This window comes from Panthera leo, chromosome B1, assembly GCF_018350215.1.
Source record: "Panthera leo isolate Ple1 chromosome B1, P.leo_Ple1_pat1.1, whole genome shotgun sequence".
NCBI classification, from domain to species: Eukaryota; Metazoa; Chordata; class Mammalia; order Carnivora; family Felidae; genus Panthera; species Panthera leo.
In genome coordinates this window covers 58,668,599-58,740,687 of record NC_056682.1, presented here as the reverse complement: position 1 = coordinate 58,740,687, position 72,089 = coordinate 58,668,599, and the positions used below count along the sequence as shown (strand labels likewise).

Genomic DNA, 72,089 nt, shown 5'->3' with positions numbered 1-72,089 from the left:
TTCATAGAGTTTACAGTTTTGAATGAGAAATATAGACCTGTCCGTGAGGCTTTGTATATATGTATAATACATAAGATAGGGGGTGCCTGGGTGGCTCAGTCAGTTGAGTGTCCAACTTTGGCTCAGGTCATGATCTCACAGTTCATGAGTTCAGGCTCCACATCGGGCTCTATGCTGATAGCTCAGAGCCTGGAGCCTGCTTCAGATTCTGTGTCTCCCAATCTCTCTGCCCCTGCTACGCTCATGCTGTCTCTCTCAAATAAATAAACATAAAAAAACTAAAAAATTATACTATACTATACTATACTATACTATACTATACTATAACATAATGTGGAGGCTTGGTTAAGTTTCTGACTCTTGATTTCAGATCAGGTCATGATCTCACTGTTCGTGGGATCAAGCCCCGCATTAGGCTCTGCGCTGACAGCACAGAGCCTGCCTTGGGATTCTCTCTGCCTCTCCCTGTCTCTCTCTCCCTGTCTCTCTCTCTCTCAAAATAAATGAACATTTAAATATATACATATATTAAATTTAATTAATCAAATATATATAAATTAAATATATATAATATGTAATTTATATGTATTTATATGACACACTTTATGTGTCTTTATATGAAAGACAAAAAAAGAATGCTTGAGTAAGTGTTAAGCTATATACTATATCCAGGATTGGGAAAGACCAAGGTTTTTTTTTTTATGTTTATTTATTTTTGAGAGAGAGGGCAAGTGGGGGAAGGGTGACAGAAGGGGACAGAGAGCCTGAAGCAGGCTCAGCCCAATGTGGAGCTTGGAACTCATGAACCGTGAGATCATGACCTGAGCCAAAGTTGAACAGTTAACCAGTTGAGCCACCCAGCACCCCAGGAAAACTCAAGTTTTTGAAAGAACAATTATCCCATAATTTATTTATAAACTATACTTTTGTGTCATTTCATCATTTTAAAATGTTTATAGGTAGTATATTCACATAGTTCAAATTCAAGAAGATTAAAAAGTATACAGTGAAAAATCTCACTCACCCTTGACCTCATAGTTATCCATTTAACTCTCTGTAGGCAGCCATCTCTTTGGTTTCTTATGTACTCTGTAGATATTATTCTATACTTATATATATATCTTTTTAAACGAACTGTGTCATGCTATCCAATACATGTGTACTTTGTTTTTTTGTTTTTTGTTTTCACTAAGCAATGTTTTCTTAGACATCTACCCAAATGAGTATGTAAAGTTTCTTCATTCTATTCTTTTAAGCTACATAGTATTTCTTGAAGTAGATGTACCATGGGATACATCATGATTTCTAAAATCAGTTCCTCATTGATGGACATTTAAGACGTTTACAATTTTCTGCTATGATAGAAATTGCTCCCTCATATATTTGATAATCTCCTATTTTTGACTCTGTGCCTATGTGCAAATGGACAAAAATTACTAGAAGTAGAAAGTTGGATCAGAGAGTTAGGTGCATTTGTAATGTCGTAAGATATTTTCCTATTGCACCAAGTAGTGATTATGCCATGTACTCCCACCAGCAGTGAATGACAGTTTGCTGTGTTAAAGTTTAGTTCAAATGGAGAGATTTCTTCCTGCATTTTTGTGTCAAGATTAAGTGAGGCTGGATGTTTTATAGATTTGTTTAAAATGAAGCATATTTAACATTTATGGTGTGAATAGTCTTTCCTATTTTCCAACTTCAGTCATAAAAATACACTTTTTCATTTCTATTTATGTAATAGGAGCTGTAAGTTTTACAGGGAGATTCTCAGTGTATGAAAGCCTAAATATCATTGACATCTTGAACACAGTAGTATGGTACGTGACACAGTGACAGACTCTTCCCTTAATTATACTCTCCTGTCCCCTCAAGATTTTTTCTGCGGAATAAAGCTTTGGCTTGCATACCTAGGAGAACTAATTCATTAAAGGTTTCCCCTTCCATAGCAATATTATCAACCTTAGAAACCTTAAAATACAGTTTACTCAACAATGTGCATTGCAAGCAAGCTTTTTGTTTATCTCTTTATAGTAGTTAAAATAAACTTTATACCTGCTTGGTTAGTTGAAATACCATTTTGTGGATTTAGAGACCTTTTTGCTTTCTACAGTCAATACAAGTGATGTAAGAATTCTAGATCCCTGGGGAGTGTTTTTGGACTCTATCACTACCAGGTTTCACATTGTCAAAAATGAAGGGGACAGCTCATGTACCTTTCTTTTTTGAGAAGTTTTGAGAAGTCAAGCCCTTGAGAGTATATTAACATGAATGGGAAAAATAAGACATAAAATTTGTGGGGAAAAAGGTGATTACTTACATTTGGACATTTTGTTAGAAAAGAACCATTTCCATTCTCCTGGAAGTGTAACTCTTTCCTGCATGCACACTTTAAGAAACTGTCTGAATCATATCAGAAAATGAAAACTATGATGATATTTTCTGCTTCAAAAGCCTTTGGATGGCATTCAAAAAATTGTTTTTTTCAAACAAAGGAAAACAAACCTAGCAGATGTCCTGACACTTTGTAAGTATTCAGTAAATGATGCTTGTTAAAATAGTTACTGTATTCACTTAAATGACAAATTTAAGTCAGGCTGAATGTTCACTAGCCTGTGCCTTGTTATTTCAAAGGAACATTCCAATAAATTAAAAAATAAATTAGGTTAATGACTTTTTCTAAAAATTTCTGAAACTTTTGTCATTAAATGATTTATTTAAACAGTCTATAGCATATTTTCATGCTATATTCATGATAGAATATTTGTTATTTTAAGGTATTTAAGTTTGATGAGTGGGCTTGGTTTTAACTCAGAATATCTGTCATATATGATAATAGTATTTATACTCCACCATTCACAGGTCATTAGTCAGAGGCTTCTATGGGTTAAGAGCAACCTAAAGAGCATTTTTCAAAAATCATTTACATCATTTGCAAATGGGATTTCTTCTTTTCCATGCCTTTATCATGTTTTTAAGGTGGGTTAGTAAGTATTAGCCATTAGAACTTCAGTTAGCGCCTTCCTACCTGAATGTGTCACAACACAGTTAAATAAGGCTTTAGAGGTCAGAAGGAGTAAAAAGAATTGTAGTATTTGTTTATGAATTCTGTATCTGCTTCTTAACTTGGGACTGATGCTTCTTATTTTGGCTTAAGTATTTTTGTAGCAAAATTCATGTTCAAAATATGTTTAGTATAGCAAATAGCATATTTGTGAACGTTTTGAATACATACTAACTCCAAATAGAAACATAAAGCTCTTTATTTTTGTATTCTCTCCATTTCATGAGTTTCCTTTTTCCTCCTGTGATCTCTGTTGTGCAGTTTTCTGTATCTTTACCCCTTCTTGTCTGGCACTTTCAAAAGTAGGAGTGGAAGTGGCAGCAAACAGAAGCACTTGAAGCAGAGCCACACTAGAGAGAGAAATGAGCAGAGCCCTTATAAATAAAACCAAAAAAAAAAAAAAAAATAAGTGCGTCCATTATGTGCATAATTGTAGTTTAAACCCACCTATTGATGTTCATACTCACCCAGAAAATGAAACTTTAACATTAGAAAAGAGAAAGAACTAGCTGATTCACAGAGGTTGGAGTATATGCAACATAGTCAGAATTAAGAGTGAAACTCACGTTAGCCCCACTTCTGCAGGATGAGTGACATTTTAACACAGGCAGGTGTTAATTTGATAATGGCTTCCTTTTTTTTTCCTTTTTTTTTTTATATATATGAAATTTATTGTCAAATTGGTTTCCATACAATACCCAGTGCTTGATGATGGCTTCCTATGATAAACTATGCTCTCATAATTTGTGCAGGTTTTAAAAACCATATTTCAAACATGCTTCCTTGTCCCCCAAAGTTAGAAAACGGCTTCAGCCCCAGTGAAGAAAATTGATGTACTAAAAATATTTTATTTACATGAAGATGATTTGTTATTGGTGTATTCTAATTCTGTCAAATATAAGAAATTACTAAATCAGTTTTCAGCTGATTCCTTTCTTGGGGTAGAAGATAGGAAAAAATGAAGGGACCAAAAGTCATGGGATACATTTATTTATTCTTTAAAGTCTCCCAGAAAGATTACCCCTAAACAAATTAAGTTTTGGTCTTCTCTATCTCTTTTCAGAAAGTGCTAGAAAAAAACAAGAAGGCATTGTGGGCAGTTCTCGTGTGTGTTTTGCGCAGCACACCCCATCTCTTCCGGCAGAAAGTCCTCGGCCATTGAAGCTTCGGAGCATTCTTGACATGAGCCCTTTCACAGTGACAGATCACACCCCAATGGAGATAGTGGTGGATATTTTCCGAAAGCTGGGTCTGAGGCAATGCCTTGTAACTCACAATGGGTAAGTTTGGTGAAAGAAGTCAGTTCGCTTACTGGAATTTATGATACTGTTTAGTGGAATTCAAATTCAGTTATTAGGAAGGACTGTAAGTCAGCTTCCGAGTGGGAAGGTCTATTTTTTTAGTGTGGTTATTATAAGTACAGGATCAGTATTGATCAAATTGACACTTACCAAGAATAAAAACATTGTCAACTGCCAGATCTTTGCCAAAACATAAAGTAGTATTTGTCAGGAACACTTCAGAGTTGGCAAAGAGGTTCTGAAACACCTCCAACATGCACACTGAGCTTAGAGTATTTCCTCTATTAGAGGAGGAGTGGACCTAACCTGTACGGAGTAGAGAAAAACCTGTTTTCTTTTTGTAAGTATTTCATTTTTTAATATAACTTTCTAGTTCAATAGAAACTTTCTAGATATTTTGCTGCTCGCTATTTTAGCCATTATTTTACTTATCATATAATGAGGGAAATGATATATAATAAATTTGTAAATTAGCTTAAATCCTCCTTTGGCAAATATTTGTTTCCTCTTCTCTACCTTTTCCGTCAAGAAATCTTTTATATAAACTGCTAATGACAAACACTCATGTATTTAAAATGTGTAAGTTGATTAATTTATTTGTCCTTTCCACATGAACTACCAGTGTTTCTCCAGGGTAGGATATTGACAAGTTTTGCTTGGCAGATATCAAAGGGACACAGTGGGGATGGTATCTTCGGGCTGCTCAGCGGACGCACTCCTGCTTCACCGCCTCTGCTCCCCTCTCCCCCTGCACCTGGGGTCTCTTTCCCCGCCTGCTCCCTCTCTCTAGTCCCCTTTGCTTCCATCACATTACTGTTCCTAGTTGAAATACTTAAGAACGTTGTTTTATCTGAAGGCTGATAACGGGAAGGCTAGAAGTGAGAAACAAAGGTACTCTTGATTATGCATAAGCCTGCACAGCCTGAAACTGGTTGAAATAGTAAACACTTTAGAGAATCACAGCAGGTTTTTTTAAAAAGAAAAATGGTTTGTACAAAATATGTGAGTGGCAAAACACATGACCCCTTTCTAAAGAAAGGAGGAAAAAAGAAAAAAAGGGAAGGAAATTTGTGTATCGAGCACCTTCTTTGTGTTTCTCATTTAACTTTGTATATCTCTGCAAAGTGGGCGGCAGCCTCCCTGACTTACAGTGTAGTCACTGAAGCTCAGAGGTTTCATAATATGCCCAGTCATGTGGGTGGTAAGTCATGGTTCAGGGAATCGAGTATCTTTCCAATTTTAGAACCCGATCTCTTGCTGCTGCTTTTACACTGTTAATGACCAGTAGAGTGTATCTTCTTTCTTTGTGATTTCTTAAACTACTACAATTTTCTTGAACAATACGTTAGGCCATACTAGGTTAGGAATAGAAATATAAAGGTAGAGAATTAGATCCAAGTTCAGTGTTTTCACTATGCTAACCAATTAAAATCACTCTAAATAGTGGCTCAGTTGGCTAAGCATTTGACTCTTGATTTCAGCTCCGGTCACGATCTCACAGCTGTGAGATTGAGCCCCACATTGGGCTCTGCGCTGGGTGTGGCGCCTGCTTGGGATTCTCTCTCTCCTTCTCCCTCTGCCTCTTCCCTGCTTGTGCTCTCTCTCTCCCTCCCTCAAAAAAATCAAATCAAATCAAATCAAATCACTCTAAATAGTGTGAAATAAATTATATTGAAGGTACAAAACTCTTGATTAAAGGCAGGAAGTTTCAAATTATTAAATATCACAGATACTGATTGGAGAAGAGATATATGATAACTTTTAATGTTTAATAAAAAAATAATAGTACCAGGGCACCTGGGTGGCTCAGTCGGTTGGCTGTCCGACTTCGGCTCAGGTCATGATCTCACAGTTTGTGAGTTCGAGCCCCGCATCGGGCTCTGTGCTAACAGCTCAGAGCCTGGAGCCTGCTTTGAATTCTGTGTCTCATTCTCTCTCTGCCCCTACCCCACTTGTGCTGTCTCTCTGTGTCTCTCAAAAATAAATACAAAAATATAAAATAATAATAATAATAGTAGTACCAAACTTCATTGTTTAAAAACTTAATAAATACATGTTAAATGGGGTAGCTGTTTATGAATTTGTACTGCTTTGGGGACCCTTTTAATTATAAATGGCTCAGTTAGAAACTAAGCTGAGTTGTTACAATTTTTACTTGCTTCCAGTTATTCTCTTTGCCTGGCATGGTGTGTCCTTTTATGTGCTAACACATATAAATGTCATTCTCTAGTCATGATTACCTGTGATCACCAAGCTGGATGGGTCAGTTACCATATTTCACTTTGCTGCTTAATTTCCAGATTTTTGGCAGCACAAATATTACAAAGGAAAATACTTACAGTGTAAAACTTAAAAAATAATGGGGTTGGGGGAGGACAGCTAATTAAAATCTTACCTGATATTGCCTGTTTATAAGAAAGCTTTGGTGAGGGAGTAGCTTTTTCTAAAAGAATATGTTTAATTGCCTTGATTATAATTCCTTATTTCTGTACTTCAAGGAAAATAAGTCGATATATAGAGAGAGAAAGAAAGAGATCATTAGGAGTGGTAGCTCTTGGGTCTTTATTTTCTTTGCAATATGTAAGGAAGGTAGAGCATTTTACTCTCACTTGAAGTTAAATGATTTAAACCTAGAAAAGAAACCATACCTTCTGTATTTTAGTGGATAGTGTGAAGATCCGGATAACTGTCCGCATCTTATAGTTCATATTGGGTCCACAGAGGTAGAAAGTAACTGTTTGGGGAAAGAGGTGCAACAAGTCCAGACTCGTAGATGCAAGTAGAAAATGAGAATAGAGAGATGATGAGGGGGAAGTGTGTCTGTGAATTTTAAAGATGTCAGTTACATATTTCCCGTATTTTATATTTTAATTAGCAGAATTTCTCAAAATCTTTTTAGTGTTGGTGGAACTAGCAGGATGTTAAATAAACATTGCTTAGAAAGAGTTTTGTGACCATATAGGTTTGGAAGTTACTGGATTAAATACAGTTGAGGTTTCTTTATTGTGGAATACCTCAAAACTTATAATGTTGATATTATTTGAATCTCAGGGATAATAGGAAATATAGTTTTCCAAACTTGTTTGAACATGCAGTTTTTTTTTGTTTTGTTTTGTTTTGTTTTCTTTTTTAATGGAGGAAAGAGGGCCAAACTCCTTGGACTGGTGCTTTTTGGAACATATTTTGGGAAAATGTTGGGTCATGCTCTGTTATACTTATGTCATTGCTTATTAGCCCCACAGGGAAATAGCAAATTATGTAAGTTATATTTTGCATTGAGTTTCTTTATACTTCCGGAAATTAATAAAGTAGCAGTGAACCTGGCCTTATTCTCAAATCACTCTTCTTCATTGGAAAGGAAATACACGTTTGTCCTCCTTTTTTAGGGCCGTTACTTTGTAATATAGAGGTTACTTTGTAAATCTCTAAATTTGCCATTTGGTCCTTCATAAATTTGTAACTTTCCTCATTTTGTATCTTGTGATTTGGTGGAGCTTACTAATATACTAACTGAAATTAATCACTGTATATAATTGGATAGAAAAGAATGAGTAAGAATTAAACTGAAACTATTTAATTGTCAACTATTTATTTCCTGACTCCAGCTATAAATTAAAATGAATTGATGTGTTTTTTTGTTTTTTATTTTCCCTCACACACTTAGAGAAGAACATCTATTGAGTGATTAAGTGCTTCTTTTATGTATCCATTTTTTATTTCATGAGTGCATTTTCTAAGCCTTTTTGGAGGGAGAATTTGTTCCCATGCTCGGAGAACTTTGCAATTTATCTTTGTTCTTAAGTCAGTACATTATTTTAAATAATGAGAAAGCATTAGCAGAAACTCTATTTCTGCCTTTCCCAATCTCTGCTCTTCCTGCTTACCCACCCCCACACCCAGGCATCATCTTTAATAACTGTTTCATAACTGACACATCTCTAGTCCCAGACTACTTTGACTAAGCGAAATACCCTGGTGACATTCTTGAAGAAGTCAGAATGTTCAAGGGCAGTTGAATAGTAAAGTTGACTTAACTAGATCCTCAGGGAAATGTCTAGTTACCCTGAAGGGCATTCTGGATGATGGGCTTCCAGAATTTCATGACTAAAGCTTTCTAAGGTTTTTGACATTCATTATCTATGTTGCCATTTATTGTAGTAGAATTCATTGGCTTCCACTCTAAAACCAGTAACCAGGATTTTGTTCTAATAAATTGAATTATTTACAAGTATCCTTGTGAGAATTTATGTCCATCATTTTGCTTGTAGGTTAACTGAGAAATAATCATTTAGAAAATGAAGTGCATAATGTAAAAGTCATCTTGACCCCTAATCATAAACACATCTTACTAGTTTATTTTAGGAAGTGGCTTTCAGCAGGTCCTGAAAATTGTTTTTTTTTTAATATTGGTTGGCATTTTTTAAGTGCACAATGCCATCAATTTTAATATGAAATAATAGTAAGATCCAAGCGATTTCTTAGTTCTTCATAGACAATTAAGGCTAAGCCTCTACCTTTTCACTGCTGAGGTAGATCCAAATCATAGCTGCCGCATTGTTAACTTTTTAGCAATTAGAAAAATACTTTCCTCTAAAGAAGGAACACTGAAAATGAAACTAAATTTTAGAGGTTTATAGCTGTGTATTATTACTGTTTCTTTTTTGCTTTTCTTTATAGTCGTCTTCATTGTGAACTTTTATAGGGTTGCTTTTTAATTTAAAAAGGAAAACAACCCACCAATATTTAAAAATAGTATCATGTCTCTTATGAAAGTCAGAATTTGTGCAAATGGGACCTGGGATTTCAATCATTTTTGTTTTTATTTTTCTAAAGTTCATTAAAAGCATTCTTATGGTTCATGTTTTTATTTTTTCTCTCATTCTTTATCATTATGATTGGAACCTTTTTTACTTTGATTTCTCACAGTTATTAGCATAACATGATCTGTTTCAGGATTGTCTTGGGGATCATCACAAAGAAGAACATACTAGAGCATCTCGAGCAACTAAAGCAGCACGTCGAACCCTTGGTGATTAGATATATCAGATCTCCTCATTAGATACCTTAGAAGTCAGGAAGCATGAAACTTGTGAACTGTTCAGTTCTCTCTTTCCCAGATACCTGCTGAACTAAAAAAATCCTACATGCTGCCAGTTAACATTTCTATCTCGTAAACTATGTCTGTAAGATAAATTTAGATATTTGTAAAATTCCATTCACAGGAAGTAAGCAAAAGTTACCATCTCTCATCAAAATCATTGGTTGCAATTTAAGAACTGTAAACAGTTTGGTAGTTAAATGAGTAAATGTCATTGGACATTCTTAAACACAAGTCTGTCTACCTTAGTGGATACACCGGTCTCAGAAGATGCCTGACTGGTTAAAAATGTCTGCCCCACCAAACCCACCGAACCCTTTTTCTTTTTTTATGTTTCCTAATCTTGTGGTAGTCTTGTGGTAAATCTAAGCTCGTAAATGATTGTTAATGGAGCTTAGCAATGTTACAATTGCTGAATGTTAAACAGATTTTTTTTATGGGCACACTAACTAGAGTGTAATGTTGTATATATTTGTGATCTTGGCATTAATTCTTCTTCTGCTACACCTTGCATACCCTCACAATCAAGAATGTGTGTCCTGCCATTTCATTAGTAACCTGTACCTAGTTTATGTGTGTGCCCCTTTTGTATGATGTTTCCAGAATGCTGTGAGCAGCTCTTGGGGTCAAATGCATTTGTTTTAACCGGGTTTATGTCCTAGTGGTTTCATGACTAAAGATAAAGTTTGAATTATCTTAATCATATAACCTAAAAAATCGTCTGGCTTTAGCTATTAATGCCTGAAATTATTTTGCCCTGCAATTGTCATACCTATATAAAACCTGTCCCAGTTTGCTTAAGTACACAACTGATTATGTATTCCTGTTGTATGCTAATATTTCACAAGTGTTTCATGCATCCTTTTTTAAAAAACTACTAACCAGAATAATAAATAGCTACTCATTCATTCTGCTTTCTGCTTCACCTATAATAATCTTTTAGGACTGCTTCTTGATTTTTCACCTATCTTTTAATGTGAGCATTAACAACCAAGACTTTCATAAAAGCACTGTATCTTAACTTTTTGGCCAAAATCAAAAGAGGAAAACATTGACGTGTGTACTAGAAACTTGGGTTGTCTTATAGATTTATTCTTGGGGCTCTGAAGTTTGGGATTAGAGTTCTTTGTTGACCATTTTATATGCATTTTATCTCAATTGTATGTGCTTTCATGAAGATTCTGCATACAACTGGGCAATCTTTACATTATTTTTTAAAGTTGATTAAGTTTGGTTTAAAACCGTGGAATATTGAGATTTGGTCATCAGACATTTTACTGCTTTCTTGATGTCATGGGAATTAATTTTCCTTCTCAAATGGGATCAGTGTCATCTCTTATTTTATACGTCCTCCCATTTTTTTGTTACTTTTTTGTTGGCATACATTAATCAGAATACCTCTACTTCAGTGAGGCAAGCAGTCCTCAGAGTCTCAGTGGAAAGGACATTGTCTTATTAGTGACCATAATACTTTTATATCAAAGGATGGTTGCTGGCTAATTTAATTATCTTTACCAGTAAAACACTTCCTGAAAATTCAAAATCACGATGCTTGCTTTGCTCTGTTCCTGTCAACAAAAAGTGTTAGCTATAGATTTAGCTCTTCTTTTCTTTTCCCTTTTATTTAAATAGCACTCTTCTGCTTATTCCTTTCAGGCGCCTCCTTGGCATTATAACAAAAAAAGATATCCTCCGTCATATGGCCCAGACGGCAAACCAAGACCCCGCTTCAATAATGTTCAACTGAATTCTATAGATGAGGAGAGAGAGGAAACAGAAGAGGAAGTTCATTTGTTGAATAGCACAACTCTTTAACCTGAAGGAGTCGTCTACTTTTTTTTCCTCCTTTAAAAAAAAAAAAAAAAAAAGGAAAATGTAAAACCCAGGCTTTTGCAACATGGTTTGCAAATAATGCTGGTGGCATGGAGGAGTTGTTTGGGGAGGGAAAGGAGAGAGAGAAGGAGACGAGTGAGGTATTTCCCCATCTAACCAAGAGCAGCAAATCATCTCCTGTGGTTCTGCACTGGATGCATTCAGCTGAGGACGTGCCGTGATAGTGCAGGCTTGAGCCTCAACGGAGAGGACGCCGCAGTCCTGGAGCACCTGGCCGGTTACTCCAACATTTTGCAAAGACGCATTATCAGTCCCTATTCTGGAGGGATTATTTGAATTGAGCCATCTATAAGACTGCAGGGTCTTGCCCTTTTGTATCAAAACTGTTCTGTTTAATTCATGACTTATATAGTTAAGCATTATCTTTCTACATTCCAGAAGAGCTTTTATTTCTCTCTCTGTCTCTCTCTCTCTCCCTCTCTCTTTCTCTCTTGAGCTGCAACAAAACCTCTTTAAATTGGTGTACCCTTTTGAAACAGTCCTTTCTCATATTGAGATGTACTGTGATTTTACTGAAGTTTCATCGCAAGAAGGGAGTGTTTCTTGTGCCATTAACCATGTAGTGTGTACCATCGCTGAATGCTTGGAGCTGTCTCATGTACCACAACAAAGGCTAATCAAACAGGTAAAATCTCGAATGAAGTGTGAACAAAAGCTCTCAGCTTGTGTGCATTGTGGTTCAGAATCAACAACAATGAAACTTGACTTGTTAAGGATAAACAGTTTTCTTTTTGTTTTTTTTCCTGCTCAGACTTTATGGATAATGTGACCTGGTCTTATGCAAATTTTCTATTCTAAAACTACTATAATATACAAGTACTGTTCAGCATAAAGAAACAAAATGCTGCTGCTTTGACAGTAAAGAGAAGGAAGTATTCTGTTTAGCTGTATCTGGAATTAATTGCATGTTTAAACACTGGAATTTTTTTTTTCTTGAAATTAGATCATTTTTCTTTCCTCAAGATATTTTATTGCTGACACTGAAGAAGAAATGTAATTCATAACTTGCACTAAATGTATATTTCTTTTCTTAAAAATTTACCATTCTTATTTATATTTTTATGGATTAAAATTTATAAAATACAGATCAGTTAATATCGCGCTTAAATAATTTTACCTTTTTAATGTGATTTTTATAGACTAATTCAGACTTACAAATATGGAGTTATGAACAAAGTTTACAATGGGAACAAGGGTTTAAAAAGAGGTTGTGGTTATTTGTCTATGATTCAATGTGTACATAAACCTTTTTCTGATCTTTCACTGCCATCCTCTGGATTATGTCTTCTGACCTGTATACATTTTGACTCATTAACTAGAAAGTTAAAATATGACAAATCACTTTGCAGATTAAAACCAAAAGTTAAATGGTATTAACCTTTTTTAAGAAAAAAAAATTGAAAACCACTGCAAAGGTAGCAGTTAAAATTTTAATATGAACATAACCTTTGAGTCTTTGGGTTTGTCACATCCATCAGTGAGTATTGTTTTGAATATCCACAGTGCAGAGTTTTGCAGGATGCGTTGAAAATGTCCTAGGGTGTGTCTAGGATTTTTGTTTTTGGAAATGTCTGTCTTGATCATGGTCTTAATTCACTATCAGCAAAGGAGGTTTACTTGTAGGACTGGCCTAAATATTCTGGGCTTACGCATTTTTGGTAGGAAATGAATTTTTGCAGACAGACATTTTCTGAAACATAACTGGCAATAAGCCGTTTTTACATTTTGGAAGTGATTCTTCACTTCCTAGTTCTTAAAAATAATGTATCTATAAGATCTTGAAGCTTTATTAGATCATGAAGCCATATTAGAATGACAGTTGAAAGTTGAGCAACATTTTAGGAATTTCATGGAATATTCTTAGTTTTGCTATCTGCCTAAAATCAGTATTTTGAATTTTAGTTTATTTCCTCCCTTTGGCAAACTTCAAGCTTTCTTAATGATCCCTTCATTTGGCCATCCAGAGTGAAATCTTTTCTAAACAATACTTCTGTGTATCTTACCCGTGTATCTTGTCCTAAGTGTATCTGCAGTGTGAACTCCTCAGCATTGGCTATTGAATAGGTTCTCTTGAGTTATAAGCCTTCAAAGGAGAAACTAGTTTCTTTGCAGATAGCTTCATAACATCAGACCTCACATGGATTTTATTTTCCATGAGTCCTTTTTGATTTCAGGTCCTTCTTTCATTGCCCATCCTGCTTCACAGACTGACATTTCAGGGTGGATATTCAAGGTGGATATTAATTTTCTTCTCGGTATATTTCTATCCCTTGATGTGTCTTACTGCTAAAATACAGGAAAAGTGTTATATCTTTAATGCATTCAGTGGTTTTCTTGGGTAATACTATCTATTCCACTTTTCTTTTTGATACGTTGAGGTGTGTCTGCTTTTCAACCAAATGATGAAATACTAGAGACCATGAAATATATGTGCCTGGCTAATTGGCAAATTAATTGACCAATATAATCAGTGGAGCGCCTTATTGGAGTACCCTTTTTCAGAAGGTATGATGAGAATGGGCAAGGGTGTCAGCATCTCTTATTAATAATTGTTTTCAGTTTTGGTTCATGAAGAATGCTTAGTTTGTTAATCTGTGATGTTGCCTAGAGCTGTATTTATCTGTTTTTATTTATACTAGTGTAGTAAAGCTGCATATCATTACAGTAAAAATGATTACTGTGATGAGTTAATCAGAAAAATCTATTAAAATCTATATGACAATGTGTGGTTTGGCCTTTAATTATATCTCTAACAGTCCTCGCACTTGACTGCTGCTCTATGCAGTGCAGGCCAATATGCCTGGGGCACGCAGCCTCCGAGGGGTGATAAATAAGATGTGTCTCTCAGGTTACAAAGCCACTTCTATACTTTGCAGGCAAGGAGCAACGAGAGAATAGATGTTGCCTTGAGTAACAGGATGTACATACTTCCAGCAATAGAATAGAGCCTCCGCTTGTCAGCGAGAAGTCACAGGTTTACCACAAGGTTTCACTTCAGTTTATTTTGAAAAAGAAAAATTATGCTGTTAGCATATAGATAAAACATGTAAATGATTTAAATGTTTTGAAAATATTACTCTGTAAATTTGCTAAGAGAACTGCCTGAAAGGAGGTGGTAACATTTGAATTCCTAAAAGATTTTAGTAGTCCAATATGAAACTCTTAGTAAAAAGTCAAACACTTGCTAAAAAGTCCAGGATAGATTTTTTTTATCATTCATTTTATTTGATCATTCGCTACTTTTTTTTTTAATGTTCATTTATTTTTGAGAGAGAGAGAATACGAGTTGGGGTGGGGGCAGAGAAAGAGGGAGACACGGAATCTGAAGCAGGCTCCAGGCTCTGAGCTGTCAGCACAGAGCGTGATGCAGAGCTCAAACTCAAGAGCCATGAGATCATGACCTGAGCCGAAATCAGACACTTAACCAACTGAGCCACACAGACACCCCCCTCCCCTGCCCACTGCTTTTTAAAAAAGTACTTACTGTATGATATATGCTGTGTTATCATTCATTGAAGCTTACATTCCATTAGGGGAAGAAACATATATGGTATGTCAGATGGTGATAAATATCACAAGTTAATTAGTTCAGCAATTTTTTTTTTTTTTTTTTTTTTTGGTGTGCCCCTCACCATTATAGGCATACATAAATCAGGCAAAAATTCCCATTCTAATGGAGAAAAGTAATGGGGAAGATGCTATTTTTATAGAGGGCCTCAGGGATAAGGTGACATTTGAGCAGAATCCTAAAGAAAGTGAGGGAATGATACAGTTATCTGTAAGAAAAATGTTCCAAAAAGAAGAAATAGTATATGCAAACATCCTGAGGTAGGGTATGCCTGACAGTTATAGGGAATACCAAGTAGGTCGCTGGCTGGAGTGGGGAGTGGGGTGGGAAATGAGGAAAGAGGTTGGGGGTGTAGGAATTTGACTTAATTATGAATAAAATGGTAAGTCAGCGAGGCAGAAAAGTGACATGATCTGACTTAACATGATCTCTGGCTGCTTGTTGGGGATAGACTATATTGGGTAGGGGTGGGAGCAGGAAGACCAATTAGAAGGCTCTCGGAATAATCAAGGTAAGATATAGAGGCTTGAACCTGACTGGAACTGGTGAAGGTCATTGAAGTGGCTGGTTTCTAGACATTTTGGAGGTGGGCTAGACAGGATTTGCTAATGGATTGAGTGTGGAGTGATACATGAGGAGTAAAGGGTGTCTCCAAGGCTTTTGGCCTGAGTAACTACAGAAGAATGACCACTGACTGAATTGGTAAGGACGTTAGGAAGAATAGATTTGAGGTTGTAAGGAATTTTGGTTTTAGACATGAAATTTTAAGTCTTTTCAACTTCCAAGTGGGGATGTCAAATAGGCAGTTGTATATATGAGATTCAAGTTCTGGAAGAAAGGTCCAGCCTGAGAGACCTAAGAAAGTGTGGGAGGTATCATCATCCTGAGTCAGGATGAAATCACATGGGATTAAGTGGCCAGGGAGGGACTGAGCATTGACGTACGTGTATATTTAGATTTGAGGACATGAGGGGCCAGCAAAAGAGGGAGCAGCCAATGAGGTAGGGTGAAGAGGGGTGCCTTTAAGAGAAAGGTATTCCCCTCAAGGCAAGTGAGTAATAGTTTCAAGGAGAATCAAGTTTTTGGTTGTTGCTGATCAGTGAAGTAAATGGGGACTGATAGTTGCCCAGTGTGGAGATAATGGACAACTTTTACCAAAGCAGGTTCAGTGAGATCAGGCAATAGTCTGATGGGAATGGGTTTAACAGAATTGAAAGCAATTGAAGGCAGCTTCTCCCAACTCTTCTGGAGTTTTTGAAAAACAGGATGTGTGATAGAGTTTTTAAGATGCAGGGTATTATGACTTGTGTTGTTTATGGGAATGTTTGGGAGGGAAAATTGATTAAGGAGAGGTCCTTGAGTAGGCAGGAGGGGATGGCATCTTGTGCACATAGTGGGGACATTGAGCACCATTCGTAGCAATGTGGAAAAGGCAGAGTATATCAGGTAGTTGGTAGTGTGTGAGATTTTGTGGAAGTTTGTTTTTTCTCAAGTAAACCGAGGGCTGGTAGGTGGTGTGTGTTTGAGAGAAGATGCAAAAGTAGGGGTATCAATGGGCAGCAGCATGACCAACTTGAGGTTAAAAGGAGGCCCATTATCATGGTTGTATTTTTTCCCCTAACCCCCGGATACTGAGCAGAAGTAGGAGTAGGCGGCTTTTTATCAAGCTTAAGTTCGGAACATAAGTACAACTAAAGAGAGAGGGGGCAGTGGAGTAGATGTGGGAGTATGATAATGGAGAGTGGAATATAAGGGCTGAGTGAAGAGGGAAGCCAGAATGTGAAGTGAACAGTGAAAAAGGCTGTTAGATCGGTGAATTGTTGTAGGTTGTGGTGGGGTTGGAAAATGGTTGGAGCTGGGGACTGGAGGAAGAGATGAAAAGATGGGTGCTGATGTCTTGGACAGTAGGATGCTTGAGGTTGATTATGGGGGGTTTGTTGGTGCTGACAAGGGCTAGGGTGTGACTTTAGAGTTGATGGCTAAAGTGGGGCACTGTCTAGATCAGGGGTCAGCAAATTTTCTTATGTGAAGTGCCAGATAGTAAATATTTTAGGCTCTGGGTCTTACAGTCTCTCTGCTGCAACCACTCTGCTATTGTAGGCCCACATAATATGCAAATGAGCGGGTGTGGCTGTTTCTCCATAAAATTTTATTTACAAAAATGGGCCAGATTTGGCCCTCAGCCCCAGTTTGTTGACCCCTGTTCTAGGTCACCGAATAAACTATGAGATTTAGGTTATCAGAAGGATCATCTGCATAGATACTGGGTATTTGTCATTGTGAGCACACAGTTTGTAGCACTACCTTGGATAAAGTTTTAGAGCTTTTATTGATTTCCTTGGGTGTATCTTTCTACATATATTTGAGAGGTCATCTAGAAGGTTATTAATAAGCTCCAGGAGCGAACTTAGCTAAATTTGAGTTGGATAGTGATTTTCTGTTAAATTCTTACTGGGTCAAGGGGCTTCATTCATGAGTAAAGGCACTTAGAATGTATGGGTTCTCAGAGAAAAGTAGGCAGCATTTAGAAGCTACCAGAGCTGTTGGATGGCCACATCCCAGGAGGATAAAAATATTTAGCAAACTAGGTCTCAGCGGACTGTGCTCCCGTGAGAGAAAAAGGTTCGGTATTGTATTGTAAGGAGCTTACTCTTCAATGAAAAATTGTTCAATAGTTGGAAGGTCAGTACCTCCTGAAATGTTTCCAGCCCTCTGATACAAGTTGGGAATTTGAGACTATAAATCCACAACTATAGTATCCAAATTATAACGGCCATATTCTTGGCATTGGTTTCCAATTCAATCTTGGCTGTTGCACCCAGCTTTCTGAAAATACACATTCATGTTAGGTCTGTGTAAGGAATGGATGAAAAGCTGATCTTTTTTTTGTCCCCCTTCATTCTAATTTGTTCCTTGATAAGAAATCCTGTTTGAATCTGTATTATTGATCACAAGAACACATATTTTTAAAAAGCTAAACTGTATGAAACTATAGGATCAAGAAATGGCAAAATTTAAGGAATCTAGTATTTCAAGCCAGGCAGATTGGTTTGATATAAGGTATTTGAATTTATTTGAATAATCAGTATTTAAAAGATTTAACTATTTTTAAATACTGTCCCCAATATTAAGTATCTTAGAAACTAAAGAAATCTGAAGGAAAAGCTCAAGAGCTTCTAAAATGTTCGATTAAGACCAAATGTAATTCGGTCACCTTTTCTAATCAAAGTATGTGTGAGCTAATGTAATCTTTTTAATATAAACCAGCTAACAGTTCAGATGGGTCCAGGACCTACAGATTCTTATGAAGCTGAAATGTGGCAGTTCTTTAAAACCTCTTGATACTTCCCCATCAGAACTATAAAAGTTCTGGTACAGTAATGTAAGGGAAGATAAAAAGATCTTTCCAGTTTGGCGAAGTAAGCTGTTACATAAAATGTCTCTAAGAAAGCATCTTAATAGCCTACAAAGGCAGCATGTGGGCCATGGGAAGAGCAGATACTAGGTATATAGGCTGTAGTAGAGATTTTTGACCGAAGACATTCTGTTGTCTGAGAATTCTTAAGGGCATCTCAAAGTAGTTTCCCAAGTCTTGCTAGTGTGATTTTTTATCTGGCATCCAGCAGTATGGAATAAGGTCGTTTTATTCAACAAATACATATATATTCAAAGGTTTGCGTTACTGAGGGAAATATATACTGATAAAATGTATGTTCTTAAAAAGCTTATAGCCTAAATGGGAAGATGAGACAAGCTACTCGTATTAAAAATCCTGGCTGAAAGTGTCTGCTTATAATTATCTCATGCTTCAGATGAAAAAGAGTTAAGGATCTCAAGTTATTTTAAGGAGGCAGCTGACAGAGTAAGTGAATTTGGAGACTGGCTGTTCAACAAAAGTTCTTTGGGTAAGTCAAGTCAATCTTCTGCAAAATGTGGGGGTTATTTGAGGACCTAAGGGCTTTCTTACCTTTAACTTCATAAGAAGGGGGAAAAGTTTATGCTCTTCAGCTCAATCCCCAGTTTGCTATTTTACATTTCATGGTTTGCTATTTTTAAGGTGAAGGACATTTTTTCAGGTTTAAAGAGGACGTGAATCTGATAAAACACAGTTGTATCCAGATTTGTACTAGAAATCCACTGACAGAATTTGTAGAAAACCTTAAAATCTAAATTAATGGTCTAGTGATTAGTATACTATACTGTATATCAATATTCTCTGCTATATTGATTAGTAAATACAGTGAGTCCAAGAACCGCTTTACAGAATATACCTAATAGGTACCCAGACTACATATGAATCACTTGGATGAATCACTGTTAAAATGCAGCTGTGGTACGTCTGGGGTCAGGTACCTTCCAAGTTTGCTTTTCCTGTGTCCTCCCCACCACCCCACCCTCCTTTTTTTTAAGAAAGAGGGAGGAAGGGAGGAAGACAGAATCTTAAGCAGTGCTGAGCCTGATGCACGGCTTGATCCCACAATCCTGGGATCATGACCTGAGCTGAAATCAAGAGTTGGATGCTCGACTGAGCCACCCAGGCACCCCCATAAATGCAGTACTTAAAGCTATGGCTATTAATTCTAGTCTGAGAAATAAATTTTTAGTGCCCACATGTTAAAGGCAGTAGACAGTGACTTCCTGTGACATGTCAGAGGACAACCTTGGTTGCCTTTCACATGTAATTAGGGCATCACCATTTAGATGACTGACCGTCTTACAGCACAAGAAAGAAACCAGCTAGAACTTTATACAAGTTTTTAGTAAATATTTCCATCAATTTATTTTCTGTATTCCTTAAAAACAAAAAATTCACAAGTTTAACACTTAGGCTTTAAAATATTGTACACCAAAAGAAAGCCAATTCTCATTCATGCTGCAAGTTGGTCTATGTTCTCTTTACTCCTGTTTGCCAGATGATCTTCAATAATTTCTGCAAAGAGATTCCTCTTCAACAGATTATATGCAAGAGGTAAAAGCTGGCCAGCAACTTTATGAAAATACTGAAAAACAAAAGAACATAACATTAAGCAAGAATATAGCAGATGCCCTACTGAGTAGCAAAACAAGCCCTGCAAAAGCTCGTTTAACAAAGCATACTCTCCCGTCGTTTTAGCTACTTTCTCAGTTGACTAGGAACAGTAAAATGACACAGGCACTTAGCATTCTGTCCAAGAGGCAGTCTTGTAGTTCTAAAAGACTGATGGCACATCTTGAAGACAGTTCAGAAGAAATCTAAAAATTGTAAGTTTCCTTATTCCCTTAGATAAACCTTAGATAAGGTTTATCATCCTTTTTACTTGCCCCAAACTATATGCTCAAATGCTTTTCCCTGCTGTAGTGTATCCTGACCAGTTAAGATTTTAAATCATTATTTTCCCTTAGTTGATACTATAAGAATAGGTATGCTGGATTTGAGTTTTCAAATCTCACTTATTCCCTCCCTTTTATCTTCAAATTCTCTCTCCTCCACACACCATGGAACCGTGCTCCACCCCTTAAGTCACTGCCTTAGGTTTATCAAGTGACTTGACTACTGCTATTACATATACACACACTTGAAGAGAAACTGGCACTGCTTTTGTTAAATTAACATTTAACACTTACTCTATGCTAAGTACTGTGCCAAACCTGTTCACATGTTCTTCAGTTCTCACAACCATTTTCAATTACAGTGATTCATGCTTGTTGGGAGGCCTGGCATTATTGTGATTGGCCAATGACTATGATTCTGGCTGTTAAACATTTTATTTTTACTAATAACCATATGTAAGGTAGGCAGAGAAATACAGTAATATGGTTTAGAGCAGAGTTCTCAAAATAGACTCCCTTGCCCAGTGGATCAGCTTAACCTGGTAACTGGTCAGAAGTCCAAATTAGAAGACTCACCCAATAACTCAATCAAAACTGGTGGGGGAGGAGGAGGGCAGTACACCCATCTGTGTTTGAACAGGCCCTCCAGGTGGCTGTGATATGTGAAGTTACAGAGCTGCTCGTTTAGTCTTGGTCTTTACAGCTGTCTACAGAACAGCTTGGTAGGTGACACGGCAGGTTAAATGAGGAAGGTCTGTGCATGTGTGCAGGCATTTTATAGCTAAGGGACACAGATACGACAGTGTTGGAAAAACTGCCCAGTCTTACACAGCTACTAGGTGGGGAAGATGTGATTTAAAACCAAAGTTTAGCCCCAGAAATAGGTTACAGCCTCTACACCTTTAGGCAGCTATGGCGAATAAACACTGTGTTAACTGTTAAGTAGGTTTTTCCTATTGAATAAGCAAAGTTCATGATTAAAAAAAAAAAAGCAAAAAACAAAAAACCCCTCCTGTTTTAAATAATTTCATTTAAAGCCTATTTTAAGACACAGTAGCCCCCCACCCTGCCCCCGTTATTCACAAGGGTTAGGTTTCAAGACCCCCAGTGGATGCCTAAAACTATAAACCCTATATATTCTATGTTTTTCCATAAATTAGGGATGGTAAGAGATTAACAAGAATAAAATAGCTTCTATTAGGATATATGGTTATAATTCTATATGAATCTGGTAACTTTCAAAATACTGTACTAGTCCTCCTTATGATGATGTGACATGATAAAATGCCAACATAAGATGAGGTGAGGTGAATGATGTAGGCATTGTGATGTGATATGTATCACCTATATAGTGATATAGTGTTAGGCTACTACTGCCCTTCTGATAATATCTCAGGAGGATCATCTGCTTCTGGTCCACAGTTGACTGTGGGTAACTGAAACTGCCAAAAGTGAAACCGGGGATAAGGCGGGGTGGGGGTTGGCGGGGGGGGGGGAACTACTGCAGTATCTATTCTTCATCTAGGAATTCAAGTGTAGCAACAAGTACCCCCCCACCATGACGGAAAAACAAACGGAGCCCCAGGAAAGATGTGTGTACATACCCACACACATACCCAACTAAAGGGCATATATAAGTAAATACATATATAAGCATCTAATAGGTAAATTCACTTAAATGTAAATCTGAAGGCAAATAATCTTGGTATCCACCTTTGGCAGAACACAAGATGAATTTGAAATAAATGTTTTCAGACATGTGCTTATCCCAAAGTTCATTCTGAAACATAAGCTGTATTTACATCCTACCCATGCTCATGCTTGAGTATGCCCGTATGTGGGGCAGGGTGGGGAAAGGAAGGAAGGTCTGGTGATGGTTGGGAGGTAGAGTTTTTACTCACGTGTGAGCCATAACAAAAGAGATCCATTCCCAGCTCAAGCCCCATCCCATAATCACATTCATCGTTAGCGAACTGCACAAAAGTCATCATCTCCTGAATGGGAGCAAAAGCTTTTAGTCTGTCCTCATCACTTGGTGCCTCAACAATTGTCTTGCAAATTTTCTTGAGGTTGGCTGTAAGAAACCAAGGATATAAAAAGATGATCACCCATCATCAAAGGTAAAAAGATATTAAGTTGGGTTTTTCCTGATCAGTTTTTGTACAACAGATACCACTTTGGGTGGCACTATAATTTAGAATGGCAATCTTATAATTTCTCTTAAGATAAAAATGGCCTAACGAAAAAGATTTTTAGCAAACAGACTATTTTACCGTGGATCTAGTTGTGACCATGATATATAAGCTTTCAAAGATTTTCAGTAGCTTAGTCCATGGATCAGCAAACTGGACAAACCTGACCCACCGTGTTTTAACTGACCTCACACGAAGAATCTTTTTCCATCTTAACTTGTTGGAAAAAACCAAAATATATGGCACAAACAGAGACCTTATGTAGCCCACCTCCAGGCTAGTTCATATTAGGAATTGGATTAAAACAACAAAAAATCAAAACAGACCATAAAGTTTACTCCTTTTTGCCCTGTCCTATGTATTCTACTAAAAAGATACATGCATAGAAAAAGACAACAATATAAGAAATCCTTGCCAAGGGGCACCTGGTTGGCTCGGTCTGTTAAGCATCTGACTCTTGATTTGGCTCAGGTCATGATCTCACGGTTCATGGGTTTAAGCCATATGCCAGGCTCAGCGCTGACAGTTCAGAGCCTTCTTGGGATTCTCTCTCTCTCCTCTCTGCCCCTCTCACAGAAGAGTGCACACACACTCACTCTCAAAATAAACTTAAAAAAAATCATTGCCGAATTAAACCTTTACCAAACTGTAATTTGATATAAGAACATAGATAAACATTAGAAATTTTCTCTAAAAAGTCAGTGGTTTAACATTTTTGGGAGAGCTTTCAACTTTTTTTTTTTTTTTTTTTTTACCACTTTCTGGATGCCAGTGTGCATCAGATCTCAGGATACATATGAGAATGAAGGTACTGAACAGTATCTAATTAACTTCCTTCTTGACAGACTATACCTTTTTGATAAACTACTTCCATGAGGATAATCCAATAATGAAAATAATGGATGTTACTTAAACCAACAAAGACACATTTCTAAACCAAGTGGCTCCTATATTGGGGGGAGAGGAAAATTCGTTAGAACATGAACAGTCACACCTAAGCATGGTACATGATTTTAAGTTATATGTATAAGGCACAATATTCTATTCATACTACCTATTATTAAGAGTGGTAAAGAAATACTAGGGTTTTTAACCTCTGAATATGAATATGTTTGACTCAGTTGCACCAACTGTACAGAACGTATGCTGTATGTGAGATCACAAAATGTACTTTTGTTCCTTTTCCCACATTTGGTAGATCCGTATCACACTGACCAAATTACACTCACCACCTATGTTCCCGGCTATAAATAGGTGACATATTTATTGGTTTGAAACTTTTAAAAAGATTTTATATAAACTTCATAAGCTTCCTTTTCTTGAGAAAAAAATCAGTGACAGTCATTTCCAGGAAACAGATTAGGTCTCCATCAAAAACCTTCTTAAGGATGGAAAACAAGGGGTTCCTTCCTGCACCCAGGGAAGATGTAGCTGAGACCTTAGAATCTCACCACAGTGCTCCAGGCAGCCACTACAACTCAATTAGAGTTGGCGTGGAAGCGAAGACCTTCATATTTAAAGTTTATCCCTTTTCTGATGTCTTCTACTTTCACTTCAGGCAAGTCATAAATGGACTACAAAAGAATAAGCAATTTATAACAATTACTGAGCTACTAAAATACTAAAGAACAGAGATGAAAATACTCAGCTCTCCACCAGTATGAAGAAAAATATGTTCTTCCACCAATAAAAACTTCCACAAAATTTCACTTAACAGAAGCCCAAACTTAATACCTAAATGAAGTCTTAAATTAACTACTCAAAAATGTCTTAAATGTTACTATTCAAAACAATGATTTAGGAGCTTCAATACTTATTTTATCCTTTTTAAAAAAATTTTTTTTTAATGTTTATTTTTGAGAGACAAGAGATCAAGTGCGAGCGGGGGAGGGACAGAAAGAGAGGGAGGCACAGAATCCCAAGCAGGCTCCAGGCTCCGAGCTGTCAGCACAGAGCCGGATGCGGGGCTTGAACCCACAAACCGTGAGATCATGCCCTGAGCTGAAGTCAGATGTTTATCCGACTGAGCCACCCAGGCGCCCCTTATTTTACCCTTCTATTACCACCAACTGGAATACCACCACTTGAGCCAAGCCACAGTGGCTGTGCCAAAGTAAAAGACAACTAGCTAAGCAGTTATTCTTTAATAATTTTTAAAATAAAAATTTTTGAGAGGGAGAGAGCACATGTGTGTGAGCAGGGGAAGAGCAGAGAGAGAGAGAGAGAGGGAGAGAGGGAGAGAGGGAGAGATTGAGAAAGAGATATTGAGAGAGAGCGAATCGTAAGCAGGCTGCACCCCAGTGCAGAGCCCAATGCAGGACTAGATCCTACCACTATGAGATCAGGACCTGAGCGGAAACCAAGAGTTGGACGCTAAACTGGCTGAGCCACCCAGGTGCCCCTAGCTAAGTAATTATTCTTTAGTTAGCAGCAAGCACTTTACAGTCAGCAAGACCCAAGTCTGAAATCCAGTTTCCACGTGAAAATGGAAATAAGACCTACTTTAAAGAGTGGAGTGAGGGTTACTATATATACATCAATTGATACAGTCTATATTTATGAATTGCTCAATAAATGGTTATCTTTATTTTTTTAAATTTTTTTAATGTTTGTTTATTTTTGAGAGAAAGCACAAGCAGGGGAGGGGCAGAGAGAGAGGGAGACACAGAATCCAAAACAGGCTCCAGTCTCTGAGCTGTCAGCACAGAACCCGACGCAGGGCTTGAACTCAAACACTGTGAGATCATGACCTGAGCCGAAGTTGGATGCTTAACCAACTGAGCCACCCAGGCACCCCAATAAATGATTATCTTAATTGCCAGGTTAGAATGTTATGTTTAAGCAGCTTCAAAAGGGAAACTGTTTGGAACAGACTACACTGTGATCTCCTGAACACTGTCACACATTAACATACTGCCAGTCAACTATACTTCCTGGCACAGTTATCTAGGCAAAAGCAAGATGATATTAGGTCCCTAAAAAAAAAAAAAAAAAAAAAAAAAAAGAAGAAGGAAAAAAATATGTATTAGAGGTCCCTAACTTTATGCCTTGCTGCACTTCTCAATCAAAAATCATTAAACCACAGAAGGATCTAATGTCTAGAATGGTAGAAAAAAGTAGAGATAAATAAAAATGATCTTGGACATAATATAGAACCACAACCAGGGGAGGGTAATAAGGTTTACTCCAGGGTACTACAATTTAATACTTACCACGCCTTAAGTTTTAGTGACTCCTGTATCTACAACATTCTCAGCCTTTCCCAAACAAGACCATGATTCTACTTTATAAAGCTGCAAATGCACTAGCACACAGGTAGGCAGAAGATTAGAGCATAAGCAGAAGACTGAACAGTAAGTAGCTAGAGCCTATATGCCTTCCCCATTACAGATGGATCACCTCTGACTTCAAAGACGACAGGGACAGAGTAGCCTGTCCAACAAATAAAGCATGGGCTACCTATGTAATTAAATTTTTTCTAGTATCCATATTAAAGAAATATGTGAAACTAACATTAAGATATTTAACTTAACCCATTATATCCAAATAGTAGCATTTCAACATATAATCAATATAAAAAATTTTCAGTTTTTAAAGTTAAATGAATTAAAATCAAGCAAAATTACAAATCCAGCTCCTCAACTGCGCTAGCCACATACAAAGTGCTCAGTAGCCATGTGTGGCTGGTGCTTATCATATTTATTATACAGCTCAGCCATATTCATTTTCCCCATAGAAGTCCCCGAAAGTGGTAGGGGCATGGCAAAAACAGTTACACATGAACAGTCGTGATAGATGACATTCTAATCTTGGCTGGAGACTGCACAACAAGGTTTGAGAACAGCTGCTTTAGAGAACTGATTAAAAATGCAAATTTCCAAGTGCCAACCCCAGAGACTATAAACCAAGGTGCTTAGTTCTGTTCTGAGAAATGGATGACCAATATTATATGTGTTGGGCAGGAATACTTGGTTCTTCCTTGAGGAAGTGCTAATTCTGCTTTCTCTCTAAATATTATCCCTCTAAGAAAAGGATGGTAAATAAAGGAATGCCAACAAGGCTCTTCAAAGTAAGGGAATGGAGGAGAGGAGAAAGTTGAGAAGTGATTTTTCCCCCTTTATTCAAAATAGCAATAAATAGATTTTGTGTATAAACAGTCCATTTTCAAAGAGTTTTTGTACTTATAAACAAAGTAGTTCAGGATCTCGGGCTTCTGAAAGCTAAACAGTCTTATATACAGATGAAAATTTTTTCAGACAGGACTAAATTTTGGGCAAGCACTATGCTAATAAGCACCTTACACACGCTTTACACTTCAAACATCCCTATACATGAATGGTATTCACCATTATTAACCATTTTACAGATGAAAAACCTCACAAGGTTTAGTGAGGTTAAATAATTTGCTTAAGGTTACACAGCTATAAACCCATTTTTAATTCAGACGTGACACTAAAACCTGAGCTTGTTCTTTATCCCTAAGATTTAGTGACTGTCCCACAAAAGGCATACTTACTTACCTACTTCTCAATAGAAGGAAAACCTTCCTCATATGTTTACATAAGAAATACATTACCATCTGTTTCAGGGAGTTCTCTGTACCCAACATCATTTTTATCTACTGGGACAACCAAGCCTGCACCGTGGAAGGTCTTTGTCACAACCTAAATTTAAAAAAACATAAAATCAATTGGTAAACAGACAAAATAGACATGGTAGATAACGACAAACTCGCCAAAATAAATGCATACACACAAACCCTCAACACTTTACAAAAATTTTTAATGTTTGTTTATATTTTGAGAGAGAGACAGAGCACAAGTGGGGGAGGGGCAGAGAGAGAGGGAGACGCAGGATCTGAAGCAGGCTCCAGCTTCTCAGCTGTCAGCACAGAGCCCTGAGCTGAAGTAGGATACTTAACCCGACTGAGCCACCCAGGCACCCCAAACCTTCAACACTTCTGTCCAAATGTAACACTGAATGACATTTTATTTCAGTAAATTTGGAGTCCACAGCAAAAATTTCTTCAAAATTAGCTAAAAGTCAAATCCACGAAGAAATGACAGAGCAATGAAACTGGCTTTTACTAATCGTGGCATCCACACAGAAGTCTGTAGCCTGATTTGATAAGGAGGAATGCCAATGCATCCTATCCAAAAGAGGCAAGCCAGAATATTAAGTTTCCTCTTAGGTCCATGTATTTTCTAGGTAGGAAGCATAAGGAACTGAGCCTAAGAGGACAAGGAATAGTTTCTCTTAGCAGGAAAAGGTGGTGGAACAGAATTCCTCTTGTCCATCTTGCCAAGTTCAGGTCCCCCATTTTCACCTGGAAAATTCAAGCTTGTTTTTGCAAACTTCCCCCAAATAGAGCAGTTTCCAGTTTTGTGGTGCCCTTTCCAGAAGCACAATAACATAACTAGTGATCTTTTATTAAGCGGTAATCTTCAAAGACAAGAACAGGCCCAACCACAACTACCACCATAACCCTTCCCATCGACATTCTTCTTTTTATTCACAACAGTGGCCTTATTAGGTCTTTCCTCAACAAAACAACCACTTCAAATGTTACACTTATTTGTGCAGGCCAGTGAAAATCCCCAAGGCAGAAGGACACAAGCCCAAAACTTGTTCATTTTAAAGTCTTCTCACCTAAGTCTCTATATCTTAAAACCTATTTCATATTTCACTCAGATGACCCCACTCTCTTGCACCTTTCATTATCTTTCTTGTTAAAATTTTTTTTTAATGTTTATTCATTTTTGAGAGAGAGAGAGAGAGAGAGAGAGAGAGCGTGCGCGCGCGCACGCTGGTGGGGGGAGGGGCAGAGAGAAAGGGAGACACAGAACCTGAATTAGGCTCAGACCCTGAGCTATCAGCACAGAGCCTGACTCTGGGCTCAAATTCACGAACCATGAAATCACGACCTGAGCTGAAGTCGGACACTTAATCAACTGAGTCACCCAGGCACCCCTCATTATCTTTCTTAAGTAACAGAAGGTACAGATTATTCAAAAGAAGTTCTCAGGAAACAGCTCACCATTTGGAAAAAAAGTCATATTTATATCTTACCCTTTATACCAAAATAATCTGCAGTTGGATTTCAGGATTAAATGTAAAAATAAAACCATAAATCTACTAGAAGAAAAGGCAAATATTTTTAATAATTTTAGAGAAGATTTATTTATAGATTTAACTACATAAAATTTAAAAAGTCATGTAAAAATCAAGAATAAAAGATACTCATAAAAAATACCTGCAATATATATAATAAAAATAAGATTAATGTGGGGTGCCTGGGTGACTCAGTTAAGCATCCGACTTCAGCTCATGTTATGATCTCACGGTTTATGAGTTCAAGCCCCACGTTGGGTTCTGTGCTTAGAGCTCAGAGCCTGGAGCCTGCTTTGGATTCTGTGTCTTCCTCTCTCTCTGCCCCTCCCTACTCATGCGCTTGCTTGCTCTTTCTCTCTCAAAAATAAACAAACATTACAACAAAATAAGAGTAATGTCTTCAAACTATAAAGGAGTCTTAAAAGGAAAAGACTAACATCCAAATTAAAACACAAGTAAGAAAATGTAAATTCTAACCCTGACAGAAAAATGGCCAAAGTTCAAGCAGTTCACCAAAGAAATACAAATGGCCAGTAGATAAGTGAAAAGTATTTAATGTCCTTTATAATCAAAGAAATGCTTATAAACGACATATCATTTTACGCTCATGCAAATGGAAAAGGCTAATAGGGACTGCTAACACACAGCAGTGGCAAAAGTATAGGGAGAACAGGCACTCCTACATTGCTGGTGGGAATGTATGTACCCTAGCTTAACTTGTAGTGGGTAGTTTCGCAAACAAAGAAAATAAAAACTCCACAAAATGAAAAGCCAGCAAAGAAAAACAATACACACGCAGCCACTTTAAACGACTATGGACCCGGCAATACTACATCTAGTAATTTCTGAGGAAATAACCAAATGAGTGTGCAAAGAAAGGTGTAATAGTTATATATGGCCAGGTGTGTCCTATTTGTGAAAAGTTTTAAGCAACCTAAACTATGAACATAGCACAGTGATCTACAGTCACTCAAATATTTATGAAATGGATCTTCAATTTAGCAATATGAAATGATAATCAATTTTAAGTATAAAAAAGGTCATAAAACAGTATTGATAATGAAAGAAAAAGAAAGCGATATAGCTACTAGCTTCATCTTCTACTCAGGCTAATGCAAAACAAAACCATGGGATGGATATATTTTCACATTTTTCATAGATGATTAACTGCACTAATTCTCCATAAAGAGGTATCAATTATTAGCAAAGCACCAGAATCCCAATTTTATTATGAAGACTAGGGCTACAAATTTAGGAAAATCTTGGGCAAGGGTGGGGGATATTCTGAGGCATCAGAATCAGAGGATGGAATGACAGAATGATGTACTCTCATTTTACAGCAACATTAAATCAGTGTTCATTTTAAAAAATGAAATCTAGGTATACGGGTAAAATGGCATATGGCCAATCAGTAAGATGGTGTGGAAAGAAAGCTAAATATGAAAGACGTGAATTTGGGCTTCGGGTCACTTAAGATTTTCAACAGGGAATAAAGCCTCTGTAAACCTCGATTTACTGATCTATAACACAGGATGAGAATTCCTTTGCTGATTTGTTGCAGAGGTCGAATGAGGTAACTCCTAAAGGCTTTGTATTCCAAAGCACCATAAAGTACCATTAAGAATAAAAACAATGATTTCTAGTGTAGCATATAGTGCACTATTATGCCAGGATGGATATATTACTCTCATACAGAAGCACAAAATCACTAACTCACATATATGAGTGGAATTGAATTTTTTGAAACTAGAAATATATTAATTAAATGAATATCTGACAGAAGTTCTTTTTAATAGACAAGGAACCAAAAAGCAGAATCATCAACCTATTGTATTTGGGAGGATAAAATAATGGTTGTTTTTTAAGTTCTGTTTTTACCAGCTAATGTTATGGAAAGAAAAAACATGTACTAAAAAGAAACCTCATGGGGAAGGGAGCCAGGATAAACATACCTATGAAATTTAAACTCCAATTATATCTTATAGTTATGGAGAAGAATTAAATCTCATTTGAAATAAATTACAGTTGATGGTAGAAAAATAAAATAAGGCTCTGATGAAAGAATTTATTATAAGCTCTTCTGTCCACAAATATGCAGTATTTAGTCAAGCAGATTAGGAATACATAATTACAAGGCAAGAAATACTACCATTCCTGGGGTGCCTGGATGGCTTACTCAGTTAGGCGTGGGACTCTTGGCTTGGGCTCAGGTCATGATATCACAGTTTGTGAGTTTAAGCCCCCATCAGTCTCCTCTCTGATAGCGCAGAGTCAGCTTGGGATTCTATCTCTCCCCCCACCCTCTCTGCCCCTCCCTGTTCACTCTCTCTCAAAATGAATAAACTTAAAAAATTTTAAGGAGTGCCTGGGTGGCTCAGTGGGTTAAGCGTCCGACTCTTGATTTCAGCTCAGGTCACGATCTTAACAGTTTGTGAGTCTGAGCCTGGCACTGGGCTCTGCACTGACAGTGGGGAGCCTGCTTGGGATTCTCTCTCACCCCCACTCCTCGTCTCTCTGCCCCTGCCCCGCTTGCTCTCTCAAAATAAATAAATAAACTTAAAAAAAAAAATACTACTGCTCCTTTTACTCATCAGGTAGGAGAGGCTCCCTATGTAAACTAGGAAGGGAAAATGGCAACATAACATCTTGAAGTAATTTAAAAATACCTCCATTGCAATGACTTTCATTCAAATGTACATTTTTAGAAATTATTTCTGGTCTCTAGGATTAAAGGAAGAATTGCTGAGACTGCAGTTTAGTGAGTGTAACTTATCTGAGTATCACCCCTGCTGCAGAAGATTTTCAATGACCAAATAAATACATTTAACTACTTAGTTACCAGTACTAGTTTATCCAGAAATAACTAGAACTAAATTTGGCCTAGAACTTTCAGATGAACCGGCCACAGTAGATAATGCTGGGAGACGGGGGTGCCCTCATTCCACAGTGGTAAATGTCCTTCTTCACCCGAGGTTATAAGAACAAAATCCTACAGAATTCTCATTTACCCCAAAGCAGAATTCTTCTATCTTGTCCATTAACTTACTCTGAAATTTGTTAAGTGAAAAACCAAAAGGATTCAAAACCCAGAAATCTTTGCCATTTACAAAACACTCCACTCACACTGCAGGTGTTAGAAGTGATGCAAAAGGAAATGCTAATGGGGTCAGTAAGGAAAAAGGAGATAGGACTGCTTATACACACATTTGCTGCAGAAAATGAACAAATCTTAATTACACATTGTCTCTCAAAAGGAAGTACCTTTGAACCCTTAACTAAACCACTCTAAGGCAGACCTTTACAAAACTACTCCCCAGAAACACCTTGTACTAAAGCAACCGCCATTAGCTATTAAAGAAATTTAAGTAAACACAGTACACAAAGCTGCTTTCACTCAACTGTATGAAATGAGTAACTGGTAAAACAAGATGAAAAGAGTGAGAGGTACTGGCATAAGCTGGTAACCAGAGCAGCACTAGCCCATCCTGGGAAACAACTTCTGAGAACCACCCAAGCAGCCCTGCTCACGGGCTGTCCTCTCTCTAATGACCCAGACAGGGCAGCCCCACAGGAGCCCCTGAGGGGGTATCCAGCTCTTCTTAGGGTGGGGCAGGAGAAGAGAAGGCTAATGTGCAGGTGGGAAGGAATCAGGACAGGAAAATCTCTATTAAAAAGCAAAACAGTCTGAGACTGACAGATTTAAACCATACTTTCTTATCTCTCTGTTTCATCTTCATGGTTCTCTGTTCCAGTGAGTACCCCAGTTCTCTGGCTGCTTCTGTGAGTTTTTCATCTATGTTTTTCAAGAGACTAGTTTTCTTTTTATCTGTTACTTCCTTAAGTTTTTTCATCAGAAATAATCTGAAAAAGAAGTAAAAGCCCTCATTATTATTCAGGCCACTGTACTAAGTATACAGATCTTGGGAAGTTAAGGGAGTATGTTAGAGACATCCAATTCCATGCAAGAAAAAGACTGCAGATTACCAACAGTTCTCTCAAATGTCTAATAGATTTCTTCAAGAGAAAAACAATTATTAATAAAAAGCTACCAGTCACAGAAACAGCAAGCATGATTCAAGTCTGCATTGTCTCTATAATGTATTGTCTCTATAATAAAGATAAAAGACTAGGGTGCCTGGGTGGCTCAGTCGGTTAAGTGTCTGATTCTCAATTTCAGCTCAAGTCATGATCTCACAGTTTGGGAGTCTGAGTCCCGCATCACTGCTTGAGTCAGTCTGTCTGTCTGTCTGTCTCTCTCTCTCTCTCTTGCTCTCTCTCTCTCTCTCTCCCCCCTTCCCCTGCTTGTGCTCTCTCTCAACAATAAATAAATATACATTTTAAAAAAGATATGAGGTATTTAAAAACTTGAGATTAGGGGGGCCTGGGTGGCTCAGTCGGTTAAGCGTCATACTACAGCTCAGGTCATGATCTCATGGTTCGTGAGTTCGAGCCCTGCATCAGGCTCTGTGCTGACAGCTCAGAGCTTGGAGCCTGCTTCGGATTCTGTGTCTCCCTCTCTCTCTCTGCTCCTCCCCTGCTCATGCTCGCTTGCGCGCGCTCTCTCTCTCAAAAATAAATAAAAACATTAAAAATAAATAAATACATTAAAAGGTGAGATTAAACCAAATTTAAGCCGTTTTATTGATAATAACATACAGCATATTGCCTTGGAGAAGTGTGGTAGGACACAAGAAAATAGTATATGGATACCAAAAAGGATTTTTTAAAAGGAGCCAGAAGATACTTGCAATACTTAGGATCAGCAGACTTTTTCGAACTGTTATCTACAAATTTGTGTTAAGATAAATTTAGAAAATGTAAAAGGAAATAAAAGCTATTTTATAAGCTTATACAAAAGCACAATTCAAAATAATTTTAAAGTATGTGAAAAATATCATACATCAATGCCAGTTAGGGAAATAGTTACATTTTATCATAAGCAGGTTAAGATTTTGCCAGCAGAGCAGAAGATTCAGGGTAAAATGCAGCAGGAAGCAGCACTCAGCTGGACACACAACTCAACCCCCTTCCTCTATAGCTACCTCCAGACTCTCAGAAGGAAACTTCCTTCTGTTTACTACTAACATCTGACAGTTTGCTATGGCTGTAAAGAGTTTGGAACATTTAGAGTATTCTTATCCCCATTTTACAAATAAGGAAACAAGCACATAGGATAATCAACTTACCTAAATTCATAGAATTAGTATGAGTGGACTGAAGTGCAGAGAAGCCAAGACCACCAAAATCATTGTCTTCTGATTACAGCACACATATTACACCTAATGTTACCTTCAATCTTAACCAGCTGTGTATCAAGAGAATGTATTTACATTAACCATTATAAGCAAACTGATCATGTCAGTTCTAGGTAAATCAATCTTTATAGCCTTCCCTACCCTGTCTGGCATATGGGCATACAGGCCTTCAAGTACTCTGTGCCACTTGCTTTCATACTTCCATGCACATACTGTCCCCTTGCCTAGAACACTCTTCTTCTTGTTCTTTGTAGTAAGTTCTTATGCATTCATCAAGGTCTAGGTAAAATATCCTCTCGATGAAGACTTCCACCACTACTTAAGGTACTTACTATCTGTCTTCTCATACTTAATCACATTATTATGACTATTTCTATATCAGTTTATTAGGCTTTGGTCTCTCAGCTTCAAACCTACTCTCCAATACTTTGCTTTGTGATGCCTAAAGTTGCAATATGCAAACAGAAACAATCACCGTAAACATTTGTACTCTGTTACGTTAAATCCAATGGGATACCTTGAACCCTGAATGAATCCTTCAGTGGTCTTTGCAAAATACTGGTTCACTAAGTTATGCAGATCTTACAAATATTGAAATTTTTCATTTTATCAAATTCTCTCCATTACAGAAATTGAAGACGACACAAACAAATGGAAAGATATTCTATGCTCATGGATTGTAAGAACAAATATTGTTAAAATGTCCATACTACCCAAAGCAATCTACAGATTTAATGCAATCCCTATCAAAATATGAACAGTGTTTTTCACAGAATTAGAACAATCCTAAAATTTGTATATAACCACAAAAGACCATAAATAGCCAAAGCGATCTTGAAAAAGAAAAACGAGGCTGGAGGTATCCCAATTCCAAATTTCAAGTTGTATTACAAAGCTGTAGTGATCAAAACAGCACAGTACTGGCACAAAAACAGACAAAAATCAATGGAACAGAACCGAAATCCCAGAAATAAACCAATTATGTGGTCAATTATCTTCAACAAAGGAAGCAAGAATATGCAGTGGGAAAAAGACAGTCTCCCAACAAATTCTTTTACATGCAAAAGAATGATACTGGACCATTTTCTTAGGCCATATACAAAAATAAACTCAAAATGGCTTAAGGACCCAAACATGAGACCCTGAACCATAAAATTCCTAGAAAACAGGACAGGCAGTAATTTTTCAGACATCAGCTATAACAGCAGCTTTCGAGAGGTCTTCTGAGGACAAGGGGGAACAAAAGCAAAAATGAACTATTGGAACTCCATCAAAATAAAAAGCTTCAGCACAGCAAAAGAAACAACCAACAAAACTAAAAGACAACCTACAGAATGAGAGAAGGTATTTGCAAATGACATATCCGATACAGGGTTGGTATCCAAAATACATAAAGAACTTATAGAACTCAACACCGAAAACACAAATAATCCAATTAAAAAATAGGCAGAAGACATGAACAGACCTTTCCCCAAGGAAGACACAGAGATGACCAACAGACACATGAAAAGATGCTCAACATCACTCGCCGTCAGGGAAATACAAATCAAAACTACAAGGAAGGGTGCCTGGCTGGCTCATTCGAAAGGGCATGTACCTCCTGATGCCAGGGTCTTGAGTTTGAGCCCCATGTCGGGTGTAGAGAATACTTAAATAATTTTTAAAAACCTACAATGAGATATCGCTGCACGCTGCACAGAATGGCTAAAATAATACAAGAAACAGTGTTGGTGAGGATGTGGATAAACAAGAACTCTCATGCACTGTTGGTGGGTATGCAAACTGGTGTGGCCACTGTGGAAAACAGTATGGAGGTTCCTCAAAAAAATTAAAAATAGAATTACCACATGATCCAGTAATTGCACTGCTTGGTATTTACCCAAAGAATACTAATTTGAAGGGATATATGCACCCATATGTTTGTTGCAGCATTATTTACAACAGCCAAATTATGGAACCAGCCCAAGTCTCCACTGATAGATGAATAAAGATGTGGTGTGTGTGTGTGTGTGTGTGTGTGTATGTGTATGTGTATACATATATATAATAAAATACTATTTGGCCATAAAAAAGAATGAAATCCTACCATTTATAACAACAACATGGATGGATCTAGTGGGTATAATGCTAAGCGAAATAAGCCAGGCAAAGAAAGATAAATACCATATGATTCCACTCATATGTGGAATTTAAGAAACAAATGAACAAAGCGGGGAGGGGGAAGCCAAAAAAACCTCCAGACTCAACTATAGAGAATAAACAGATGGTCACTGCAGGGGAGGTGTGGGGGAGGAGGGGAATATGCGAAGGGGATTAAGAATATACTTATCTTGATGAAACTGAGTAATATATGGAATTGCCAAATCACTGTTGTACACCTGAAACTAATATAACGCTGTATGTTAACTACACTGGAATTAAAATTTAAAAAAATTAAAAATTCTCTCCATTACATCACAATGTGAAAAAAATCACGTTCATTAATATTACCACCATCTCACTAAAAAGTCTTCAGGTAGTGAGAAGCAATTAAGCTCACAACGGTGGTTACGAGCTTCCTTAATTCTAATTTTTGCTTTTGAAATCTCAAATTTTATCACTGACAACAAATACAGTCAAGTTGTTTTCTTTGGCTCATTTGAGAAAATGTCTGCCAAATACCCACGTCAGACTATCCAGACTTTGTCAGTCACTCTCTCAAATAAACGAGAAAAGTTCAGCTCCCAACTGTATCTCTTAAGACCGTTTTCCTGGAGATAAACGTTAACATTTGAGGATGCAGAAGTGCTTTCCACGTGCTTCCCATCACATTACACAAAATGTTAAACAGATTGTGTACTCGATGGTAGAGATCTAATATCTTTACTGCTTCATCACTGACATTCTTAGATGACATTCGCATTATATTACTGCTGTGAATGACAACTGTAAATCTGGTGTCATTACCTTGATTCCTGTCAAGGTATCATCAGTATTACCCACCATTACCTTTGTGCCACTGATGCAAAAATTACGTATTATCACAAATAGTTTTGACCTCAGAGTCCTCCTAAAAAAGCGTCAGGCACCCCTGGGAGTCTACATACCACTGTTTGATAACTGCTTTTCAGGTTCAAACCTGAATATACATCAGAACCTCCTGGGTTAAGGGTTAAAAGTACTTGGAGCTAGTGTTTGAAAAATCATTGCCTACAGTAACAAATCCATATGACCCTGTATAGAAAGGCAGGGTGGCAGAGACCATGGGGGCAGCAGGCAAGAAGAAAAAAGATTATTTAACAAGTTGACCCATGATCTATTGGCCACATTTATTCTTTTACTAAGTACCAAATGTTTTACATAGTATTTGTGCCTGCACAAAGTAAGCATTCATCAAATGAATGTTCATTCATTTCTAATGCCCATTTACACTTAATTAAAATTACAGAAGTATAATTACAGATTACATTTAGATATACTTATAACATGTTTAAAAAAAAATATTCCTGGAGTGCCTGGGTAGCTTAGTTCGTTGTGCGTCCAACTCTTGGTTCTGGCTCAAGATATGATCCCACAGTTTCCTGGGTTTGAGCCCCACATCGGGCTCCATGCTGACAGTGTGGAATCTGCTTGGGATTCTTTTTCTCTCCCTCTCTTTCTGCTCCCCACCCCCCTACACTGTCTCTGTCTCTCTCAAATACATAAACTTAAAAAAAAAAAAAAGTTAAAAAAAATTTCCTGAATGTTATTCGAGATGTACTGAAGTGGCATCTCTAGAAGTAAGACCTACAGAGCTTAAGGTGAAGTACTCTTAACCATAACTCATGAGGTCCTGATATGCAGTCAGGTTTAAAACCATTAACTAGCAGTTATCAAAGAATGGTCTGAGGACACTATGGGGTCCCTGAAACCTTGCAGGAGGTCTTTGAGGTCAAAACTATTGCTATAATTATTTTAGAGGAAAACAAAAAAGAGAGAGAGAGAGAAAAAAATCATTCTTTTTTTTAAGTTTGAGAGAGACTGAGAGAGACAGAGAGAGACAGAGAGAGACAGAGAGAGACAGAGAGAGAGGAGAGAGCACATGCATGGAGGGCAGGGGCAGAGAGAGGGAGAGAGAGAATCTCAAGCAGGCTCCTTGCTGTCTGCACAAAGCCCAGTGTGGGGCTCCAACTCATGAACAGTGAGATCATGATCTGAGCCAAGATCAAGAGTCAGTCGCTTAACCAACTGAGCCACCCAGGCACCCCAGTATTAAAATTCTTTAATCTTTACTAATGTTTGGTGGCTGAATTTGCATCTCTTTGGTATTAAATTCTGCACAAAGAGAACTAGTTTCCCTGAGCATAAAAATAATGTTTATTACAAATAGTCTTCCTTAAAAAGATCTTACTCAGGCTGATAAAGAAATAAACTAAGTGCACTGATTGATTAGTTGATTTAAGTAAAGGAAGGTGCCAAAAAACTAAAACAGTTATAATACCTGAAAAGTATTCTAACCTTTTACTTCTAAACTGAGATAAATTATTGAAGGTAGAAAACATTCTTTGTGTGAAATAACATTAGGTACTCAAAGAGTTCCTGGTCTTCACCTAAATTATACAATTGTCACCAATTTTTGTTTCCTTTTTGGTGTTCTCCAATAAGCTAAAACAAAACAAAACAAAAAACAAAACAAAAAACCCCACAAAAACCAGAACAGTCTTGGATTATTTTACCACTGTATCTTTCTTTTTTAAAAAAGAATTTTAGGTGATGGGGCACCTGGAGGGCTCAGTTGGTTAATGCCCAACTCTTGATTTTGGCTCAGGTCTTGCTCTCATAATTTGTGAGTCCGAGCCCCGCATTAGGATGTGTGCTGACAGCACAGAGCCTGCTTGGGACTCTTTCTCTCCCTCTCTCTCTGCCCCTACCCCATTCACACCATCTCTCAAAATAAACAGACTTTAAAAAAAGATTTTTACTAAGACTAATGAAAAGTCCTGCATTTTTGCATGCCGAATTATTTGTAGAATGAATAAATTATTTATGCAGCATCTACGGTGGGGCAGGTACTGTGCATAAGGAAAAGCCTCCACCCTCATGGAACTTGTATGTTAATGCAAGAGACAGGTAATAAGTAAATGGCTACAGTTTCTAATAAAGATACCACCAATTTAAATTGAATAATCTGAAGAGTTTAAAAGAATATATAAATTGTAAACAACAAGAAACACTGTGGAAAAAACTGGGAGGTATCAGAAAGACAAACAGCTTTTTTCTGACATCCACCATATAGTTGCTCTTTCAGATATACCAGTATGCACGCAGCAGTCTAGAGAGGGCACCTGTTGACTTAGTTTGAATTGTTATTCAATTGTTACTGGAAATTTGCACTACTGAGTCACAGGGAATAGAAGTCTTTTCAAGTAGGGTATGAAAAGAGGTCACACAAAACATGACCTATTTATATGGAAGGTGACAAAGATTGCTTTCTTCATTTTATTACAATGTAAACTGCACAGCTGCTGCCAGACAGCTTCAAATCGAGTCTGTGGCTGGCACAGTATATGGACTGGCTCACGCAGCTCCATTCAAAGCCCCTTTCCCACAACAGCTTGCTACATTTCCCACACTACTCTTCAGCTCGGGCTCCACAGGAGGCCTAGCTCCTCTCAAACAGATACAATTCCTTGAAATCTGAAAGGCAGAACAGATACCAGGTGGAGGCTGTGCGTCTGTTTCCAGCAGTGACTCGTTAGAGGCATCAGACTATTCAGGAGCAGCTACAGCTGAGATGTCGGTGCCTGGTCTTCAGCTTCTATCTGGGCTGAGAGGCGGAGGCAGGGCAGCCCTTTTACTCCCACAGGTTCAATCACAGACAGTGACTGACGAGAACGACCTGTGGCAGCAGTTCTTGACCGCTCCCCAACAGCGGCACAGCTATAAACTCCACTGCTGAGCCACCTCTGCCACACAACTGGCACGTCTGGAGGCTCCACTGGCCCTTCCAAAAATTTTATGAGCGCCCGACTTTCTTTTAATTCCAGTATAGTTAACGTATGGTGTTATATTAGTTTCAGGTGTACAATATAGTGAGTCAGCAATTTATGAGCACCTGCTTTTACTGTATTAAATCTTTGAACTGTACACAATGGGTTCTTTTAATGGACTCTTAGTGATGGTGTTTAAAATAAAATGCCTAAAAATCTTTTGATTTTGCCATGGGACTAATGAAGTCAAGATTAGATAATATTTTTCTTAAAGTAATTTGTTTTATAAGATGGGTACTTTTTTGGTGAAAAGTAGCCAAATAGAAGTGTGGATACATGTCTGACTTCGGCTCAGGTCGTGATCTCATGGTTCGTGGGTTTAAGCCCCACATTGGACTCTGTGCTGACAGCTCAGAGCCTGAAGCCTGCTTGGGATTCTGTGTCTCCCACTCTCTGCCCCTCCACTGCTCACACTCTGTCTCTCAAAAATAAACATAAAAAAAAAAAAAAAAAAAAAAAGTGTGGATAAGAATATCTGCAAACATCATGGAAGTGACCTCTTGAAATCTAAAATTTTGTAGTTACCTCAATGTGCCTCAGTGATGGACTGAGACAGTACAAAAAGTATAAACAAGTATTATAAATAGGAGAAGGATTAAAAAATTTTCTTACTTGACCGCAGCAAACACATTATCTCCACTTTGAACAATTATGCAGTTTTTCTTTGCTTCATTTGTACCAACATATACAGGAAGTTCATCAGGAGAATCCCTGTGTAAGCAAAAGATATTAAAAATTTAGTTGCCCATCATTTATCAGGCAAATAGAATTTTAGACCTATAGACAATTTATGTCTGCAGGTCTTTAAGAAATTGGGACAAATTTGCCACATTTAAGCTCTAAGTTTCTTAGGAATATCTCCAATAAATCTTGCTTATATAACAGATCTAAAATTAAAGGACCTAGTTACTTTTATATCTAAATACAAAGAAAGGGGGAATAAGGCCTGCCTGTCAAAAGTAGGGGAAATTACACACAATCCTCTCTACCTTAGTTTTATAGTCTGTGAAAAAAGGTAGAGAAACAAAAAGAAACAGGACAAGCAGAATTACAAAACATGAGAAGGAAAGAGATACAATTCATATATATAATCAAATCATTTTACTTTACAATAAAGGATACCAATACACAGCAGTGAAGTGACTCAGCCAAGGTCCTAGTAAATTAATGGCAAAGCCAGAAGCAGCATCTATGTAACCCAATTCCCAGCCCTTTGTGCATTCTACAGTACCACACTTCTCACTAGGCAGGTTTCCTCTACTTCCTGTATTATCCCACAGTCGATCTTCAAACAGCATCTCTACTGATAGAAGTGGCCAAGGTATTTTTTCTCCCTCAAGGTACTTCTATTTCTTAATAGTCTAAGCATTTTGCATATCCATTTAATCCTGTTAACATCCCATTAAGTATGTACAATTATTATCCTCATCTTACTAGAGGAAACTGGGTAAACAGAAACTGAGTCATAGAAAATCACAATCATTAAAGGTGGCTGGCACATGGTCACTCAGATAATAGAACCAGTCTGACTCCATAGCACATTCTTATTTCTATGGCCCCTGGAAGCACAGGGCTAATTTAAGCCATGGCAGCTGCTCTAAATTAACTTTCTTGGGCCACAAGAGTGTTTCTGAACCCAAAAGGTAAAAAAGTTTATAACCACAAAGGAAAAACCAGTGAGGTTCAACCCTGAAGAATTCACTCATCTTAGGGTAGGCTACAATGATATTATCAAGAACATTAAATGCCTATGTATCCACCAAAAAGAGGAAAACATGCCCTTCACCTTGAGTCCAGTGAATGTCTACTTATATTCTTATACTATGTATACAACCCAGTAGCTGTATTTTACAGAAGAAAAGATCCTTTACCTGAAATACCCCATGTGGAACTGAGTTTTATTATCTCCAATAATAATGGTCTGGAACTCAGGAGGATCATAGTAAAATCTCCAGTGAAGGTTAAAATTCAGGTTTGCTGACTTTTTCTTCATTTTATGTTTTCCGGCAAGGATATCATAAGGACCCACTAATCGAAGTCCAAGGCTTGTGGAAAGTGAATCTATAAAGTAAGTTTATTGAGACAATAACTTTCTGAAGGCAGACAGGAAAGGCCTTTCATTCATAAACTATTTCTAAGAAATTTTCTTAAAAAAAAAAAGAGCTTCTAAAATCAAAGAGCTTCAGTTACATTTGAAGACATACATAATGAAAAATCAGAGCAATGAAAATGTGGCACTCACATTTAAGATTCTCTCTTAAATTTACAACTGATTACATTTCAAACATTTCTGCTGTCTCTTATTTTAGACAAAGCCAGACTGTTTTGTATTCTCATGGGCATATTAGAGCTTCAAGTACTTACATTGTCTCATTACTATGTTGTTATTAGCCTCAAATGTTTGTAGCACACCCATATTAAGGAAGAAATAAGATGGACAGTAAGTGAATGTGCATGGAGGGTAAATAATTTACTTAATAAAAAATATAGTTAATGAAAACATTTCCTTTCCCTTCCTCCTACACCTCAGCCAACTATCACTCTCAATTCCCTTGCCTTTGGCCAACCCTAATTCTGGATGATTGCATCTCTTCTCCAACCACAGATCACAAAGGGAGAATGCTAAATAAAACCAGTCAGTGTGCATGTCAAACATATCTTTTTGTATCAGATGGGTCCTTGTTGCTTCTTTACGAGAGAATAAGCACTCCAGGCAGGACCTGGATATGTAAGGAGATGGGGATTGAGAGAGGAAGAAAATTCTTGGAAGAGGTGACAATACAAATAAAGGCATAGAAACAGTTTATTCAGGGGAAAAATAGTTCAGCTTATTTGGAACTTAGGGTAGCATACACTGATTTTTTTTTAAGTTTATTTATTTTGAGAGGGGAAGAGGAGGGGCAGAGAGAAAGAGATGGAGAGAGAGACAGAATCCCAAGCAGGTTCCATGCTGACAGCTCAGAGTCCAATGCGGGGCTCGAACTCAAACTGCAAGATCATGACCTAAGCTGAAATCAAGAATGGCACACTTAACCAACTGAGCCACCCAGGTGTCCCTACGCTAATTTTTAAAGTAACAAAAAACTAAAGTCATCCATCTTATTAGCCAGTTATAACAAGGTTAATAGTCTGATATACAATAACAAGGTTTTCCTCCTTCTATGAACATATAGATATTTTAAAGACAATCATGCTGTTTTATAATGGTTGTTTTCCATTCTGTCCTCAAACTTTCTGAATATTTTTCCATGCTATCAAAAATTTTCTCCTAATCTTTAATAGCTGTATGATATTCCATTATTGAGACATTAACCATTTCTAATTTTTTTTACTCCTCTAAACAATGCTTCAGTGAACATCTTTGCTAATACACGTTGTACAATCATATTTTTAGAAAAGTTGCTGCACACTTTAAGTGTTTTGCTATATTGCCAAAATTGTTATCTACCAATACACATTTCCATCAGTAGTATACGGGAGTGCTTCTCTCCCACCTGTTAAAACATGTAAACAGCACAAAATGGTGAAAAGTAACTCTGTCACGATTACCAGTTTTTTGTGCATTCTTTCACAGACAGTACATAAGCACAGAGAAAGTACATAGGAATACGTGTGTCTTTGACTTCTAAAAAATATATATAAGCGGGATGGGGGGGGTCACCTGGGTGGCTCAATAGGTTAAACGTCTGACTGTTGATCATGATATCACGTCATGATCTCACAATTTGTGAGTTTGAACCCTGTGTCTGGCTCTGTGCTGGCTGTGTGGAGCCCGCTTGGAATTCCCCCTCTTTCTGCCCTTTCCCTGCTTGTGCTCTCTCAACATAAACTTAAAAAAAAAAAAAAAAAAAAAATACAAACGGTAGCATACTCTACACATTTTTTTTTTCACTTGACATATTTTAGGCACAATACTTTATTATATAAAATCTACCTTGTTCTTTTAAAACTATGAATATCCACCGATAGATGTGTTACTGTTTAAGCCATTTCCCACTTTTGTTTCAATAAATTTGATTGAAATGAACATTTTTAGTTCATCTAACCGCCAAGTTCCTAGAACTGCTAAGTCATACTAAAACTCCTGCAACAAATCAAAGTACTTGTTTTCCTTTAAACCCTCATCAAAGCATGTTGTGAAATTGTTTACCTTTGCCAGTATAACAGGGGATAGTCACATATTATAGCATTATTTTTCTATTTCTCTTAGAAATATCTTTGAAAAAGTTCCTTTTCAATGAACTGTTTAGATCCTTGCTCCAGTTTCCTACTGTCTTTTCCACTCGGAGAAGCAGAATGATTCTGGAGCAACTCACCAGCTGGCTTTTCAGGATCAAGCTCTTCACAGAACTTCCAGAAGTGATAGAAATCTTCAGGCAGAGAAAGCTTATAATGATTTTCTACTTCTTGTCGAAGGTCACTGGAGACATCAGCTTCACAGGATTTACTCTTCTTCACATCAACTGTGTTTTCACACTGAAAGTCAGTATACAAAACTTTGTTTCTCCAAAAGTAATTTTGGCAGCTTTCCTTGCATAACAATATTGCTCATTTCTGTTCACCCAACTCTGAGATATACATTTTCCTTAAAACTCTACAAATGGTATTTCTGAATAAAATCTAGAGATTCTTTTGGGCAAAGAAAAAAGGAAAACAGTTTATAATATACAGCGGTCAAGAAGGATACACACATTAAGTCTTTAAGTATATTTCTCTAAGATAATGGAAATACAGAAAATAAAAAAAAAAAAGTATAAAAGGTAAAGAATAGGAAGGGGAATAAGGAATAGGAAGGTTTTGCCTTCTTTGGGTAAATAGGTCATCATGCCCTTTAAGTAGATTCAGTGATCACACCGGAAGCCAACTGCAGAAATAATTAGATAAAAGGGGATTTACTAGTTAAAACATTTCAGAAAAAGGTCTTTAATACCAGGACTAAGTTATGACACTCATCTTTTAATATCCCTGCAATATGGTCATTATGTAAGTATGGTAGGTTTTATAATGTCTACTTGATGAATTTCCATAAAGGTTATGGTTAGTTGGAGGTTATGCTTAGTTGAAGGTTACGTATCTTTAGTTTTCTCAGTAGCAGTTTTTTTCTTTCTAGGAACCTCGATCCTTTCTTTTTGGATTAAGTTTCTTTTTATTCTTCCTTTCCACCTGTATCAGTGCTTTTCAATTAGGAGCGATTTTGCCTCCCAGGGGACACACTTAGTCATAAATTTAGGATAGGGTGCCACTGACATTCAGTGGAATAGAGGCCAGGGATGCTGTTAAGCATTCTACAATGCACAGGGTCAGCTCCCTTAACAAACACTTACCAGGTTCAAAATGTTCATAGTGCAAGGCTGAGAAATTCTAACCTAGACATTTCTCAGATTTTATTTTCTCAGTAGGCTCAAGTTTATTGATGTTACTTTATGTATCAAAGTCTATAAAATTTATTTATGAATCAGTTGACACACACAAGAATGTTCTTGGGCCGGCTCAGTCGGTTACGTGTCCAACTCTTGATTTCAACTCAGGTCATGATCTTACAGTTTGTGAGTTCCAGTCCTGATGGGGCTGCGTGCAGCCTGCTTGGAATTCTCTCTCTCTCTCTCTCTCTCTCTCTCTCTCTCTCTCTCTCTCTCTCCCTCCCTCCCTCCCTCCCTCCCTCCCCTGCTCATGCACAGACATGTACTTGCTCTCTCAAAATAAACATTTAAAAAAAAGTTCTTGATAGCGCTGTTTCTAAGAGTAGGAAACGCAACAAATGAAAATGCCTATTGACATGAGGATGTAAGGTTATAGGACTTCAAACAGTGGAATATTCTGCTTAGTGAAAAGAAAAATATAGTCACACAGAATATAGATCAGTCTTAATGTTGAATGAAAGAAAAAAGTCCTTGAAGTTTATATGCAGCATGATAGCCTTTTTATGACACTCAAAAACAATAAATAAGTTTGAGATAAAGCTATAAAAAGAAGGCAAGACAAAACATAAAATTGAGGATGGTAGCTACATAAATAGGGGTGACAGGAAGCCAGGCAGAAAAGATAGATGATGAACACAAGTATAGCTATTGTGTTTTAGTTCTTGGGTAGGGCAAAGGGTTCACAGATATTTTTTATATTATTATTAAATAAGGTAAAGAGGACCATGCATTGACAAATAATTTTTTTTTAACGTTTATTTATTTTTGAGACAGGGAGAGACAGCATGAACGGGGGAGAGTCAGAGAGAGAGGGAGACACAGAATCTGCAACAGGCTCTGAGCTGTCAGCACAGAGCCTGATGTGGGGCTCGAACTCACGGACCGCGAGATCATGACCTGAGCCGAAGTCGGATGCTTAACCGACTGAGCCACCCAGGGGCCCCGGTCATAAAACAATTTAAATTGAAGAAAAAGGCTATTGAAATATGCATCAAGGAGCACCTGGGTGGCTCAGCTGGTTAAGCATCTGATTTCAGCTCAGGTCATTATCTCATGGTTCATGAGTTCTAACCCCACACTTGGCCTCTCTGCTGTCAGTGCAGAGCTCGATTTGGATCCTTTGTCCCCCCTGTCGGCTCCTCCCTTGCTCCTGCACTCTCTCAAAAATGAATAAACGTTTAGGGGTGCCTGGGTGACTCAGTCGATTAAGAGTCTGTCTGACTCTTGATCTCGGCTTAGGTCATGATCTCATGGTTCATGAGCTGGAGCTCCACACTGGGCTCTGCACTGGTCAGCGTGTAGCCTGCTTGGAACTCTGTCTCCTTTTCTCTGCCCCTCCCCCGCAAGTGCATGCTCTCTCAAAAGCAAAATTTTTTTTTAACGAGTAAACATTAAAAAAGAAAAGAAGGGGTGCCTGGGTGGCCCAGTTGGTTGAATGTTCGACTCTTGATTTTGGCTTGGGTCATGGTCTTGCAGTTCCTGAGTTCGGGCCCCACATCGGGCTCCATGCTGACAGTGTGGAGCCTGCTTGGGAATCCCTCCTCCTCTCTCTGCCCCTCCCCTGCTTGCTATATCTCTACATAAATAAACATTTAAATACGTTAAAAAAGAAATATGGATGCAGAAATGAATGTTGATAATAATAGTAAAGATAACAGTAAAAATAATAAATAATAAACGAAACTTATCATGCACTTACCATGTGCCAAGTCACTGTTCTATGCACTTTCTATAAAGTAACTCATTCAATCCTCACAATTGCCTTATGAGCTAGATACTATTATCCACATTTTACAAATGAGAAAAATGAAGTAACTTCCCTTACATCCCTAACTGAAAGTAGAACGGTTAAACCCAGATCAGCTGGCTCCAGAGCACAGATTCATCCACTTTATGCTGCTTCTCCAATTACATACAAAAGAGTAAGAACATATGGGCACCTGGGTGGCTCAGTCAGTTAAGCGTTGGACTCTGGCTCAGGTCATGATCTGGCAGTTCGTGAGTTCAAGCCCTGCCTGGTCTTTGTGCTGACAGCTCAGAACCTGGAGCCTGCTTCAGATTCTGTGTCTGCTTCTCCCTCTGCTCCTCCCTTGCTCAAGCTCTGTCTCTCTCTCACTTAATAAATAAATAAATAAATAAATAAATAAGGAACATATCAAGTCCTGACCTATCCTCCCTTATGTTTTCACAGCAGTCTTTGGTTATGCTTTCAAAGACTGGCTCAAACTTAAGATGTTAGAAAGAAAAGCCCTAATCTACCTTGCTGAAAGACAGTTTTGCCTAATGGTTAGGTTGCCTGGGTTGACTCTGGACTCTTCTGCTTTCCAGCTCTGTCACCTTAGGGAAGTCATTTAACCTGTGCCTTATTTTCTTATCTACAAAAAGGGCATGTAATACCTATATCACAGGTTTGTTAGGAGGAATAAGCTGTTTGTGAAAATACACAGTAGTTGTAGCAGATAATAAATACTAGCTATTACTGTTAATTATGGTCTCTATAAATTCATTTTCATCTTTGTTTTATTTCTAATACTATCACTCAAAGCAGTTTATAGCACCTTCAATGGGAGATAAAGAGTTTTTCAGCTTTGTCTTACCTCACACACTAATTTAGTAACCTCAAATCCCCAATAACTAGAATTTAGTGCAGCTGTCGTCTTCATTGGCTACACTCATCCTTTACCCCTGTGTTCCTAGAAAGCATGACCCAATATAAATAATGCTCAGGCCCTCTAACAATTAAGCGAACACTGTCCTGCTTTATCCAGTTTATAATCCAGAGGGAGTCATTTTTCTGAAAACTTTCCTTATCACAATGACATTTCTTTCCTGCCTGAGTCTCCTAATTGCTACAGCAGTAAGGAACTTCTGAAATCGTAGAACAGGATGAGAATTTGCATTTAATTTATGCCCCGCCCCCATTAGTGCCTTTATAATCAGGTCCCTCTTTCCCATCTACCAGACTCCAGTCAGGCAAAATTCCGCTGTGCCCAAACATCCTCTACACTTATTTCTCTTTTATTTCTTATCCCTTTTTTCTCTCTCTGCCTTAAAAAGCCATTTCCAGCTTAAGTTGCCCTAAAAGATTTCCTTAACAACCTCCTGGGACTCAGATCCTCCTTCAATGTTTCCCCAGCACTTTCTACGCAGCAGCGTTACAATACCAAACAACAAAAAAAGTTAAAGTAAAATGTTCATTTGTGCCAAGTTGGGGGCCATACATGGGGGCAGTGGCAGCATGATTCATCCTGAAACCGCGGCGCCCGGGCAGAGCCTGGCATATAATCAGTTTCCAATCAACATGTTGCTGACTGAACGACTGAACCACTGGTTGTCTTACGCGGCTTCCCCCAGGAACCGCAGCACCGGGAGGAGCGCACAAGAGGAGAAAGGACTACTTCTCTGGTCCAAACCCCAGCAGAGCGGGAAATAGCAGCCAGGGGCAGACAGTCGTTCCCAGGCACACAGCAACCACTCAATGACCACTGGATAAATGCAATGTGCTGCCCCTTGGTGCCTTAGCTATTACCCAGAGAGCTCGGCAGAGCTCACACACCCACTGTGGCAGTACCTGCTGCCCCTCCCCGCCGGCTCTGCGTTTCCCGCCGCCGCCGGCCATTCTGTAGTCGCAGTGCCTGTGGGGTCCCGCGTCCCGCCGTTGCTTCCGAGCGCCGCCAACTGCTTCCGGTTCAAGAGACACCAATCAGAAACCCTGCACTGCCAGGGCCACGCCAGAGGGAAAAGCCTCAGCCGTTGCCCCGCCCCGCCCCGCGAGGCCCTAGAGGAGGATGGCAGAGGCCCCGCCCACTTTCCCACCGGGCGCGGGGGGCGGTGCCGCTTATATCCACCCTTATTGCCTCACCGCGCAAGCTGCTGTCGCGCAGACTAGCTGCAGGGATGCTCCTGAGACTCCAGTGTACCGAATTTGGATCCGTTAAGGTGATCCGGACTTCCTTTTTAGGTGTTTACTAGTGTCAAGGCTGGATGTATGGCACTGCCATCACCCAAACCCTCGTTTTTCCTTGATTTATATTTATTTAAAGCATTAAATGTTGTCTTCCTCTTTTCCATCTCTCTACCTTCTCCACTATACTATTGCTACCTAACAGTAACTCTTATTCTCAATTATCTCTCAGAAGGAAATCAGTTTCTCTTATTCTTTCTTACAATTTGGATTGTGTTCTCTACACCCTGCTATGCAAAGTGTACCCCCAGGAGCATCAACAGCATTTTGAGGAGAGCTTGTTAAAAATTCGGGACCTAGGGTGCCTGAGTGGCTGAGTCAATTAAGCCTTTGACTCTTGGTTTTGGCTCAAGTCATAATCTCACGGTTTGTGGGATCCAGGTCCATGCTGACAGGCCACAGCCTGCTTGAGATTCTCTCCCACTCTCTCTGCTCCTCCCCTGCTCCCAGGTGTGCATTTCCTCTCTCTCTCTCTCTCTCTCTCTCTCTCTCTCAAAAATAAATGAACTTTAAAAAAATTCAGAATCGCACACTTACTTTCTCTAAAAGATAAATGAACTTAAATTCAGAATCCCACACTTACCGAATCAGAATCCGCATTTCATCAAGATCCCCCATTGATGCGTGTGCACATCAAAGTTTGAGAGGCACTGCATGCAAATGATCTCCTGGTGCCTCCTCCAGTGCTGCCATTCTGGCAGGTCTTCTGCCTCATTCCTGAAAGGATTCTCTATTTCCTGAATGTCTATCTTCCCTTTTCTTGATTTTATACCATAGCTTTGTGGAACCTATCCTCCGTGAGTGATTCCCTCCCCCTTTTCATTAGACCTCGCATGTCTGTACTGTCTTTATTCTGGCTGAGTCTAGAATTCTCTGTTGAAAATAATTTTTAGTCAGAATATTAGAGGCCTTGCTTCACGATGTTTGTCATTACCTGATGATTCCTATTCTTTATAGGTAACTTTCTTTCATTTTTTAAAAACACAAATTTATTATCTTATAATTCTGGAAGTCACAGTGTAAAAATCAGTCTCACTGTGCTAAAATCAAAGAATAGGGAGACATTTACCTACTTCATCCTCAAGTAATTTCTTTATGTGTAACCTGTTTCTGTTTTGTTTCATCTCAAGTTTTAGGATTTTCTCTTTATTCCCACTGTTCTCAGACACCATCACGTATCTTGGTTATAGGTGTTTCCTCATTTTTATGGAGCTGGTATTTGGTAGGTTGTATTTGATCTTGAGACATATGTCTCGGTTCTGGAGATTTTTCTGGTGTTATCTATGGCTAATTTTCTCTATCGTCCCCCTCCCTCATTGTATGTCTTCTTTTTCGGAAATTCGTTATTCAGATGTTTGACCTTCTTGAATGATGTTTTTTCTTATTTGTCTGTTCTATTTTCTATCTCCTTTTTCTTCTTGTTCTACTTTCCGGATAATTTTCTGGATTTAATTAGACAAATATATCAAATTATTATTTTGGGTTTTTTTAATGTTTATTTTTGAGAGAGAGAGAAAGTGTGTGTGTGCAATTGTGGGAGGGAGACAGAGCATCCAAAGCAAGCTCTATGCTGAGAACAGAGAGACCAATGCAGGCCTCAAACTCACAAACCCAGGAGATCATGACCTGAGCTGAAGTCAGACTCTTAACTGAGCCACCCAGAAACCCTGATATCAAATTATTATTATTCTTTTATTATATAGGCATGCCTTGGAGATACTTTGGGTTTGGTTCCAGACCATGGCAATAAAGCAAATATCACAATAAAGTGAGTCAAATGAATTTTCCGGTTTTCCAGTGCATATAAAGTTAGGTTTATACCATACTATAGTCTACTAAATATGGAATAGTATGATGTCAAAAAAATGTACACCCCTTCATTTAAAATATTTTATTACTAAAAAATGCTAACTATCATCTGAGCTTTGAGTGGAATCTTTTTGCTGGTGGAGGGTCTTGCCTCAATGTTGATGGCTGCTGATGGATCAGGGTAGTGGCTGTTGAAGGTCGGGGTGGCTGTGGCAATTCCTTAAAATAAGACAACAATGAAGTTTGCTGCATCAATATGTTGCTGGGTGAACTGGGGAGATCTCTGGGCCCTGAGGCCTCTGCCTAGCCCATGCCCAGGATGTTGCTGGAAGCTCTTGGTCTCATTGCAGGAAAAGAATTCAAGGATGGACCAGACACATTGGTTGAGTGGCACAAGTGAAGAGTCTATAAAAGAGACAGTACACTCTGGAGATGTGAGGGTGGGCAGCCTCAGGGAGAGCTGCCTCCCCAGGACTGGTCTCTATCCTTTATTGACAGTTGTTAACTAAGGTGTGGAATATTTATTACCTGGGTAGGGGATTTTTGGGGAGCAAGGTTTCATGTCTTTTCTCCCTTACTTGGTCAGGGTCTCCGGCCTTCTTTATCTTGGGTCTGTCTGGTTTGATCTAGCTCCTTGTGGCTTTGTTTGTGGAATGCTACCAGGACAGGTTGCTAACTTTTCTGATAAAGGGCCTTGACTTCTCTTTTGCTGGCCTCCAGGCATCCTGGGAAAGTCTAACTACCTGCCTACTCTGGAATTCCCCCCTCAAGGGCCCTCTGGGCCCTCAAAATCTTTCAAGGGAAAATGGGTGACAATCCATCTTATGTAACTACTTCATGCTGGTATGGGGCATTGACCCTGCCAGAGGGCTCCAGAAGTCCTTGCTATCTGGGTTTTAGGAAACCTGGAAGGACAGTGGAGTAGAAGGAAGCTGTAGATTGTTCAAGGGGGTGCTGGTAGGCTTCATCTTCATGGGGGATATAGGTTGGAATGCCTGGTACATCATCATCTGGAGGTGAGATTGTTGGAGTCTGGAAAAGACAAATATGACAAGAAAGTTAAACAAACAAGGTCCAAGAAATAAAAGTGACAATATAGCCACTAGTGGACCTAAAAAGGGCAAGAACCAGGGTATAGATGGAAGCACCTCACATACAGCATTCCAAATACCACTAGAAGTATCAGCTGCTTTGGTCATTTGATGGAGCCTTTTGGCTTGGTCATATAATTTTCAGATGTTGTCTTCCATCTGTCCAGTGCTGTTGGCGTAAGTGCGACATATTCTGTTAATGACAACACATACCACGCCTTGTTCAGCCGGTAAGTAATCCAAAACCAGCCTGTTGTCCAGAACCACACTGGCCAAAGATTGGTGTGGCTTGGAGAGATCTGAGCAAGTGGATGCAGTGGTGAAAGTGAGTTTATCTAACATTGCTATCAGATTTTGAAGAGTGGTTTCATGGTATACAAATCTCCCACAAGGGGGGCGCCTGGGTGGCTCAGTCAGTTAAGCGGCCGACTTCGGCTCAGGTCATGATCTCACGGTCCGTGAGTTCGAGCCCCGCGTTGGGCTCTGTGCTGACAGCTCAGAGCCTGGAGCCTGTTTCGGATTCTGTGTCTCCCTCTCTCTGACCCTCCCCCGTTCATGCTCTGTCTCTCTCTGTCTCAAAAATAAATAAACGTTAAAAAAAAAAAATTAAAAAATTAAAAAAAAAAACAAAACCAAAACAAAAAAAAAACCCAAATCTCCCGCAAGGGGCTAGCAACAAGGGTACCTGCTATTCCAGCCAATACAAGGGCTGTTGCCCTTCAGGCTTTAATGTGGGATCAGGTAGAATTACAGACTCCTGGGGGAACCACATACCCCGGTGTGTAACTGCCCCAATGTTTGAGGTTATCAATACAAAGAAATCCTCAGGCCAATACGGGTTGGGTAAAGATTGGCTCCTGTGGGTTGTGAGAAGGATGTCCACAGATAAGGAGATAATTGGGAGGGGCATGTAAGGTTATTGGATAACTCACTATTTCCAGATTCTGGAGCTGCAGGACCCACCTGGAATAGTTATTGTGTATGCAGTGGGGGGTGGAGAAGTTCTCCTTTTATTCCAGGGAACATATAAACGTAATTGAGAAGGGTAAAATTGGAATCGTCGTCAATGTGGAATGGTGTCCACGTGGGCCATGATCTAAAACATGGGTATAATATTGGGGTTTCATGTGGATAGCCGGATCTGGCACAAGTCCACTGGGTGGTATCACAATCTGCATTATTTTAATTTTCTTAGCAAGCATACTACGTTTTGTACTCAGCACATTAAACTGAGATATTGGAAATGATTTGATGGTCCAAGAATCTTGAGTTATCCTGTGAGGAGGTGGTGTTATTTGCAGGTGACCTATCTTTTGGATTTGTCTGTGATGTTATTTGGCAGCATGGACTCAGAACTTAAGTAAAATCAGGGACTAATTCCTGAGATGTCTCAAGTAATGAGAGTGGATAAGTCCACACATGTTCCAATTTGGGTCAACAAGCATCTCTTCTAGGGGAAGAGAACTAGGCCCAGTATAGTTTTTTTTAGAGGAGAGTTATACTGGGAGAATGAATGAGATAAAACAAGGTGTAAGAAGTGTCTTCTTGAGAATGTAAATGGCAGATCTAACAGCTGGAAAGGTTATTCCCCTGGGAGATGATTATGTTGGAAAGATTTATGAGAGAGTTTTCCCTCTACTCCTGTGAACCTGTGCAAGTTAGAGTGGTGGTGAGAATAAGATAAAATGTGATTTTTAGGACTATGTCTGAGGATTAACAAGGAAATCAATTTAAAGGTCCATGTAGGCAAAGGTTTGCAATGAGGAGAAGCAGTAAAAGAAAAATCAAGGCAATAGCTAACAATACAAAACAAATATTCATAGTAAGATGTCAACCACTTACCTTTTTGAAGATGTCATGTAGATCTTCCACAGGCTTAGGAATAGGATGGAATTTCTTTAGTCTTTGGTTGTGGGGAGCCTGGAGCCACTGGTTTTATTCTATACAAACTAACCCAGCTAGTTACACCTTGAAGCTTCACTGCTGTTAGGGTGCGAAAAAGTCCTTAGCATTGGGACCTGGCAGAGCCCCTTTCATTTGGGGTCTAATTGATCTGAAAGTGAGCACTTCCACCAAGTTTTTAATAAAATCATGTCCCTTGTCCCCTGGCCTGGTCTGGGCAAGGACAGGCTCTTTCTTAGGCATGAGCAAAACTTTGTTGCTATAGTTTATGATACCCTGCTGTATCTGTCCTAGATCGATTAAATGTTTTATAAGTCCATGCGTTTCTGAATCAAGCAGCAGATCTGCTGTAAAGAAAGCTCTCCCATACAGCATTTCAAAGGCGTTAAGTTGGAGGACTCTTTTTGAGGCCATTCTCATTCTCAAGAAGGCTATGGGCATGAGTTTTGTCAAGGATTCTGAGGTTTCCTGGCAGTTTGGCCAAGATTGTTTTAAGGGGTTTGATTAAATCAGCCAACCTTTCCTGAGGATTGGAATCTCCAGGCAGCATGGAGGTGGTAATGAATTCTCAAAGCAAAAAACAATTGTTGAGTAAGCTTTGCAATAAAGGATGGGCTATTATCACTCTATGGAGACTTTGGAAGCCCAAAGCACAGGATAATTTCCTTTAATAGGACTTTTAATACCTCTTGGACTTTTTCTGTTCTAGTAGGATAAGGCTTTATCCAACCAGTGAGGGTGTCCACAAAGACCAGGAGGTATTTATATCCCTGAGATGGGAGCATTTGTGTGAAGTCTATCTTCCAGCCCTCTTTGGGGTGTGTGCCTCGCCTTTGGATGGGCTGGAGAAGTGGGAGATGGTCTAAGCCCTCCTCCAGAGGTGTTCTTATAACATAGATCACAGGCCCTGGTGATAACTCTTCCTTGATAACCTGTGACATGCCAATTCCTAAAAAGACTCTATCAACTAAGGAGGTTAATGCATCTCTTCCCAAATGAAAGAAGTTGTGTGTTCCCTTGATAATTTTCCATTGTGATGCCTAGGGAAGCATTACCTTTTGGCCTTGTGTCCACCATCCCTTAGGATCTAGTTGGTAGCCTTTCTGCTGAGCCCAGTTATTTTCCTTTCTGTACATTGGGGCCTTTGTTGGAGGATTGGCCCGTGAGGGAGTAAGGCTGCCTGTATTGGGAGTGCTGCCAGGACTCCATTTTTAGCCTCATTGTCTGCTCAATTGTTTCCTGCAATAATATCAGTGTTTCCCTTTTGATGACCCCTGCATTGGATTATGGCCACTTCTGGAGGCTCCTGTACTGCTTAAGAGATCAAGGATCACTTGGTGATGTTGTACGGGGGGAGTATTTGGCAGTTAAAAGCCCCTTTTCTTTCCAAATGGTAACACAAACATGGAGAAGAAGAAAGGCATACTTACAGTCAGTGTAGATGTTAGCTCTTTTGTCCTTTCCTAGTTGTAAGGCTCTAGTGAAGGCAATAAGTTCAGCCTTTTGTGCCAATGTATTGGGGACAGATCTCCTGCTTCTATGACCTGGTGAAAGTCTACCTGGTAAAGGTCTGGCTCCTTTAATCCCTTTTAAAAAACTGCTGCCATCAATAAATCATATATTGTCTACGTTATCAAAGGTTGGTGTTTTAAATCTGGCTTACTGGAGTAGACCTGTTCTGTGGTTTCCACACAGGAGTAAGTTTTCACCTCCTTTGCGTGGCAGGAGAGTAGCCAGGTTAAGAATTCGACATAGTTTAAAGGTCACCTCTCGAGTAAAGCCAGATACCAAAGTAAGGTGCCCTCCTGTTAGCCAATATTTCTTTTAATATCTAGGGCTCCCCGTAACTGGTGTGGAGTTTATACTTCCAGAGACTGACCTAAGGTTAACTGGGTGGCTTCCTCTACCAGAAGTGCAGTGGGCAGTGACTGCCCTCAGGTACCCCGGCCATCTGGCTGCCACTGTGTCCAGTTGTTAGAAAAATAGGCCACTGGTTGTGGGGTTGGTCCTAAGTTTTGAATAAGTACACCCAGGGCCACCCCTTGCCTTTCAGCCACAAACAATGTGAAGGGCTTTTTAAGGTTAGGAATTTTCTGTGCAAGGGCTGTTGTGAGCAGGCTTTTATTTTTTGAAAAGCCTCTTGTGTTTTCTTGTACATTTAAGCAGGTCAGCGTCTGGCCCCTTTAAACCCTTATACAAGGGCTTGGCTATCCGTCCAAACCTTGGAATCCAGATTTGGCACAAGCCTGCCATCCCCAGAAACATTCTAAGCTGCTTTTTTGTTTGTGGTGGGCCTACATGCAATATAATTTCATTGTACTTCACAGAAAGTACCCACCTTCCCAGCGTCAGAACATCCCCCAAATAAGATACTCCTCTTTGGAAATAATGGGCCTTTGTCGGGGCAACTTTATACCCTCGTTCTCCTAGGAAGTTTAGAACTTAGATGGTATTTTATCTGATTCTTCCTTAGAGGGGCTACAGATGAGTTCATCATCTGTGTATTGCAAGAGAGCTCAGTGGCTAGAGTGAGCTGACTGCTCTGACAAGAGCATTGTCAAATGGGTGGGGACTGTCCCTAAAGCCCTGTTGCTGGACTGTGCGGGTATATTTCTGAGTTACATGGGTAGATAGAGTAGTCTATTTAAAAGCAAACAAATACTGAGATTTCATTGTAAATGTATGCAAAAGAAAGCATCTTTAAGATCCAGGACTGTGAACCAAGTGGTGTCTTTAGATATCTGGGTTAAGAGTGTAGGGATTAGGCCCAATAGGGTGGAGAGGAAAGACAGGCTTATTTATTGCCTAGAGGTCCTGGACCATCCAGTATTCCCTGTTTGGTTTTAAAATTGGGAGAATTGCAGGGAGACTGGCAAGGGACTAGAAGGCCATGTTTTAGGAACTTGTTTATTAAGGGCTAGAGGTCTCACTGGGCTTTAGGTTTAATGGGGTACTGGCATTTGCAGGGGTAAGTATTTTTGTCCTTTAAGGTGATTTTTGCAGGTATTGTAAATATTGTTTTCTTGGAATTTCTTTGTTCCACATCTGGGGATTAACTTGGTCCCAGATTTGTGGGTAATATTATCAGGAGGGTCTTCCTTGAGTGGGAGCAGAGGGGGATGCAAGCTAACTGGGAAGAGGGCCCTTGTTTCTGGGAGGTTGAGAGTAGCTCCAAGGGTGAATAAGAAATCCCTTCCCAGATACATGCACCCCGATGTTTATAGCAGCACTATCAACAATAGCCAAATTATGAAAGAGCCCAAAGCCCAAATGTCCATTGACTGATGAATGGGTAAAGAAGATATGATACACACACACACACACACACACACACACACACACACACAATGGAAGGTTAGTCATTAAAAAGAATGAAATCTTGCCATTTACAACAACGTGGACTGACAATAAGTCAGTCAGAGAAAGACAAATAACATACGATTTCATTCATATGTGGAATTTAAGAAACAAAATAAATATAGTGGGGGAAAATGAGAGGCAAACCAAGAAATAGATTCTTAACTGTAGAGAACAAACTGATTACTACAGTGGGGGGTGGGGATGGGTTGACTAGGTGATGGGAATTAAGGAGTGCAATTATTGTGATGAGCACCCGGTGTTGTATATAAGCGTTGAGTCATTAATTTCTACACCTGAAACTAATAGTACATTGTATGTTAACTATTTGGAATTTAAATAAAACTTGAAAAAGAAAGAAAGAATTAAATCCCTTCCCAATAGAGCTTGAGCATTCTGGCATGACCAGGAACTTATTATGAGTTACAAGATAATTTCCCCATGAACAAAGTAGGGGTTGGGTGAAGTATTTTGATTTTTGCTTTCCCTCTAACCCAATAATAGACTGTGCTTTGGAGGTCAGGGGTCCTGAATGGGAAATGACTCAATATGTGGTTCCTGAGTACATCAGAAATCTGACAGGCTTACCTGCCACTTCAAGAGTTACCCATGGTTCTTCCCTTGGAATATTGATGGTCTTTGTTGGGACCTCTAGGAAACTTGGGCCTCATCAGTCACTTAGAGCCATAACTGGTGAGGGATCAGATCTTGGCTCCCTTCGGACCCCAGGGCAGTCCCTCTTTCAGTGCCCTTTGCATCCATATAGGGGGTAGAGCACCTTTGGGGGCATTCTTGTTTCCACTAGTCCAGGCACCCACAGGAGAAACAAGCTTCTTTATCTTGTGGTCCTTTTGGGGGTTGGTTTGGGTGGCCCTGAGGTGTATCATGTCCCCTAATGGCGACAGCTAAAAGCCTAGCCTGCTTTTGTCCTTGTTGTTTCTTCCTTTCCTTCTCAGCCTGATTTCAATTGTTGAAGACAGAGAAGGCCACATCTATAAGCTGGTTAAAGGGAATTTGGGGCCTAAAGTGATCTTTTGGAGCTTTCTGTGATTATCTGCGGCTGACTGGCTTATGAAGTGGGTGCCCAGGATTAATTGCCCTTCTAGAGTGTCTGGGTCTACATTAGTGAATTTTCTCAGCCCTTCCACTAAGCAAGATTGGAAGAGGGCAGGATTTCTGCCTGGCTTTTGCGTCATTTCCCTGATAGTGTCATAATTCACTGGCTTGATGATACATCTTTTCATGTCCCCCAAAAGACATGGTACCATGTGGTCCCTAAAGGCTAGTCCGTGCTGCCTTAGCTGAAAATTCCAACAGGGGTCTATCTGAGGTACTACTGTCATTCCTACCAGATATCTCTTAGGCTGGACAGCATGAAGGGCATCTGCATGAGTTTGCACTTCCGCCCAGATGCAGAATGTCTCCTTCATGGTGCAGCAGAGAGAGAAGGACCTTAAGGTCCTAACAGGTTAGGTCAAAAGACGGAGTCAGGCTCCAGAAGTCCTCAGTAAATCTGCTGGTATCCTCAGAAAACTGACCTAAGTGCTTAGGGCACTACCTGAGATCTGACTTTGAAAAGGAAACATGTACTCTTGTGGTCCCCTGAGGCCCACCTTCACTTCCTGAAGGGGGCACAGCTGCTCATTCTCTTGACCTGACTCTGGTAAAGGAGGATAGATTGGTTGGTAGGGGGTGGGTGGTGGAAGTGGGGTTGGGGGAGGGTGGTGGATAGTTGCTCAGATAGAGCTGACAGCATTAGGGTGTTACTCTCCTGTCTTGAGTTGTTGCCCAAAGGGAGCTACTGTGAGAGTTTTTTCCTTAGAGTCAAGTCTAAAAGGCCCTTCCTCACTGTGCATGTTCTATATTTGTTCAGGTCATCCCTGAGGGCTGTAAAGGCCTGGACATATAGGATCTCTGCCCATTTTTTCTGGCCTCTTACAGAAGAAATTAAGTAGAAATATAGTGTTATAGTTAAGACTTCCATTTTCTGGTCAGTCTTCCCCATCCTTTAGCCTATACTGAGGCCAAATACTGTTACAAAAGAGGATAAGCCTTTTCCTCTTTCTGGTTTTTTAACGGAGGTTGATCCCAGTGTCTCAGAATACATCTCAGAGGGGAGTCTTTGGGGATGGAGGTGGAACATCTTATTGCCTTCAGGGAGAAGGCTGACTCCTGTGATGAAATAAGGAGCAACAAAGTAAGGGCTCCCATTATTAGAAACCTAGAGTCCTATTTTCCTGGGGAAGGTTAGCTCCCTCCTTCTTGGGAACCTGATAGGATCTCAGATGTGAACTCTCCTGGAGAGTTCTGATGGCAAATGGACCAACCTGCTACTTCCTTTTTTTTTTTTTTTTTTTTAATTCTTTACAGAGCACAAGCAGGGGTGGGGCAGAGAGAGAGGGGGACACAGAATCTGAAGCAGACCCCAGGCTCCAAGCTGTCAGCACAGAGCCAGATGTGGGGCTTGAACTTACGAACCGTGAGATCATGACCTGAGCCTAAGTCGGACACTCAACCGACCGAGCCACCCAGGCACCCCTCAACCTGCTACTTTTGATGGCATCCCCAACCTGCTGTCTGCTTGTCATTCTGTCATCACAGCTGTGGCCAGCATGTTGTGTGGCAACTGTGCTGGCCCTGGCATCCCAGAGCCCATGCTTGGTGCTGGCATCTGCAGTCCTTGAAGCGGAAGCCTTCCCAAAGACCCGATAATTTAGCTCTGATGTCCCAGGGTGGATACTTTGGGAATAGGCATCATCATCATGACTCCAAGTTCTCTGAATATCCCACTGTCTTTGTTCTGATAGGCCTCTCAAACAGTTGGTGACTAAAAATGGCTACCAGGGTTGGAAGTCCCTTTCATTGAATATTTCTTGTCTGACCCATAGATATCTGTTGATCTGTCCCACTTTGCTGTCAGTTCCTGTGAAACTAACCTTTTTTCCCCCCAAATCTCTGTATCCCTGAATTATTTGGGTTGAGTCACATTTAATTAAGTGGTGAATAAGGCAGACTCACAGGGGGAAATCTCAATAGCTGGGGTCCTTTGCCAGGGAGTAAACTGGTTTATAGCCTATTTTATGGTATCTTGCACAGATACAACAGTCTGAGCGGGCGGGCAATCGTCCAGGACCTTTGCAATAGTCGGCAAAACTTCTCACGGGACCTAGCGCCCCCTCTAGGGGCAACATCTCAACAAAGAATATTTCGGAAATAAGAATGAGAGGAAGCAGCTGAAGCTAGACAGAGGTGAAGGTCAGGTCAGAGTGTCCCATGCCTAAGAAACAGATTTTGCAGAGCTAGAGACAGCTTGGGAATATTAGTCACCTAGGGATTGATGTAATGGATCTTGGTATACTGTTGGTGAGTTGGTGGCCATGAATCACTCTTCTATGTATCTCAGTTTCTCCCAGCAGCTGTGTGAAACTGCCACAGGGGCTCAGATCCCTGGATGATCGATCAATCCTTATGTGTGCATCCCTGGGTGAGCCAGAAATTAATTACCATGAGAGGGAGTTCCCCATAAGACTGCTCCACATCTCCAGGAATGACCTCAGACACTTCCCCTAGGTTCTTAGTTGCCTAAGAACACCTTTCTATGGGATGGAGCAAGTGTGCCTTTCTTCTTTGGAGCTGAAAATCAGTCTCTCATAAATGCTCTCAGACTGTCTCCTTCCCAGGTAGATTGGAAAGAAAGAGTAGAACAAAGGAGGTATGGTTCCTTCTTCTTTTTAAAAAATGTTTATTTATTTTGGGGAGAGAGAGGGCACACAAGTGCGTGCTGGGGGTGGGGCTGTGGGGGGAGGGTGGGAGGGTGAAGGGAGGGGCAGAAGGAGAGGGGGACAGAGGATCCAAATTGGGGTTTGTGCTGACAACAGAGAGCCTAATGCGGGGCTCAAACCCACGAACAATGAGATCATGACATGAGCTAAAGTTAGAGGCTTAACCAACGGAGCCACCCAGGTGCCCCAAGGAAGTATGGTTCTTGACCAACTTTCCAGCACAAGGGAGGTAAGAGTTGGAAACTCACTGATGAAGAGTGTCACTCAACATGTCTTTTTGTGGTCACAAAAATATGTTGCTGGGTGAACTGGGGAGATCTCTGGGCCCTGAGGCCTTTGCCCAGCCCATGCCCGGGATGTTGCTGGAGGCTCTTGGTGTCATCGCAAGAAAAGAAATCAAGGATGGACCAGACACATTGGTTGAGTGGCACAAGTGAAGAGTCTATAAAAGAGAGAGTACACTCTGGAGATGTGAGGGTGGGCAACCTCTAGGGAGAGCTGCCTCCAGGATTGGTCTCTATCCTGTGTTGACTGTTGTTAACTAAGGTGTGGAATATTTATTACTCAGGTAGGGAATTTTTGGGAGAACAAGGTTTCATGTCTTTTCTCCCCTACTTGGTCAGGGTCTCTGGCCTTCTTTATCTTGGGTCTGTCTGGTTTGATCTGGCTCCTGTGGCCTTGTTTATGGAATGCTACCAGGACAGGTTGCTAACTTTTCTGATAAAGGGCCTTGACTTCCCCTTTGCTGACCTCCAGGCATCATGGGAAAGCCTAACTACCTGCCTACCCTAACAGATAGACTCTCCCTTTCATTTGAACTCTTAGAGACCATTGTAGGGTTATTAACTGACTTGATTTCAATATTGTGTCTCAGGAAATAGGGAGGCTTGAGGAGAGGGAGAGAGATGGGAACAACAAGTCAGTGGGACAATCACAACACACACAACATTGGTTAAGTTTGCTGTCATATGGGTTTGGTTCCTGGCACCTCAAAACAATTACAATAGTAACATCAAAGATCACTGATCAGGGGCGCCTGGGTGGCTCAGTCGGTTGAGCGTCCGACTTCGGCTCAGGTCATGATCTCACAGTCTGTGGGTTCGAGCCCCGCATCAGGCTCTGTGCTGACCGCTTGCTCAGAGCCTGGAGCCTGCTTCAGATTCTGTGTGTCCTCTCTCTGCCCCTCTCTGCTCACGCTTTGTCTCACTCTGTTTCTTAAAAATAAATAAATGTAAAAAAAAAAAAATTAAAAAAAAAAAAAGATCACTGATCACAGATCACCATAGCACATATAATAATAACAACAAAGTTTTAGATGTTCTGAGAATTACTAAAATGTGACACAGAAACACAAAGTGAGCAAATGCTGTAGGGAAAATGGCGCAGATGGCCTTGCTAAATGCTGGGCTGTCACAAACTTTCAATTTGTTAAAAAAAAAAAAATGCAGTATCTGCAAGTGCAATAAAGCAAAGGGCAATAAAATGAGGTAAGCTTGTACTTTAATTTCTAAGTGCTCTTTTTATTTTCTGTTCTTTTTATAGCATCATGTTCTTTTTTTTTTTAATGGATGTAGTGCCTCTTAAGTCTGAAGACATAAATTATAGAGTTTTTAAAATGTTTTCTACATAACCCTGCATTGATGTTGATTCTTTTCAGTCTTTTTTCGGTTGGTTGTTTATATGTGGCTTCTCTGTCCTTTATGCAAGAGACGTTTCTCAGCTGTGTGGTGGTCCTTGGTGTCAATTCATATATAAAAGCCCTGCTCTACAAAGGTGCTTTGGGGACACGGGCAAGGGCTTGTCATCTGCTGAGCAAATTGTAAGATGATGGGGCAAGGGCCCACTTATTTGTCTTCTTCCTGAGAGTAACTTGCTTGGGGGATTTACCAGTTTTCTTGGAGCCCAAAGGGGAAAGGAGGCTGGAAATCTTGATAATTTCTGTATATATACCTTCACCTAAACCTCTATTCCATATGGTATCTTTGTTTTCAGCTGTGGCTGGTATCCCTGAATCGTGGTCCTTCAGGTTTGATATCTCAGAAAAGAAATAATTCTGCAGGTTCCAGGTTGGGAATGCGCAAGTGGAGAATGTTTCCCTGACCTTGTCTGGTGTGGTGGGGAATCTAGGAATCTAATTGCCTCCAGGACTTTTAACCTTCTCTTTTCAGCTCACACCATCTGGGATATCTGCTGCTTTCAATTCCTGAGCCTTTGTGAGGTTTTGCAGTGTCAATTAGGTTGCTTCCAGGCCTTGCCTCTGAAAACACTTGGGTTTCATTTTCCTCTGGGCTGTATGAGTCTTCATCAGTCCATCTGTTTAGTGCTGTATTAATTTCCTAGGGCTGTCATAATAAATTACCACAAACTGGGTGGCTTAAACCAATGGAAATTTATTCTCTCACAGTTTTGGATGCTAGAGATCTGAAATCAAGGTACCAGAAGGGCACCTGGAGGGCTCAGTCGGTTAAGCCTCCAACTTTGGCTCAGGTCATGATCTCATGGTTTGTGAGTTCAAGCCCACCTTGGGCACTGTGCTGACAGCTCAGAGCCTGGAGCCTGCTTCAGATTATGTGTCTCCCTCTCTCTTTGCCCCTCTCCTGCTCATATTCTGTCTGTCTGTCTCTCTCTCTCTCTCTCTCAAAAATAAAAAAACATTAAAAAAAGGGGGGGTATCAGAAGGTTGGTTTCTCCTGGGGACTCTGTGGGCTCCATGACTCCCTCTCAGCTTCTGGTGGTTGCTGCCAGTACTGGGCATTCCTTGGCTTGTACATGCATCACCCCAGTCTCTGCCTCCATCAGCACATGGTGTTCTCCCAGGGCCCAAATATCCCTCTTTTTAATAAGGACACGTTATTACATTAGGGTCCACTCTAATGGGTGCCTAAATGGGATGTCTCCCTATCAGATGGGTGCCCCAAATGTAGGGCAACGATCGATTGGGTGGAAGCCAGTGGTGGGGGAGGTGAAAGAATTCACCCAAGGCAGAACAAAGGAGGAGGTAGAAGTTTATTTGAATATACCACAAGGGAGTGACAGGCAGGACAGCAGGGGAGAGACTGTTGCAACAACAGCAGGGGAGAGACAACAGTGGGAGGGGGCTACTTTAAAACACACACACACCTTTTTTTTTTTTTTTTTTTTTCAGAGAGAGAGAGAGAGCACGAGAGTAACATGGGTCAATCCCATGACCCTGGGATCATGACCTGAGCTGAAATCAAGAGTTGGATGCTCAACCGACTGAGACACCCAAGAGCCCTTTAAGGAGAGAGGGTGAGGAGGTATGGCCATGTATGGAATAGTCCCTTTTTTGGTAACTGTGCCTAGTTGTCAATAGCCCATTGGTCAGTTGGGACCTATGGATATTTCAGGTTGGGTCCCCTGATGGGCCTGTCTGTATTTAGCCAGGTGGTCACCATAGCCCTTTCTGTATTCCATTGCTCAAGTCTGTTTGCCTAAAAGTGTCTCCCACAATTATAACCTCATTCTATCTTGATCGTATCCGCACAGACCCTATTTCCAAATAAGGTCACCTTCAATGTATGTTTTGTGGGGACACAACTGACACATGTCATTCAGTTTCTAGATTAAAAAAAATTTTTTTAATGTTTATTTTTGAGAGAGACACAGCACAAGTGGGGGAGGGGCAGAGAGCGAGGGAGACAGAATCCGAAGCAGGCTCCAGGCTCTGAGCTGTCAGCACACAGCCTGACATAGAGCTTGAACCCACAAACTGCAAGGTCATGACCTGAGCCAAAGTCAGATGCTTGACCGACTGAGCCACACAGGCATCCCCAGTTTCTAGATGTTTGTGGGCATTTTTCTGTTGTCTCTTTTCCTCTTATCTTTGTTCTTGTGGGTCTATACCTCCTAACTTTTTTTTTCTTTACCTCCTCAGTTTTTTAAGTTTATTTATTTATTTTGGGAGAGACAGAGACAGCATGAGTGGTGGAGGAGTAGAGAGAGAGTGGGAAAGAGACAGAATCCCAAGCCGGCTCCGCACTGTCAGCACAGGGACTGACATGGGGCTCAAACTCACAAACTGAAATCATGACCTGAGCTGAAATCAAGAGTTAGACACTTAACTGAGTGAGCCACTCAGGTACCCTAGTTTATTTATTTATCTTGAGAGAGAGAGCACACATGAGCAGGAGAGAGGCAGAGAGAGAAGAGGGATAGAATCACAAGCTCATAGTGCAGAGCCTGACATGGGGTTTGAACCCAAGAACCTCTAGATCATGACCTGAGCTGAAATCAAGAGTTGGAGGCCGAACCCACTGAGCCACCCTGGCGCCCCTCCTCAGTTTTTGTTTTAGTGAGGTATCATACAAAGAGGAGGAAAGTGGATATTTTTAATATGCTGTGTTAACTGGAGGGTTTATTACTGCTATTTTTAGTTGAATCCTACCAGATTGGCAACTGAAACCCATAAAAATCCACTTACTATGCATACTTTCAAGTTCACAACCAAAACTTTGCCCTGAATAATAGTTCATGTAGGGGCGCCTGGGTGGCTCAGTCGGTTAAGCGTCCGACTTCAGCTCAGGTCGCGATCTCGCGGTCCGTGAGTTCGAGCCCCGCGTCGGGCTCTGGGGTGATGGCTTGGAGCCTGCTTCCGATTCTGTGTCTCCCTCTCTCTGTGCCCCTCCCCTGTTCATGCTCTGTCTCAAAAATAAATAAAAACGTTAAAAAAAATAGGTCATGTAATTTTGGTTTTTTTTTTTAATGGTTAAGATAATTTTGCAACCATTTTTGATAGAATGTAAATGAAGTTTCTATTTTAATTCAACGTTTGAAATTTAGTGTCTTTCATTCAGTTTGCACATTTATTCCACAATAATTTTATGGAACTGATTTTACCAAATTTGGTGTACTTCTTTAAAGTATCAGTGTCCACCATCCTGAAACAAAGCAATTATTGATAAAAGTTTTCAATTATCATCAAGTATTTTATTTATACAGGCACAGATATAGCAATTTTTGACTTTTTGACAGAATTCAGTGAGATTTAGCGTATCAAATTGTTATATAATAATGTAGTATTTACCATACACTGGTACTTTTCTTTATGCTTTACATGTATTGACTGATTTAATCTTCATGTCAATCCTTGCTAGGACAGCTAAGATTCAGAGAGGTCAAATGGGTTGTTCAAGTTCACACAGCAAGCATGGAGGTGGAATTCAAAGCCAAGTAGTTTGACAGTCCAGAGTACTCTCAACACTATGTAATATTGGCTCTGTAGCAATCAGTGGGATTTAGACAGCTACGTAATTGCACTGAATGAGATCTATAGTTCAGAGAAACACTTGTGTTTTTAAAAATTCTATATGAATTAACATAGGAAATTCATATGTAAAGGATGCATCTTTTTGGATATAGCCTTTGAACATCCCCTTATCAGGAAGGTGAACAGAGCTTTGGGTCCCTTTTTTTCCAAAAAAGAGGAAATGAGGCTATACAATAATTAATTATTTTCAGCTGCCTTCTTTAAGTTGGTTGACAGATTTCTTTGTCACTACTTGGGGGAAAATAACTTTCTTGCTTCCCAGGATGTGGGAGGAGGTCCTGAAAGGACGTGACCTCTGTTTGACTCTCAGGCTAGAGCTGGGCAATCAGAGGCTCCTCATCCTTTCCTCTGTCCTTGGAGTGTGCATTATGCTTGCCTTTCCACACTAGCAGCTGCACCAAGGACATAGCCTTAAGATAGTAATGTGGTGTTGAGACCATCTGGATGTGTATGTGACTAAGCCCATATAAGGTCTCTCTATAAACTTCAAGATTCTGGCAAGCAGTTGCAGAGATCTGCTTGTCTTGCAGCCATCCAAGACAAGCCTCATGTGTGAGTTCCCTTGCTTATTAAACCTGCCACCTACCAATTGAGTGGTTGTGGTGCACTCTGACTGGATGGGGGCTCAGGGCACGGGTGGTGAAAAGATCTGCCTGAGGCAGAACAAAAGAGACAGAAGTTTATCGAATACACGGCAAGGGAGCAGTGGGCAGGACAGCAAAGGAGAGACTGCCATGAGGCGATGGTGAGGGTCTATAGTTATAGGGTGGAGTGAGGAAGTATGGGAAGCTATGGAATTTTCCCTTCTTTTGGTAATCTTGGGAACTGTGCCTGGGTGTAAGTAGCCCATTGGTTAGAGCCTATGGACATTTCCAGGTGGGTCACTTACTAAGCCTGTTTGCATTCAGCTTGGTGGTCACTGTGGGTCCTTTTGCCTGGCTCAAGTTTCCATTGCTCAAGCCTGTTGCCTAAAAGCAGCCTCTACAGTAGTCTGTCTCTTATTATTTTTAAAAATGTTTTTAAATTTATTTGGGGGGAGGGGCAGGGAGAGAGAGGGAGAGAGAGAATCCCAAGAAGGCACCATGCTGTCAGCACAGAGCCTGACATAGGGCTGTATCTCACAACTGTGAGATCATGACCTGAGCCGAAATCAAGAATCAGATGCTCAACCGACTAAGCCTTCCAGGTGCCCCTGCCTCTTATTTTTAAGAAATAAAAGTGTGTTAGTGAGACAAAGCCAAGTTTCCCTCAAATTAAGCTACAATATGTCCATAGATTTGTATAAGATTGCTGACCTTGCTGGGGGAGAAAATTATATCTATTTGGATTATTTTTCTTTTTTTGCCAAATCGGGGTGATGTAATTATCATCACCATACTTTAAAACAGATGTTTTATTGTTGGTGTTGGTGCTGGTGGGCTTCTGTAGAAAAATCCTCTATATGAAGAAAGAAGTGATTGGTGATTGCTAGTGATGTGGAAAATGCTGGGGTTTGGAGCCTATGCCCAGGAAAGAATTCTTGAGACATATTTGGTGCAAAAAGGTGGTTTTATTAAAGCATGGGGACAGGACCTGTGGGCAGAAAGAGCTGCCCTGAGATTGTGAGATTGCAAGGAGTGACTGATTACTCACTTGGGAGTTGGGGAGGTAAAGGCCAGGGGGGAAGTTTCAAAAAGGACTTTCATATGCTGAAGAAGATTCACAGGAACCTGGAGGCTTAGCTATTGTCAAGCTAAGGTTGTTTTTCCTTCTAGCAAAAAGTATTAACATTAAGACAGTAGGGAGTTTCTGGAGGAATGAATATATATATTTACATAAACTCTGCCAGCCTCAAGTATTTGTTATTGGGCTGCAGGTTATAAGTAAATTTAATTTTATGTACATTTCCTTCTGCCTTTGTTTCCCACATCAGGCAGGACCTTTGATTTTCCCTTAAATAACTCATACACACACACACACACACACACACACACACACACACACACACATATATTTAGTGAGAAATGTTTGTAAAAGAAGGTACATGGACATGGCTCTGTAGAATTCTAAAGAATGACAATTCAGATACGGGCTACCAGAATTATAGAGTGACAAGTAAAATAAATGTCAAGATGGCATAGTTCCAGGTTCTAAAACCAAATAAAATGATAAAAAAAAGACAAGGATCCTAACTACAATACAGTTTGAGAAAACACACACACACTGCTGCAGTAGTCACAATGAAATGTAGAACTCTTTTACAGCCAGAAGTTGCTGCGTTTAGGTTGTAGGCTATTAGTGATGAGGTTTTGGGGTGATGGTGGGGGTTCATGAGGTTTGGGGCTGATGGCCAAGAAAGAATTCTTGAAGATGTCTTTGATGCAAAAAAGGTGATTTTATTAAAGCACAGGGACAGGACCAGTGGGCAGAAAGAGCTGTGCTGGGGTTGTGAAGAATGACTGGTTATATAACATGGAGTTGGGGAGGTAAAGACAAAAGAAAGGCCTCCAAAAGGACTTTGATATGCCAAAGACGACTCCTAGGATACCTGAGGCCTTGCTGTTGTCAAGCTAAGGTTGTTTTCCCTCTAGTAAGGAATTAACATTAGGACAGTAGGGGTTTCCTGAAGAAATGTTATACTCTACATTTGCCTCAAGTATTTGTCTATGGGATGCAGGTTATAAGGAAATTTATTTCTACCTGCCATTTCCTTCTTGCCTTTGGTCCCCATATCACTATGGAGGGATGATGATGTTGGGGCTCTAGGAAACTGAATCTACAGGTTTCTGAAGATTAGGCTATTGATAAGATTGCCTTTTCTTGTAACTTACTAAGATATTTGTAAACTGATGGATATTTGTGTACTGTAGGACTGTGATCTGTATCACTTAACCATTTGTTTTCTTTCCTTTCCTTTGTTCTTGGGCAGCCAGGAGTGCCTGAGGGATATCACACACATCCCACAAGGGAGTGGGGTGGTGTGAGGTGCGGGGGCGTGGGGGGGAGGGGTGTTAATACTAGCTTGTATTTTGCGCTCAGCCTGCCTTATGGTCCTTCGTCATTAGTGAAACATGGATTAATAAAAGAATATGTAATCAAGCCTTCCCATGTATTCTTTAAAAGAGTGACTGATGCTATTATTCAGCTAACTTTAAGCTCCCGATGAAAGAAATCTTTAAAAAGTATTAAATAATAAATTTTTACATGCTTTCAAGACCACAGATGTCATCTAGCTTCTTAAATAAACACTTCTTGCTGCATTTGTTATGAGAGCTGCTGCAAATTAAAGACAAGACAGGATGCCACTTGGATCACAGGTCTTGGGACACAGCCATAGTCGGCACTGAAGCAGTATTCAGGGCATGACAACCACATAAAGTGGCACAGGTGTAAGAATTACATCCTTAGACAAATCAATTCATAGGGCTCCAAATGGGGGAAATCATTCATCCTAGCAATCAAGGATGAGATGAATCCTGGTGACTAAGGCCATTGCCCACCTCTGGAGAATGACACCAGCTTTGAGAAGGCCTGGAGCCCGTAGGGCATTCAGATACCCAGCCTATCCTATAAAAAGGACTCCTTTCAGGAACTATTGATCATTGAAGACCCAGTTAGGGACATCCAGATCTGGAGGAAATGGAGAGATGGGAAAGGATAATTTTTGTCTAAATTGCCAGATTACAACGCAGCAGAAGCTTCAGGCAGAGCTGATCCCAGGCGGCTGCTACACTGATGGGCTGCAGATGAGCTGTTACATTAACCTTTGACACCACACACAATCCTCTCTGTGACCACTTGACCCTGGCAAACTACCTGACTAATCAGTAACCAAACTCTGGTCTGCCTGACTATGCTTAATGGACATCAGTAGCCCTGAGACTGTGTAGCCTTTAGTTAGCACTAGGTGGATGATCCAAACACATCTTAAAAAGCCTTCAAAGGGTCCCAGATCTTCACATATACACTGGATGAAACTGATTCACCAATCCAATTTTTATATCTTGGAATCTAGTTCCTAGAACAAACAAGCACTCAATATTTGCTCACTAAATATTAGTTGAGTGGCTGATCTGCATTAGTGTTCAGAATAGCAATCACCATTATTAAATAGTTACTCATCCTTCCTTTCCTCCTTTCCTCATTTATTTGTTTGAAACATTTATTAAGCAGCAGTTATGTGTCAGGGCTATGTTAGGCACTGGGGAAACCAAGATAATGCAATTGCTCTGTTCCAGGAGCTCACAGTCTACTGAAGAGTCCTGTAGACATCATGTAGTCAGCATTCCTGATATTCACATCAAAGAGGTATAAAAAATATGTAAGTCATTATCATACCCCAGTCTTCCAGACACCCTGCTCCAGATCAGTCTCCTTAAAATAATGACTCCAACCATTTTATTCTTTGAGTATCACAGAGTTGATCAGACCTAAAATTCTGAGCAACTATTGTTACTGTCAGGAAATAGTAAATGACACAACAACAAAGGGCAGTGTTGGAAAAAACAACCTCAGTTGATACCAGTTTACTAGTTGATGTTACAGGGAACTTCACAAGCAGCGGCCAAGATCAAGAATAGGGAAAACAGCCTGGAAATAGGAGGTGGAGCAGTTGCTAGAAGGATCCAATCAAATTCTGCCAATAATATCTATCTTGTATAAGGCTGTTCTCTCCTCACCCTCTAAGTTAGTTTTTTCTGAATATAAATTTATAATATACATTAGTTTTAGAAAATTTGAATAGTGTGAAAAAATAAAAAGATAATTACTATATCCCACCTCTTAGGAGCAAACTCAGCAAACATTTAGTATATTCAGTGTTTTCCTACATGTTTCTTATATTTTTTTTACATAATTAAGATATACTACACATACAATTTTGTAACTGCTTAAAAAATTAAGCTTTATAACAAATACTGTTAAAATGATTCATAAATATTTCAATGACTGCATAAATATGCCATTTGACAACATAACTATTCTCTTAGTAGTATGTTTTCACTATTCTAATTTTTCATTACTCTAAATAACTATGGTCAACATCTCAATACATAAAGCTTTAAAATATTTTGGAATATTATCTTTTAAAAATTTTTTTCTTTTTAAAAATTTTTTAAAAATTTATTTATTTATTTTGAGAGAGAGAGAAAACACGAGTGGGGGAGGGGCAGAAAGAGATGGGGACAGAGGATCCGAAGCAGGCTCTGTGCTGACAGAAGCAGTATATGAGAGTGCTCTTTTGAAAATAGCATTGAATATTTTCATTAAAAATAATTTTTGCTAGGGGTGCCTGGGTAGCTCGGTTGGTTGAGCATCCAACTCTTGATTTCAGCTCAGCTCAGGATCTCACCATTGTGGGATTGAGCCCTGTGTCGGGCTCAGCACTGAGTTTTGAGCCTGCTGGGGATTCTCTTCCCACCCCCACCCCCTGCCCTTCCCCTGCTTTCACTCACTGTCTCTCTCTCAAAATAAATAAATAAACATTAAAAAAAATCTTTGTTAATAGTTTTGTATTTCTTTTGAAGTTGAACAGAGATAGGTAGGTATTCACCAAAAGTTTGTGCCCACATTTCCTTACCATTAATGTGTCCTAGGTAGGCGGCAGATATCCAGGCAGGCACTTTACTAACGCTGCATCTGGGTATGGCCAGGTGTTTAACCGTTGCTGATCGAATGTGAATAAAAGAGATGTATGTCATCC

General features: G+C 39.5%; 2 protein-coding genes across 12 annotated transcripts in view; one reads left to right on the top strand and one right to left on the bottom strand.

Annotated features, from left to right (window-relative positions):
* The window catches only part of CLCN3 (chloride voltage-gated channel 3), a 95,290-nt gene extending 83,217 nt beyond the window's left edge, over positions 1–12,073 (top strand). For 7 of the 11 annotated variants that reach the window (XM_042935096.1, XM_042935094.1, XM_042935097.1 and 4 more), the window contains 3 exons: positions 4,125–4,341; positions 9,316–9,391; positions 11,117–12,073. In XM_042935096.1, coding sequence (XP_042791030.1) covers positions 4,125–4,341; positions 9,316–9,391; positions 11,117–11,275 — 452 coding nt within the window. In that variant the 3' untranslated portion in view covers positions 11,276–12,073. Of the gene's footprint in view, positions 1–1,741; positions 1,818–2,859; positions 2,955–4,124; positions 4,342–9,315; positions 9,392–11,116 lie in introns of those variants that run through there. The other 4 variants (XM_042935098.1, XM_042935102.1, XM_042935105.1 and 1 more) reach the window with 3 other exon arrangements.
* A 7,634-nt stretch (positions 12,074–19,707) lies between these two features.
* Positions 19,708–48,934, bottom strand: LOC122217713 (histone PARylation factor 1). The gene is made up of 8 exons (XM_042935093.1): positions 48,789–48,934; positions 44,114–44,273; positions 41,669–41,858; positions 40,410–40,508; positions 32,245–32,395; positions 27,000–27,087; positions 22,133–22,305; positions 19,708–19,921 (listed from the first exon to the last, which is right to left on the bottom strand). The coding sequence occupies exons 1-8, from the start codon at positions 48,834–48,836 to the stop codon at positions 19,790–19,792; spliced, it is 1,041 nt and encodes a 346-aa protein (XP_042791027.1). The 5' UTR covers positions 48,837–48,934; the 3' UTR covers positions 19,708–19,789.
* Positions 48,935–72,089: the final 23,155 nt, after the last annotated feature.

What these genes read in the sequence shown, in the direction of transcription:
- LOC122217713 (XM_042935093.1), bottom strand. Translation starts at nt 48,836, where the DNA reads ATGGCCGGCGGCGGCGGGAAACGCAGAGCCGGCGGGGAGGGGCAGCAG. An exon ending in AATGTGTTTGCTGCGGTCAA is followed by an intron (nt 32,396 to 40,409) that starts GTAAGAAAATTT and finishes CTTCTTTTTCAG; the next exon opens with ATTATTTCTGATGAAAAAAC. An exon ending in TGAAACAGAGAGATAAGAAA is followed by an intron (nt 27,088 to 32,244) that starts GTATGGTTTAAA and finishes TTTTAAATTTAG; the next exon opens with GTTGTGACAAAGACCTTCCA.